General features: G+C 36.5%; 2 protein-coding genes, 1 long non-coding RNA gene and 1 other non-coding gene across 9 annotated transcripts; all 4 read right to left on the reverse strand.

Annotated features, from left to right (window-relative positions):
• Nucleotides 1–7612: 7612 nt before the first annotated feature.
• LOC122304046 lies at nucleotides 7613–8207 on the reverse strand. Its single transcript, XR_006240904.1, has 2 exons — nucleotides 8089–8207; nucleotides 7613–7970 (listed from the first exon to the last, which is right to left on the reverse strand). It is a non-coding gene; the product is annotated as an uncharacterized LOC122304046 (long non-coding RNA).
• Nucleotides 8208–14266: 6059 nt separating this feature from the next.
• On the reverse strand, nucleotides 14267–39396 carry LOC122304047 (F-box/kelch-repeat protein At3g23880-like). Of its 6 annotated transcripts, XM_043116080.1 has the most exons (6): nucleotides 38939–39396; nucleotides 38089–38171; nucleotides 37479–37669; nucleotides 35956–37384; nucleotides 35678–35727; nucleotides 14267–14566 (listed from the first exon to the last, which is right to left on the reverse strand). In XM_043116080.1, the coding sequence occupies exons 4-5, from the start codon at nucleotides 37251–37253 to the stop codon at nucleotides 35715–35717; spliced, it is 1311 nt and encodes a 436-aa protein (XP_042972014.1). In that variant the 5' UTR covers nucleotides 37254–37384; nucleotides 37479–37669; nucleotides 38089–38171; nucleotides 38939–39396; the 3' UTR covers nucleotides 14267–14566; nucleotides 35678–35714. The 6 variants fall into 6 exon arrangements, with proteins under 6 accessions (XP_042972014.1, XP_042972011.1, XP_042972016.1 ...); XM_043116077.1 differs by lacking the exon at nucleotides 38939–39396 and having other exon boundaries at nucleotides 37778–38394; XM_043116082.1 differs by lacking the exon at nucleotides 38939–39396 and having other exon boundaries at nucleotides 14267–14548; nucleotides 37479–38396.
• Nucleotides 16870–16976, reverse strand: LOC122305883. The gene has a single exon (XR_006241313.1). It is a non-coding gene; the product is annotated as a small nucleolar RNA R71 (small nucleolar RNA).
• A 945-nt stretch (nucleotides 39397–40341) lies between the features above and the next one.
• LOC122304048 (protein N-lysine methyltransferase METTL21A) lies at nucleotides 40342–41456 on the reverse strand. Its single transcript, XM_043116083.1, has one exon. It carries the CDS (start codon nucleotides 41231–41233, stop codon nucleotides 40535–40537), a length of 699 nt encoding a protein of 232 aa, XP_042972017.1. The 5' UTR covers nucleotides 41234–41456; the 3' UTR covers nucleotides 40342–40534.
• Nucleotides 41457–56307: the final 14851 nt, after the last annotated feature.

Below are 56307 nucleotides of genomic sequence, written 5' to 3' on the forward strand. Positions count from 1 at the left end.
TAATAATATTTATACTAACTTACTAAGACTAAGACTAAATCACTAACCGTCTATATTAATAAATCACTAAGAGTTATTAGTATTACATGATATTTACATCTAGTTATTAGTTATAATTTATAAACTTATAATAAATAAGTTAATAAATATTACTAATTTACTATATATTAATAGACTAATAGTATTACTATATTAGTATAATAGTCTATTAGTAATTTAGTATATAGTAAATTACTAATATATATAATAGTAATTATAGTATACTATTAGCTATATATATTAAATTAATATATTTAAGTTATTATCTATTAGTACTAGTGTAACTACTAACTAGTGTTATTACATATTAATATTATTAGTTACTAGTTATTACATCTAGACTATCTAGTTATTAGACTATAGTAAATAAGTTAATAAATATTACTAATTTACTATATACTAAATTACTAATAGACTAATAGTATTAGTATAATAGTAAATTACTAAGTTAGTAAATTTCAAAAACAAAAAAAAACTCTCTAAGTTAGTAATAATTAACTAAATTAACAATTAACTAGTGATTTTTTTAGTGATTTAATTAAATAATACACATTAAATAGTTTACCTAATTTTATTTTTACTAACTTAAATATATTTTTACCAACTTATTAATTTTTTTTTATTGTTTAGAATTAGATTTTAGAAGAAGTTATATGGGTTGTGTGAAACGGCGCCGTTTCACGCAACCCATATATTTTTTTCTGAAATTATGTGCTGAAACGGCGCCGTTTCAGTACATAATTTCCCTTTCCCCCCCCTCCCCCCGATTCCATCCACTCCTCCTTCAGTCTTCACTCTTCACTTTCTCTCTCAACTCTCAAGTGAAAAACACGCTCGACGCTCACAAATTCTACAAACCCTAGCCTCGTGCCTTGCGCATCCCCTCCAAGCCGTAACCCATTGCCGACATTGTGCCGTTGCCCACTTGCCCCTCCGTCGCATCTAAAACGAGGTGCCTCTCTCTCTCTCTCTCTCTCTCTCTCTCTCTCTCTCTCTCTCTCTCTCTCTATTATTTTTATATCTTACCTATTAGTTATTATTTTTGTTAATTTGCTTGATAGTTGTGGATATTAGGCTTGTTTGTGTGCTGGATAGTTGTGGATTTTAGAGCATTGGCGACTTGTGCCCATTTCTGGAAAATAGATGGGTTCGCTCGAGCCTCGCGTACTTGCCGCTCGAGCGAACCCAGGCAGAGTGGAGCGCTCGACGCTCGCTCGACTTTCAGCTCGAGCGAACTCAGGCAGAGTTGAGCGCTCGACTCTCGCTCGATATTCAGCTCGAGCGAAATCAGGCAGAGTTGAGCGCTCGACTCTCGCTCGGCATTCCGCTCGAGCGAACTGAATCTTATTTTTTTTATAAAATTATTATTATAAAAATAAATTTATATTATCATTTTGATGAATCAAATGGCTAATCCAATGTGGAATTATGGATAGAAAGGTCTTAGATTTATGGAAAACTTGTACTTTTCATCAATTTTTGAAGATGGCTTTGATGAAGCCAATGTGGATGCCTCAGCCTGGATGGATATTAGGGTTGTGTGTGTGCTGGATAGTGGTGGATATTAGGGTTGTTTCCAGGCTACGGACAGCCAATTGTTCTAGAAAAACTTATTACACTAATTGTTGGTTGTTTATTTTTCTAGATGGATTCGTCAACTTCAACCAATGAGGTGTAAGAGTCAATACAAAGCCCTGGTATGCCTCCGCCCCCACCCCCATCCAATGTAAGTGATAAATCTAACATTGGTGGGTCACAAAGTGGTAGAATTAGGTCAATGGTTTGAGATCACTTTACAAGAATATCAAAAGGGGATCCCACTAAATCTAGGGCTGCATGTAATTATTGTGGTGCTTCGTATGCATGTGATACAAAGATCAATGGTACAAAGTCTATGAAGCATCACATTGAGAAGCAATGTAAGAAAGATCCATTTAAGAATACGGATAAGTCCCAGACGACTCTAGGTTGGAAAATGGAGGGAGGTAGTGGTGGTGGGGGACTTGTGCCCATTTCATTTAGTGTTGAGGCTTGCCGACAAGCCTTGACAGAGATGATTATTGTTGATGAGTTGCCATTTAGGTTTGTTGAAGGGGAGGGTTTTAGAAAGTTTATGCTTGTGGTTTGCCCTAAGTGGGTAGAGATTCCATCCCGTTGGACGATTGCGAAAGATTGTTTTAATTTGTTTATCAGTGAAAAAAATAAATTAAAAAGTGCTCTTCGAGGGCAACGAATTTCCCTCACCACGGATACATGGACATCCGTGCAAAATCTTAATTATATGTGTCTCACAGCACATTTTATTGATGATGACTAGAAGCTACATAAGAGGATTCTTTCCTTTTCTTTGGTTGAAAATCACAAGGGTGATACACTTGGTAAGGGCATAGAGTTGTGTTTGCATGATTGGGGGCGACCGAAAATACTTGCTATCACTCTTGATAATGCAAGTTCTAATAATGGAGCCATTTCTTATTTGAAAAAAAAAAAAAAACCAAGTATAGGAGGGATACAGTCTTGGAACATGAATTCTTGCATGTTCGATGTTGTGCACACATTCTAAATTTAATTGTGCATGAGGGATTGAAAGAGTATGAGGAGTCTATTGCGAAGGTGAGGGGTGTTGTGAAGTATGTTAAATCCTCCCCTCAAAGGTGGGGTACATTTAAGAAGTGTGTGGCATTGTAAGAGATTAAATGCAAAAGTCATGTTTGCCTAGATGTACCGACTAGGTGGAACTCCACCTATCTTATGTTGGAGAGGGCTGAGAAATTTAGAAAAGCTTTTGATCGGTTGGAGGAAGAAGATATGTGCTTTTTAAGTAGTATTGGAGATAATGATGATGACAATGATGAAGGTGATGTGGTAACTAGAAGAAAGTCAAAGAAGTTAGGGCCTCCCAATGCATCCGATTGGGATAAGGTACAGTTGTTTGAGAAGTTTCTTGCATTATTTCATAATGCAACTTTACGCTTCTCGGGGGGTGAGTATGTAACTTGCAATACCTTTTTTTCGGAGTTGGTGAATATTAAAAATGCCATTAGCATAGAGTGTGAAGAAGGAAGTCCCGTGGTGGGATTAATGGCCTCAAATATGAAGAGAAAGTTTGAAAAGTATTGGGAGAATATGGATAATCAGAATATGCTGTTGTACGTTGGGATTGTTCTTGATCCTCGTTACAAGATGCGATATCTTGACTTTGGGTTGAGAAAAATGTATGCATATGATCAATCAAAAATCATTGATATGATTTGGAAGGTGAAAAATGTATTTATCCGCATGTATGAGGCATACATCCAAAATGAAGAAGAGAGTTCTCCTCAACGCACAAGTTCCCCACGTGAAGATGCAAGTCCTTCCACAACTCAGTCTACGAATAGACATGCTGCATTGATGGCCCAATTTAAGCAAGAGTTACAGTCAGAAGACTCTTTAAAAAACATGTCAGAGGTTGATAGATATCTAGCTGAAAAATGTGAGGATGAAGGTGATAATTTTGACCTACTAAATTGGTGGAAGGTGAATTCAGTTAGATATCGCATTCTTTCAAAGGTTGCACGAGATGTACTTGCAATACCGGTATCTACTGTGGCCTCTGAATCTACATTCAGCACTGCGGGTCGTGTACTTGACCCTTTCCGAAGTAGTTTAAATCCGATGATGGTTGAGGCTCTCATATATGCACAAAATTGGCTCCGTTCTTCCTCTACTCCAATAAGTCTTAGGACTTTAATGGATGAAGTGAAGGAATTTGAGAAGCACATAGATATGGGTATGTAATCAATTAACTTTGATTTATTTTGTGGTATATTTTGTTTTATCTTCTATATTATTTTAACTTTATTTCATTTGTTTTGTATTAAATTTTTATGGATTGAAGGAGAACTTGTTGGGAAATTAGCTTATTCTGCAGAAGGATCAAATGAAATGGCTACCGAGTCTTAACCCAATGTTGATGTAAGACATGAATTCTGTTTAAAATCTATATTTTTTTTCCTAGTTTTATTTCTTTCTAGATGTGATTTGTTTGTAAAATCTGCTTCTCTATTATATTTGGACTTTAATTCTTGAAAAATTCACAAGTTAAACTCAATAAACATCTTATTTTATAGTGATTCTGTACATATCAAGGCCTTGTGTCATTAATCCTCTCCTAAAACCATCTTCTCTAGGCCTTGTGTCATTAATTGCTGCACTTTGAAGAAGTGCATGGTAAAAAGACTCAGTTATAGCTTGTGTAAAAGGCTAACTAAAGGTTTATTTATTTTATGTTCACCAATATCATCTTGTTTCGTACCAACTCAAGTGCTGCACCAACTGAGTTGATTTATTTTATAACAGACTAACCTAATGTTTAAAGATTGATTTTTATTATGTTCACCAATAGGTTAACGTCTTGGTTTTTTACTTTTTTATCTGCAGATCTGTGAATCGTGATCTCAACCTCGATGGAGAAATTGATCGTGAGGAATTTGCTAATAGTCAGGGACTGATTAAACAATTACCTAATTGTATAATTTGTATTTTGTTTTGATGTAATTATGTTAACTTTTAGATGCTACTGTTGGTCTTTTTTTATTTTTTACGTAATTTATGCTAGTGTTAGTTTGTTATAATGCACTGTGCATCAGTGCTTTTGATGTAAATTATTAAATATAACTTCTAATCTTTGATAATTCTTTTTTTTAAGACTTTTTAATTTTTAGTTTTTAAATATGCTTGCAGGTTTGAATTTTTTAAATATACTTGCAGATTGCTTGGGAATGGATTTTTATTTTTCTGGCCTTTTAAAATGCAGATTGTAATCATTTGATGTACCATGAATGTAAAGTAAGATACATGAAAATCGATTTTTGCTATATTTTTCTCTTGTTAGAAGAGCTTTCTTTCCTTTTTTAGATATATGATAAATATTAAATAGTATATACTATAATTGATTGATCTTTAAATTCTTTGGAATGCATATAGAAATTTTTTATTTTTTTGGTAGTAAAATATTTTATTCAAATTTATTGTATATAGATAATTTTTTTTAATGGTTATTTTTATTTTTATTTCTAAGTATTTTTTTGGTATTTTGGGCTTCAAATTAGATAAATTGTTAGTGAATTTTAACTGTTGGGCCGAAATTGATGTAAGAAAAAAATTGGGCCATTCGCCCATTTGGAGTCCGGTCGGACCGATTGGACCGACCGGACCGGACCGTCCCGAATGGGACTAGACCGCCCGGTTCCATTGAGATTCGGTCCGGTCCGGGGTAGGGAATTCCTGGACCGAATAGGTCCGGTCCGGTCCATCAAACCCACCGGACCGGACCGATCTCCCCCCTAGTAACAATACTACTACTCCCCATTGATGCACTAGCTTCACCGCTCTGAGTTTTGTTAGCACCAGTTACGCATCCACCACCAAACTCTACATATGCCTCATACAGATATTCCATATCTCTCTTGAGGAGTGCAACAAATTCCTCACCCTTCTCCCCACCCAATGTTTTCTTGAACCAATATGCTTGAATAACCAATTTGAACCGCGGATCAAGAATAGCAGCAATAAACAACAACCGATTTATTTTTTCAAGATCACCCCAATATTTATTATACTTTGTCTTCATTCTAAAAGTCATTGGACTCAAACGTTGATTACTCTATTGTCACAAAAATTATTCAAGTGTTTATCAATGACAATAAGCTCTTGAACATAAATATTTGATGTGACATATAGTGTACCAAAAATGCGCAATGTAACACCATAAAATATTTGAAGAAATTTCAAAAAGTTTCTTATGGTCTCCCAATCATCCGGCTTAGGAGCTCCTAGACCCTTTTTCCCATGTCCATCCTCAGAAAAATAAACTCGTTAGTAGGGATCTTCATCAACCAAAAGTTAGAAGACTTTTTTATACTTCTCAGCCACGTCCAACATAAGAAAAGTCGAATTGCATCCAGTAGGCACGTCAAGAGTCAAAAAACTAGAGTATTGAACTTTTGATCTATCAACACAAGACTTGAAAGTGGCAAGTCTTTGTGGAGAAGACTTCACATACTTAATCAAACTTCGGACCCTTACAATTGAGTCATCAACATCTTTCAAACCTTCACTCACAATAAGGTTTAAGATGTGTGTCGTACACCTCATGTGAATAAACTCATGACCTGCAACACAATCCGCACTTCCTATTTTCCTTGTTCTCAACCAATCAATAGTGGAGTCGTTAGAGGTAGCATTATCCACTGTAATTGTGAGGATTTTATCAATGCCCCAATCAAGCATACACTCCTTAAACTCCCTCCCAATCGTTGCTTCCTTGTGGTCGCTAATCCGAACAAATGAAATGATCCGCTTATGCAACTTCCAATTATTATCAATGAAGTGAGCGGTCACACACATGTAATTAATATTTTGGATAGAAGTCCAAGTGTCAGTGGTTAGGCATACTCTTTGGGGCAAAGTTGGATGTGTGTTTTCATGGCCGAAATGCCTTGCCTTTTGAGATGACATTTCCATTGCCTATGACAATGATTACAAGTAGCTACAGGCTCTTTGGGATCACAATCGGGCACTTTTGTGAAGTGGGACCATACCTCAGACCTATTCTTAGGATTTCTACTACCAGATGGAGGGTGAGGGGTAGAATGGAAAGCACTAGGAGTGCCTACCGAAGAGCCTATTGGTTCGCTAGACTCATCAACTATTGGACTGGGAATATCAATCGGTTGTTCTTGGGCTGAGATGCTAGGACAAGATGCACCTGTGAATGTAGGAGTGTTTGTGCCTTCCATATCCGTGATTTAATAACTAGAACTGTAGAACACAACAAACAAGATAAACATAAACAAGATAAATTCATGAAGTAATGTAAACATTACTCAAGTAACTTATATGATATACATATATAGTAGTAATGAGAAAAGATGTCCTATGAATCTATAAATGTGGTTGTTCGGAGGGTCTTAACCAAAGGTCAACAAGCAAAGAAAATTGAAAAAAAAAAAACGCTAATAGCATTTTATAGACCAGCTTTTATCCAATACATAACATTTTATCAAGATGTACAGCTTACACCCAAGAAATCAGTAAATTCATAAAAATAAATTTGACTTTGAAACCGAGAGAACTCAAAATAAAAATAAAATCAACAGCATATCAACATATGAATATTATAAGATATTCCATAGCTTTCTTTTCAAACTTCCCTACTTTTTATTTTTTATTTTATTTTTCATGGCACTCTTATTGCAGGTTACTAATTTCTGTGGCACATGCTTATATTTGTTAGATAATATATAACTAAATATATGTGAAATATCTTATAATATTTTAAAAATTAAGTAAAGATAGGGAAGTATCCCCTACATGATGCAAGTGTGAGGACTAGAAATGCATCTCCTCAATTAGTCAATGCAATAGTACTCGATCACTCAATTTTCCGGATTATATATTCAGGACTTCCCCTTTTGTTTTCCCAACTTTTTGGTTAGTTTCACTTATGATATATATATTATATATATGACAAGCAGTTAATGCTCAAGCCAAAAGGCCGAAGGCCTAAAAGGATCTAAACAACAGTTCATTATAGGGATACCCAAACTGTTTTCATTGCCAGCTGCAAACAACTAGTAAATGCAATTGTTATGTTCTACAGGCTAAATGAACCTTCGCCTACACTACAATGGAAGGAAATCATAATTTTAGTCTTACCCAGTGGAGGTAACTGGCACTATGTCATGATTAGAAACAAACAAAAAGAGTAAATGATACTGCATCTTACTCCCTGTGCACATTTCATACAGCCCAAATCTTTCATTATTGAATATTAAAAATTACTTTTAAAATACGGAATAGAGACGGAAGAGCCACGAGACTTGAGCTGCAACCGTGTTTTGGAAGTGGCGTCGGTGTCGATCGTCGGAGTGTAGAGACACTGCAGGCTGGAGAGAGAATGACAGAGAGCAAAAAAAGAGAGAGGTAGAACCTATGAATTTGATTTCGCAAGGAAGGGAGAGAACGGGTGAAGGGAGAGTGAGACTTGGAGACTTGGAGACTTACCTGAATGAAGTTCCTGCAATTGAAGACAACTAAGGCTGCGGCAGCACAAAGGGAGAGTGAGAGAACGATGAAGAGAAGCTAGGGTTATTTTGCAATGTTGGGACAGCTAAATTCGGAAAGTGGGAACTGAATGATGCCAAAACGGCGCCGTTCTCTTTATGTTTTTGGACTTTTTAGTTTTTAATTTTTATATTCCCAAATCCTAAACTATAACTTATTTTAAAAATATTAAATTAAATTTTAATCTTAAAGTTTGTTATCAACTTATCAATTATCATTCTATTTATAATTATAATTTTTTCCATCACTCAATTTAATTATTAGTATTGATTAAAAAGTATATTAAAATTTTATATATTTAATATATTAATTTTATAATATTTTTATTTTTTTCCTTCTCATTTTCTAAAACTCCATAAAACATCTTAATTAAATTATTTCATTACTATTTACAAATTATCTCATTATTATTTACAAATTTTTAATCTCATATCATATACGTATAAAGTATAAACAATGCACTCTGATCTAATCGTTAGCTTCCATTTAACATGCCTAGACAACCCGTCTCGTCATCAACCACTTCTCTTTTTTTTTTTACTCTTTTTTGAAAATTATAGATAAGATTAATTTTACTTTACTACTTCGAACTTTCACGTAATTCACAAATTTGTAGTTGTATTATAGTATTGATTATTGACAATTACATGCTATAGTCTATAGTTTATAGACATATACTATTGTGATTAATAACATGTAATACTAATTTATAATAACTAAAGTATAATAACTAGTATTATATATTAGTATAATAGTATTGCAAATTTACATGTCGTGGTAAATTACTAAATTTATAGATTATTAGTGTTTGTATATTAGTATTATTGAAATTAAATAGCTATATAAGTTAAGTTATACTTATATAGAATATATATAATGAATGTTTTATTAGTCATATACTATTATTAGTCAATTTAGTCTACTTATATTATTTAAGAAAAAAACTAGCTTATAATAATTAACCCATGGGACCATGCTAGTATATTATTGAATTTAACTAATGATGTTACTATATAAGATATAGTTATATAAAATCTATATTAATATAATCAATATTTTGGTTCTTATAAATTAGTATTACATGTTATTATAAATTTATTATTTATATATCAGTGTTTATCCATTAGTGTTACATGTTATTATGCATTTTAGTATTTATACATTATTATTACATGTAACACACATATTTATACATTAGTAATTTAGTTTTACTGTGTTTCATGGTAGTAATATTGAAACAGCATGAGCCATGATGTGATGTTTACATATGCTAAACTATTATTAGTTAATTTAGTCTATATATTATAGCAAAAATATATTATTTTATAATAATTAACCCATGTAGCTATGCTAGTATATTATTGAGTTTAACTAACTATATAAGATATAGTTATATAAAATCTATATAATCAACTTTAATTATTATACATTAGTATTACATGCTATTATAAATTTATTATTTATATATTAGTATTACATGTTATATTATACATTAGTATTACAATGTTACATGTTATTAAGCATTTTAGTATTTATACATTAATATTACATGTTATTATATTTATATTTATATGATTAATATATAGAAAAACACATATTTTTTATAAAATATGTACATCAGGAGAGCAGAGTTGGATGTGGAGTCGGAGTCAGAGCATCGGAGCAAAGTCGACTCCGCCTGGCCTCCGACTCCGACTTCCCAAGGGAAAAAAACTCTGACTTGTCGGAGTCAGAGCAGAGTCAGGGTTGGATTTTTGAATTTCTGCTCAGCCCTACTCGTGGTAGAGCTGTGCTATCCTCAATGACCAAACTAGGCAAAAATATAAGTGAATTTTCCCCTTATCAATCTCGGAGTTCCGAGTGTGCATAATAGAATAAGAACGATTGGATCAAAATTAGAAACAAAATCAAAATTTCATGTAAGAGATTTTTCAGATGTAACAATTCATATCAAAATCAAAGTGCTGAACAAATACAGATTTCATATTTTTCATTTTTGCACAGTTCATAAACGGAATGCCAAAAACTTGCTCATGTCTACACTAGTCATGACAAAATATTTTTCTTTTCATATGCAGATTTCATGAGTAATGCAGATCAAATGACCAAGGTTGTTTTCAAGTTCTTTTCATATCAAAATATGCATCTTTTTCATACAATCAGCCCCAGTCCATTTCTTTCTATGCAAGGTCTAGCAAAGGAACCCTTTTACCTGACTTTTGCAAAGACTTACCTAAGTTTTGAACTCATGCTCTATCACTATCACAACCTAACCAGAGAATTATTCACCAACTTGTTAATAATCTATCTAATTATAAATTCAGTTTAACAAACTAAATGCCATGATTCCATTCAGCACACACAAATCATCATAATGTGTTGGTTTCTAATCATGGCACAAGCACAACACATGCACAACCTCCAAAACTTACTACACCCATATTTAGACCAACCCTTAGATTCTCATACCCATAATACACACATATATTCATCGAGGAAACAATCATTCTTTCAAGTCAACCAACTTACTCCTGACATATTCCTACAACCAACAATCCACAATCTGGCATATTAGGCAATCATAGCCCACAAATTGACATAAATGAATAACCAAACAGCCCATCCTATCGTACATCAACTAGGGCTAGGCTGCGACTATGAGAGAGTTGCAAAGCCCAACTCCGAACTCCAACTCTAATTTTTTTTTGGAGTCAAAGTCCAACTCCAATCGAAGTTGTCAGAGTCAAAGTTGGAGTGGCAAAGTGTAGGAGATATATATATATATATATATATAGAGAGAGAGAGAGAGAGAGAGAGAGAGAGAGAGAGAGAGAGATGGCTTGGCCGGTCATGTTTGTGACGCCCTTGAACGGTGGTAATCCCAGGTCGATCATTGAATGCCACAAAGAGAGAGGAAGAAAGCGTCTTGACTGTCGACTACTCCAACATGAGTCTTCTCCCATTTCCCTTTGTAATTTTATCGAGTCTCTTCCAAAAACTAGTTTTTAAATGCAAAGGGATGAAAAGGAATGGCGAACAAGAGGTCCAAATGGTATCTCAAAATTAGCACTGCTATAAAGCTGGACATGAACACAATACACCCATAGGCCACTCTAGAACCAAAAAAAAAAAAAAAAAAAAGATGACAGTGAATAAGATTTGAACCTAAAGGCTTGAGACTCAAGTGAACAAAAAAATAGACTTTATTGAGCCCAAAGGCTCGAGATTTGAACCCAATATCCTTTCCTTTCCTCCAGGAGTCCAAAAGGCAGAACTTATGCTTATCAAATATCGGGGGACCAAAGTGAAATCAAATGAATATCCTTTACATTGAAGATTTTGAAAAAGACAAAAAAAAAAAAAATATCACCAATCTAAGTTGTCTTATCCCTTTCCCCTTCGTACCGCTCTTCACAAAGAAGTGTAAAATAATGTTGTTAAAAAAAAAAGAAGAAGAAGAAGACAACTTTACGTTCAAAACTCCAGATAAAAAACAACCTCGTATAAAGTAATTAGTGAATTCGGTAAATTTGGTTCAAAATAGCAAACAAATAATAGTAGCCAAAGCTTGGAGTTCAAAAGTCGGAGTAGATATCATCTCTGACTTCGACTCTCTGACTCCGACTCTGATTCCAACAATATTTTCTAAAACAATTCTGATTCCAACTTCTAATTCCGATTACTCCGACTGTTGGAGTTGGAATTAGAATGGACGTCGGTTGGAGTTAGAGTAGGAGGAGGTTTTGCCCTGCCCTAACGTCAACCTCAAAACATCCGCACAACTCAAACCTATCCAACGCAACTAGCCCACAATCATAACCCATCACAATATCAACAACCTGCAATCTTCACAAGTCCTACACAACCATCCTACAGACCTCATCCCATGCAAGCACACACAACAACCCAAGTACTACCTACACTTCAACCCAACTGAGAAATCACAATTACCCAATTTCCTACACACAAAAGAGGCATAAAAGTCTTTCACTAACTACCAATGTACAAATCACGTAAATGACAATGTAAAGATGATACTAATGCTCTAATTATCTTACCCAAATTTTGTGTAGTTAATTTGATAAAATCAATGGCGAGAAAATGATGTCTAAGGCTTATTTTAGTGCCCTAAGATATAAAGTAGTGGTGTCAACACACTGTGTTCAGCAAAAAGGAATTAGATCTCAAGATTGGGGAAGAGCAAAATAAAGAGATTAAGCGTGAGGGTGGCTTGCCAGCTCGATAACAAAATGGCAATGCATAATGACTACAATCGAACGTAGATGACAGAGTAAAACTGAGGACCTTCCTTCAGCACAACCAAAGGGGATAAGTAATTGAACACAATAGAGAGAGAGAGAGAGAGAGAGAGAGAGAGAGAGAGAGAGAGAGAGAGAGAGAGAGAGAGAGAGAGAGAGAGAGAGAGCAAAGAGTCTTACCATCGTAAGGAGAGGCAACCACCAATGGCCCTTAATAGCGGTGTGATGAGGGGTGACTTACGGCAATTCCTGGATCAGTGGTGGTGCATGATAGGGAAAACCAAACTGGGGACAATTGGTGTTGAGCTAATCAATTGGACTCGTCGGTGACAAGCAACACCCAAACAGACCAACTCAGAGAGAGAGAGAGAGAGAGAGAGAGAGAAAGCGATGAGAGAAATGGGAGAAACTGGAGAAAAGCGATGCTCAGACAGAGGGAGAGAGACTAGTTATAAAGAGAGAGTAATTTGTTGAGAGACATGAGCCGCATGAACTGGGAGAAAATAGGGGAACATGCGAAACTGAAAAAAGGGAAGGGAAGAGAGGTGTCGGCATAAGGGAGAGGTGAAGATGGGGGTGGCCGAACCCTAAGGCCTAAACGGTGCATTTAGCACCTCTCCACCCCCATCGGGCTAATAGGCTTAAACGGGAATGGACTTAAAAGAGCTTGGAACTAATGGGCTGGGTGTTACAGAATAACTTCAAAAACAATAGATTATACAACTAGTATAAATGAGTTTACCTATTATATATGCGTGTTATGATCCTATGCATGTCAACTCCAGCTAAAGTCCTTAAGCCAACATAAGCATCCATTAATTTGCCAAAGATAAGTAATTACAAAATGAGCTCAAGTGAAACAACAGAAACTAGAGATTGAGATTGAGAACAACGCCAAAGATTAGGGTTTGTTTATAAAAATCGAGTATCTCTTATGAAGCCAACAATCTGGGCTTAAATAATTAAGGAAAAAGAGGCAAAATTAAAATTATGACCAAATAATAAAATATAGAATAAAATGAGTATCTTGTTAAAATTTAACCAAAAACCTAGAATAAAATTGTTCCTCAAAATAAATATTACCATAAAAGAAAATTAACCAAAAATGAAGAAATAACTAAAAATGATGATTTGGAGGGGAAAATATTTGATTTTGGGCTTGACATTGTGACCACCAAGCACACCATGGGGACCATGATGTGAGCGTTGAAGAGAGTTTTCCAAATTGGGGTTATATATGTGATTCTGACACCCGTAGCCAAAGTTATGGCCAAAACACTGACATGTGTGCAATATCGCTCCCCTTTTCTTACCAGCCAAGGAATGTTGTTCCTCACCCAAGTAATGTCTTCATCATTTCTTACTAATTTTGTGTTGACCTACCTTCTTGAGGTAGTCCAGTGCTATTAATAGGCCAATAGATTTAGAAGCGTAATTGAGATTATTGGATAATTTTGAATAAGTCATTGGTGCAAAATTATTATGGCGGATCATGCAATTTTATCATATCCAATAATTGGATTTAAAGCCATTTTAATATTTATTGAGCAAGTGAGCCCATATTTATTGAGTACTAACTTAAGAATTTATTTAAAATTTTCAAATTATTTAATGGACGAGTTGGAATCATTTGGAAGTTTAAGATCGGTCATTAGGGTTGTTAAACAATTTATGTGACGTCCCCAAATTCTGCTTGTGATTTGGTAGAACTCTGAAGTGTAAGGACATGAAACATAAGGTTTTCTACCCCCATTCATTACAAATAAAGATGCAATGCATCTAGTATGCATCTAACAATATGCAATATTCTAAATAGATAAATCTTTTTCTTTGAGCAATACTATGAACCAGATAAGACATATCCCAAAACATCACAAACATACTTCATAAACTCAAGATAGCTAGTGATCAAAAGTTACAGTATTAGTCTAAAAGGACTGTAACATCATAAGTATTGGAGACAACGCTCTAATTACATAACTAACTAATATAACTACTAGTATAGCTCATTGAGTAGCTCGAGCAATTTGGTTAAGATAGCCATGATCCCATCGATAAACTGGAGCAATCGAAGTGCTGAGCTCCACACTAATACATTACGGTCTAATTGATCTCCTCCAAGCAATCCTCTGCCGATACTCCTGGTCTTGGCACATGATCTACCATTTAGGAAAATGGTAGTTGGGACTACCAATTGAGATTTGATTACAAATCTTAACAAGTTAACAACCAACTTAAACTAACAGTATAAATATACATGCATGACAGTAAAATATATGAATGCTAATGTGAACAAGAATACATATGACATGTACTAACATGACTTGAATTGACATGAACTTGTACTAAACTGACATAACTTAATCTAAATGTGAAAAAACGTGATGTGAAACTGAGCTAGAAATTGAACATGAACTCGGAATGTTGTTCAATAAATGAACGGGTTAGTTAAACATGACATGACTTGACTAAAAATATGTGACTAAACATGGATGTGACCTGGCTTGATTGAACTTAACTTAACATGAATTTAAATTGACATAAACTAAATTTCAAACTAAACACGAACTTGATGACTTGCAAAAATTTCGTATTGCAGATTTTATAAGTTCGCTCGAGCGGAGGCTTTTGCCTCCGCTCGAGCGAATTCAGGCAAATTCAAACGCTCGACTGTCGCTCGATAGGGAGCTCGAGTGGGTTGCTGAAAAACCAAGATCGCTCGAGCGGAGACATTGGACGCTCGATGTGCGCTTGATTGGACGCTCGAGCGAAATCAGGCAGGGTCGAACGCTCGACGTGCGCTCGACACCCCGCTCCAGCGAACATCGTATTTTGATAGATCTAGGGTTTTCTGCTGTCAGACGATATAAAATGGATTTTTCACTCTATGGCCGTACTTTTTGACTGGAGAACACCTTTTGGGACTGAAAAAGACAGCTAGAAGGATTCAATTCATTTGTTTTGGAGAGGGAATTCCAATTATTGCACGTACGTTGGAATCATACACGAGCACAGACGGGAGAAAAGCATTGAATCGTTTCCTTGGCCGCTTGACAGTCAGCTCGAGGAGTACTTTTCAGCGTTTATTTTCTTCGAATCTTCTCAGAACAATTATGGTGAATTCGTTTATGTTGAATTCCATTTCTAGCATGAGCTAAATTTTATTCATTCTACGAAAATGATGTAACCTATTTTCGAACTATGCTTGATTGTCTATGCTAATTTAAGGCAATTCTCTCTTTGTTTATCTAATTTATTCTGACTTTATTGATTTTAATTAACTGACCATTGATTAGATGATATTTAATCTTGTGATTTGCTATCGAAAGAGGGAATCATAGGGTAGATCTTGAATATTTCAGCATAGGTAAGTATAGAGATCGAAAGACTTGTATGAACCTATGTAGTAATTAAATCATTGGTCTTATTGCTTTCTTGCTTTATTAATTTGTATATTCTTGTGTGAATTGATGAACAAGAATAATTTCCAATTGACTATCGAAAGAGGCTGTTGGATGGATTAGAGATTTGCTAATGAACAAAAAGAATTAAATTAAATTAGCTGGATGAGAAAAGCATAGTAAAGAATTAGGTGAAATCGATTTCCTAGAAGTTTTCTTTCCCATTAATTTGATCTTCGAACGTTAGTTTTATTTCATTTGCGTATTACTCTCTGAGTTGATTTTAGTTTAATTGGCAGCTACAAAAATCTTAGTGATTCCTCTAGATAAAATTGAGATTAGTATAATTTTAGTATTTGGCAAAAGTAAGGTACCAATCCCTGAGGACGATACTCTTCTTATCACTTTATTATAAAAATTACGATACTGTGCACTTGCAGTTTTGTACCGATCAAGTTTTTGGCGCCGTTGCTGGGGATTGGTTTATTCTTATTCTTTTTGTCAATATCGATACAAAGTAGTCTTATTTTAATTTAGAATTTTATTGTAATTTGGTCTACAGGTGTTTTTTACATTGGATGCGCCGTGCTAGATCTCGTGATATTATTCATGTTGATCCGGAAATTGAAAGAACTCTTAGATCACTAAGAAGAAATAAGATACTAGCCATGGCTGAAGAAGAACATGAGGCACTACCACGCACTTTGAAGGACTATGTACGACCAGTTATGAATGGAAATTACTCGAGCATAATGCGCCAGACAATTAACGCCAACAACTTTGAGCTCAAACCAGCTTTGATTAGCATGGTGCAGCAGGCTCAATTCAGCGGATCGCCACTGGATGATCCCAATATTCATTTGGCAATATTTTTGGAGATTTGCGACACTATGAAGATCAATGGTGTTCCTGAAGACACCATTAGACTGAGATTGTTTCCTTTTTATTTGAGGGACAAGGCTAGAGGTTGGCTACAATCTCTACAACCGGGAAGCATCATTAGTTGGCAGGACATGGCTGAGAGGTTTTTTGCTAAATTCTTTCCTCCTGCAAAAACAGCCCAACTCAGGAGTGAGATTGGCCAGTTCAAGCAAAATGATTTTGAGTCACTCTATGAAGCGTGTGAGAGGTATAAAGAGTTGGTTCGATGTTGCCTACAACATGGATTGCCAGATTGGTTGCAAGTTCAGATGTTCTATAATGGGTTAAATGGGCAAACTCGAACTATAGTTGATGCTGCTTCTGGTGGCACTTTGATGTCAAAGACAGCTGAGGGTGCGACTGCCCTTTTGGAAGAAATGGTCTCAAACAACTATCAATGGCCAACTGAGAGGACTTTGGCTAAGAAGGTTGCTGGAATTCATGACTTGGAGCCGATAGCAGCCCTTTCAGCTCAAGTAGCTACTCTATCTCATCAGATTTCAGCCTTGACAACACAAAGAATACCACAAAATACAGAATATGTTGCATCTACAAGTATGACAGTTCCAAGTAATGAAGCGAGTCAAGAACAAGTTCAATATATCAACAATCGGAACTACAACTATCGTGGTAATCCTATGCCAAATTACTATCATCCAAGGCTTAGAAATCATGAGAATTTGTCATATGGAAATACAAAGAATGTGTTGCAACCTCAACATCCTCCAGGATTTGATAGCCAACCAAGCGAGAAGAAGATGTCACTTGAGGATACCATGGTTTCCTTTGTTCAGGAGACCAATGCAAGGTTTAAAAAAACTGATTCATGGTTGGACAACATTGAGACTCATTGTAGCAACATGGGAGCCACTATGAAGAATCTTGAAGTACAAATTGGGCAACTAGCCACGACCATCAATGCCCAACAAAGAGGAGCTTTTCCTAGCAACATTGAAGTGAATCCAAAGGAACAATGCAAGGCTATCACACTTAGGAGTGGAAAAGAAATTGAGAGGTCAACATTAAAGGAGAGCAAGTCCACCCCTACCGCTGCGAACAATGGCCAAAGCGAAGATCAAGTAGAAGAAGATGAGATTGTCAATGAAACTGACTTGCCTCCAGTAATTTCATTTCCTGACAATCCTCCTATTCTCGCTCCTCCACTTCCTTACTCTCAGCGTTTTCAAAAGCAAAAATTAGATAAGCAATTTTTTAAGTTTTTGAATATTTTTAAGAAAATTCACATAAATATTCCTTTTGCAGATGCCTTGGAACAAATGCCAAACTATGTCAAATTCCTGAAGGACATCATTTTCAAGAAGAGAAGATTGGAAGAGTTTGAAACAGTGAAGCTTTCTGAATAATGCAGTGTCATTCTTCAAAAGAAATTGCCTCAAAAATTAAAAGATCCGGGGAGTTTCACTTTACCTTGCACTATTGGGAATTCATTTTTTGATAGGGTTTTATGTGATCTTGGTGCTAACATTAATCTTATGCCACTTTCTATATGCAGGAAATTAGGACTTGGAGAGATGAAGCACACAACAATTTCCTTGCAACTAGCGGATCGATCCATCAAGTATCCACGTGGAATCATAGAAGACGTATTGGTAAAGGTGGATAAATTTATTTTTCCTGCTGATTTTGTGGTGTTGGACATGGAAGAAGAAGAAGAAGAAGTCCCACTAATTCTTGGCCGACCATTCTTGGCTATGGGAAGGGCTTTGATTGATGTTCAAAAGGGTGAATTGACATTGCGAGTTAATAAGGAAGAAGTTATGTTCAACATCTACCAAGCCATGAAATTTTCAAAAGACCCAAATACTTGCTTTCGGGTAGATATCATTAAGCAATGTGTAGAAGAGGCATTTCAAGAAGATATGTCATCCGATCACCTAGAACGCTGTATCACCACTTCATCTCATGCTTTTGATTTTAATAATTCTGCTATTTTTGAATATAACTTGCCTTTTGTTAGTGAAGAATTTCTCCACTATGTTTTTGCTTTGGGAGCATTGCAGCAGGTTACATCACTTAGTAATGAAGTGGGGAAGCTAGAGCCGGTACCGGTGGTACCAAAGGCTGAATCTGAAAATGCTAAAGAAGAGATGCAGAAAAATACAACTCCGGAGTTGAAGCAATTACCTGATCATCTTCGATATGCGTTCTTGGGGAATAGTGATACCTTTCCAGTGATTGTTGTTACATCACTCACACCCGAATAAGAGGAAAAGTTGTTGCGTGTATTGAGGGAGTATAGAACAGCCTTGGGATGGACTATTTCTGACATAAAAGGAATAAGTCCATCCATTTGTATGCACAAGATTTTAATGGATGAGCTTTACAAGCCAACGATCGAGCACCAAAGAAGATTAAATCCAGCAATGAAGGAAGTAGTGAGAGCTGAAATTCTGAAACTCCTTAATGCTGGAATCATTTATGCTATTTCAGATAGCTCATGGGTAAGTCCAGTGCAAGTTGTACCAAAGAAGGGTGGAATGACGGTGATGAAAAATGACAATAATGAGTTCATTCCTACAAGAACGGTCACGGGATGACGTGTATGCATGGATTACCGCAAGTTGAATAAAGCAACAAGGAAGGATCATTTTTCACTTCCATTCATTGATCAAATGTTGGATCGATTGGCTGAGTATTCCTACTATTATTTTTTGGATGGTTATTCGAGGTATAATTAGATTGCTATAGCTCCTGAAGATCAAGAGAGAACTACATTCACATGCCCCTATGGAACGTTTGCTTTTAGGAGGATGCCCTTTGGATTGTGCAACGCCCCTGCGACATTTCAACATTGCATGATGGCTATCTTTTCTGATATGGTGGAAGATATAATGAAAGTTTTCATGGATGATTTTTCAGCTTTTGGTACATCATTTTATCATTGTTTGCATAACTTAGCTCTTGTTTTGCAGAGATGTGAAGATAAGAATCTAGTCCTGAACTGGGAGAAGTGTCATTTCATGGTTCAAGAAGGGATCGTGCTTAGCCATAGAGTGTCATCTAAAGGAATTGAGGTGGATCGAGCTAAAATTGCAACTATAGAGAAACTACCACCTCCAAAGAATGTGAAGGAAATCAGAAGTTTTCTGGGACATGCGGGATTTTATAGAAGATTTATCAAGGATTTTTCTAAACTCTCTAAACCATTATGTAATCTTCTTGAGAAAAATTCTGCATTTGACTTTGATGTTGTTTGTTTGCAGGCCTTCAATGCACTCAAGAAGAAACTAATTTCAGCACCAATTGTGATTGTGCCTGATTGGAGTCAACCTTTTGAAGTTATGTGCGATGCAAGTGACTTTGCAATTGGAGCAGTGTTGGGGCAAAGGCGAGATAAGCTGTTTAGAGCCATCTATTATGCAAGCCGAACATTGAATGTAGCTCAATTGAATTATACGACAACTGAGAAGGAGATGCTTGCTGTGGTGTTTGCTTGTGACAAATTTCGGTCCTACCTCATTGGTACAAAGGTGATAGTGTTCACTGATCATGCAGCACTTCGCTATTTGTTCGGCAAGAAGGATGCTAAGCCTAGGCTAATTTATTGGATCCTACTTCTTCAAGAATTTGATTTGGAGATTCGAGACAAGAAAGGAAGTGAGAATTTAGTGGCTGACCATCTCTCTCAGTTAGAGCAAGAGGAAGAAAGACCAGAGTCAGTGGTCCAAGAGGCATTCCCTGATGAGCAGTTGTTTGCATGTGAGATCAAGCTTCCATGGTATACTGATATTGTTAACTACCTATCTTGTAAAGTTTTACCACCTGATCTTACTTACCATCAACGCAAGAAGTTTTTGCATGATGTGAATTATTATCTTTGGGATGAGCCTTTGTTGTTCAAAAGATGCCCAGATCAAATCATTCGAAGATGTGTGCCGGAAGAAGAGATGCAAGACATCATCCATCATTGCCATTCATCATCATATGGAGGACACTTTGGAGCCACCCGTACAGCAGCTAAGGTACTTCAAAGTGGGTTCTTTTGGTCTTCTATTTTTCGTGATAGTTACACTTTGGTGAAAACTTGTGATCGGTGCCAACGTATGGGAAATATTTCAAGGCGTCATGAGTTACCACTGAAAGATATCTTAGAAGTTGAGTTGTTTGATGTTTGGGGAATAGATTTTATGGGGCCTTTTCCTCCTTCTTTTGGTTTTGCTTATATCTTATTAGCAGTTGACTATGTGTCAAAATGGGTGGAAGCAATTGCTACAACAACAAATGATGTAAAGGTAGTGCTCAAATTTCTGCACAAGCATATATTCACAAGATTTGGCTCTCCACGAGCTATTATTAGTGATAAAAGGACTCACTTTTGCAACAAGTTGTTTGAAAATCTTCTTTCTAAATATGGTGTAAAGCACAAGATAGCACTTGCTTACCATCCTCAAACTAGTGGCCAAGCTGAAATTTCAAATAGAGAAATCAAGAACATCCTTAAAAAGACGGTCAAAACCAATAGAAAGGATTGAGCGAAGAAGCTTGATGATGCTTTATGGGCATACCGTACAGCCTTTAAAACACCTATCGGGATGTCTCCATACCGATTAGTGTTTGGAAAGGCATGTCATCTTCCTGTGGAGTTGGAGCATAGAGCTTATTGGGCTGTAAAAAAGTTTACTTTGATTTGAAGGCAGCAGGTGAAAAGCGACTTCTTCAATTGAATGAGATGGAAGAGTTCCAGAATGATGCATATGAAAATGCAAAGATCTATAAAGAAAGGACGAAGAAGTGACATGACAAACAGATTCTTAGGCGAGAGTTTGCTCCAGGGCAACAAGTTTTACTCTTCAATTCAAGACTCAAACTCTTCCCAGGAAAGTAAAAATCAAGATGGACAGGTCCTTATACAATTCATGAGGTTTTCTTTTTTGGAGCAGTAGATTTGAAGGACAAGACAGGGAATATTTTTAGAGTTAATGGTCAGAGATTGAAGCACTACTGTGGAGAACAAATGGAGAGGAACTATGCATTTATTCCTCTTGGAGATCCTAATTGGTGATGATTGAAAAGTCTGGCTGTAGACTTTAAAACAAGCACTTATGGGAGGCAACCCATAGATCTTTCTTTCAGTCTTTCATTTATTTTATTATCTTTATTTATTTAGTTTTAATAAATTGGTTTTTGATGCAGGTTTATTTAGAATGAATAAAGAGCTGAAAAAAAAAAGTTTAAACTACGGAAGATTCATCATGCAACCAGGGAAGTTCCTTTTATTTCTTTAATCCTTGTTACTTTTGCATTACAATGAGGACATTGTTTAGTTTAAGTTTGGGGGTGTAAACTCCTATATGCATTTGATCCTCTTGTTTTCTAAGTCTTGGGTTGTTGATGGGTTGTTTGATTCTCTTACCAAGCATGCATTGGAGTAAGATTGAATTCTCTATGACTCTGAAATTTGTGATTGAAGATGGTTTTGAGAAAAATTTTCAAAAATTTCTTTTATGTCAAGTGGAGTTTTGTGGGTACTTTGGTTTAAATCTTTGACCTTGAATATAATTGAGCACATAGTCATTTTTCTCTTATTCCATTTTGCCTATGAAGAGAAGAAGTTGAATTAATTGAAAGAGGGAAGTTCGATTTTGCTTTGCTCTAGAATCCGTTGATGGGTCCTTGAGGCGAAATCCTAGTTGAGACCAAATATTAGAGAAATGATCTAAGCATTTTTTTGGCATAACCAAAAAGCTTTCCCAGTCGTCCTTAATATCATGCCATCATTACATGGTGTGTTTCCATAGTCAACTCCCTTGAGTCTTCATAAGCCTTTATTTGTTCTTTGAACTACATAAACCATGCCCGCTCTAAGCCTAAAAAACAATAAATCTACCTTTGATAGTTTGAGAAAATACTTTGGTGGAGAGTACATTTAAAAGAGAAAATTTGTTTCATGATGAACCGTATTATGTTTGCTCTGTTTGATCGAAGAAGAAGAAGAAGAAGAAAGGAAGTATCTGGAAAAAAAAAAAAAGAAAAAAAAAAGAAAAGAAAAAGAAGTCGCTAAGCGGAGTGTGAATTATCTCAGATTTTGTTAAGGGAATTGTTGGTATTGCATCAGTGATTACAGCAATAATAATGCCACAAGTATGAGCATATTGCCAAGAAAGAGCTATGATTTGAATCATGTGGATATCTCTTTTAGTGTTCTTTTCACTAAGTATTTTTCCTGTTTGCTTTGATTTTCTATATCCAGTTCTTTCTTAACCCTCACCATGTGGCCTATCATTACAACCTTATTAAAGACCTTTGATCTCTGATTTTGGTGTTGACTACATTAGTGGAGAGGATTTCTGAAAATTGGACTTATGGGGTTAAGTTTTAAGATAATTCTTCTGATTTTGGTTGTTCTACTTTTATCTGAGTTTGCAGGTGGTTTGAGGTTAAATTGACTATATCACACACACACTCAAGGTCTTAGCTTTAGGTTGAAGTAAACGCCTAACTCTTGCTTGACAAATTGCAAAATTTTTTATTGATTTTCTTGTCATCTTTCATGTTAAAAGAGTAAGATACTAGAGATGAAATCTAAATTCATAAAAGCTTGGTGAGTGATGATACTTCTATGTCGGGTCGAGTTGATATTGCCTAAACTATCATTTGCTTTACTTTTTGTTTGAGGACAAACAAAGTTGTAAGTTTGGGGGTATTTGATAACTTGCAAAAATTTTGTATTGCAGATTTTACAAGTTCGCTCGAGCGGAGGCTTTTGGCCGCTCGAGCGAATTCAGGCAGATTCAAACGCTCGACTGTAGCTCGACAGGGAGTTCGAGCGGGTTGTTGAAAAACCAAGATCGCTCAAGCGGAGACATTGGACGCTCGAGCGAAATCAGGCAGAGTCGAACGCTCGACGTGCGCTCCACATCCCGCTCGAGCGAACATCGTATTTTGACAGATCTAGGGTCTTCCGCCGTTAGACGATATAAAATGGATTTTTCACTCTATGGTCGTACTTTTTGACTGGAGAACACCTTTTGGGACTGAAAAAGACAGTTAGAAAAATTCAATTCATTTGTTTTGGAGAGAGAATTCCAATTATTGCACGTACGTTGGAATCATACACGAGCACAGACGGGAGAAAAGCATTGAATCGTTTCCTTGGCCGCTCGACAGTCAGCTCGAGGAGTATTTTTCAGCGTTTATTTTCTTCCAATCTTCTCAGAACAATTATGGTGAATTCGTTTATGTTGAATTCCATTTCTAGCATGAGCTAAATTTTATTCATTCTACGAAAATGATGTAACCTATTTCCGAATTATGCTTGATTGTCTATGTTAATTTAAGACAATTCTCTCTTTGTTTATTTGATTTATTCTGAGTTTATTGCTTCTAATTAACTGGCCATTGATTAGATGATATTTAATCTTGTGATTTGCTATCGAAAGAGGGAATTATAGGGTAGATCTTGAATATTTTAGCATCGGTAAGTATAGAGATCGAAAGACTTGTAAGAACCTATGTAGTAATTAAATCATTGGTCTTATTGCTTTCTTGCTTTATTAATTTGCATATTCTTGTGTGAATTGATGAACAAGAATAATTTCCAATTGACTATCGAAAGAGGCTGTTGGATAGATTAGAGATTTGCTAATGAACAAAAAGAATTAAATTAAATTAGCTGGATGAGAAAAGCATAGTAAAGAATTAGGTGAAATCGATTTCCTAGAAGTTTTATTTCCCATTAATTTGATCTTCGAACATCAGTTTTATTTCATTTGCGTATTACTCTCTGAGTTGATTTTAGTTTAATTGGCAGCTACAAAAATTTTAGTGATTCCTCTAGATAAAATTGAGATTAGTATAATTTTGGTATTTGGTAAAAGTAAGGTACCAATTCTTGAGGACGATACTCTTCTTATCACTTTATTATAAAAACTACGATACTGTGCACTTGCAGTTTTGCACCGATCAGAACTAAACATGAAACTGAATGTGAAATTGAACATGAATGGAATGTGAAAATTGAACATGAATTCTAACAATCAGAATGATTTTGTCCGCTATTTCATTCGGAATAATGAACAATCAGAATGATTCCACCCAATGTATTCCGTTAAAGATACTCAAACAATCAGAGTGATTACACAATGAGTATTTTAAATAAGATAACCTAACAATTAGAAAGATTAAGCTAGGATTACCTAGTAATAACTTTAATGAAAATACTCTGACCATCATAATAGTTTCGCCATGAGCATTTTTATAGATGCACTTCAACAATCAGAATGATTATGTTAGAAATACTTGGACAATCATATTGATTATGACACAAGTATCCTATACAAGATTGATTGAGAAAATATTATTTTTCGTGACATACTCTATACTTGACACATGGCGTGACATGAAATGAAATGATAGATGACTTGACATAATGTAACATGACATGTATGTTTGATGAATGACATGGCATAACATGAAACATATAAACAGTTCGTGGCATGGCATATCATGTAGCAAATAAACTTTTCATGACATAGCATAATGTGTAGCAGATAAAAATTTCTTGACATAGTATAATGTGACATGCATAAGAGCATAAGAACATAAGAACATGAATAACTGTTCTCTTACCAACACACATATACAATATCCAGACAATAAGTTGCAGACTAACTTACTATGATTGAAGCATAATGAAATTAAGCATGAATAACAGGAATTGTAAGGAGACAAATTTAAAGATTAGAAACTCCTTGATATTGAACTTAGGAAAATAAACTACTGGCTTAGAGTAAAATTTTCATTTTCCCCCTACTTGTGGATAAATTATCATTTTACCCATAACTTAAGGATTTCACATCCTAATTTCAAAACTCACCAAACTTTATATTTCTCATGTAAATTTTTTCCTAAATCTAAATATGTAATCAGAAAAATTTAAATCAAAACATAACTACAAGAATCAAGCATGGGCTTAAACAGGCTAAAATCCTTATTTTTGTTGCAATTCTTTCAAACTCCAACTTTCATGCTAAAACCAAATTATGCAATATAAAAAATCATATCCCATGCTTTAATAACATGTTATAACAAACACCAAACACTTATATCATAAAATTCACAACTTCCTTCATGTCAAAACTTCAAGTTTTTTACCACAAACAACAACTCTTGATGTTCTTGATCAATTCCTTTTCAAAACAACTTCAAGAATTTTGAAAGTTCATAACTATACACTAAATGTGGTTATAAAACAAACCCAATGACTATCATGCTTTAAAAAATCAAACCAAAACCACAAAAGTCACAAAATAACCTTCCTCATAATCAGTTTGTACCTATACCCCAAAATCGAGTACTTTAAGTTTTGGTTTTTGATCAAACCACTATATCTGAATTTTACACAGTAAATTATCAAAAAACAAGATCATATGATTCATATTCAAGTCCTAATATCACATGGAAAAATTTGCATAAAAACATAAATCCATCCGTGAGCCTTAAATATAAGACCTAACCAAACCTTTGCATGCATAAAAATTTATATCCTCAATATCAAAACCATAAATCTTCGAGATAATATTCTAACACATATTTCAAAGTCCTAGGAGTGACATATATGAGTATCAAAGTCATTTGAGCATGCTTTCATAGCAAAACACCTAAGGTTTTACAAAACAAAAACTGTTCTTAGACTCATACTCCCAATTTCCAACTTTCTAGATCTATCAAAACTCATATAAAAAGCTTTTAACTTGTAGCAAATCCTTATCAAAATTTCATATTAGCATGTTAACTACAAAACATAAAAATATTGGACCAGGAGTTTGTCAAAAACATCATCAAAAAAATAAAAGAATCACACACTATCTAGTTTATGACCTAGTATGACCTTTGCATGCTTACATAGATATTTAAGCAATCAAAACCTCATGACTAGTCACAAAAAGTATACCATTGGAAACCAAACTCAAACAGGAGTAACTTATGTGTAGAGAGTTTCATGAGAATCTATTTAAAAAGGCTTCAAAAGTTCAAGCAAGTACGGATAGAAAAGTTGTCTGAACCTTCTCCTTGAGTTCTCTCCAAGAAAGTATTTCAAGAGTGACAAAAGACAAAGAAAATATCCATTGAAGACACTTATACTACTGGAGGTTACCGTTGGCCATGAAGGGTGATGGTTTTGAGGTTGGTTTTTGGCCTCTCATCCAAGCACTATTTGGGGCTAACTTGGACAGTGAAAGGATACTCATGTTGGGGAGGAAGCTTCCTCTGGAAGTCTTGCATTGGTGGTGCAATTTTGTGAGTTTAAATGGGCCTAAGCTGATTGGGCCCCATTTGAGATTTCAATAGGGTTTGGTTTGAGGTTTTGGTTTCTATGAAGCCGAAATTGCAGTTTTTTCTTAGCCCAATGAAAATACTATAGTATAAAAGAATGGATAAGGGTGTAATGATATGAATTTGAATGATTAATAGTATGTAAAAGTAATATAATCAAGTGAAATCATTTGGGATTCAGCTATCATTTAGGGTTTGGGGTAACCATTTAAGGTTTAGGGAAATTGTTTAGGGATTTGGTTTCCACCAAGATTTTGGAGTTTTAATTGGATCTCAAGCATTTCAGGTTTCAATAGGGTTGAAACCCTCTTTGTTTTGCTACAAAAATGAATGGTCTGATGGAATAGTGTTGACTTAGGTAGCATGATTACAAAACTTGATTTTTCCTTCACATTTCCATTCTATGATTCCTCTTAATTCCAAGTGTACTAAACTACTAATCAAGTGTGGCTAGCATCTTGCCAAGTGTCCAAATAAAACTTCTTTAGAATAATTTGGACATTTCGCACTGTGATCGGAAAATGACTAGACTGCGTGCTAACACTGGTGTTACTATTCATTCCAAAACTGATGAAAACAAATATGCACCATAAAATCCTAAATAATCCTATGAAACTAGGAGCATTTTTTTTTCAAATTTCAACTCCTAAGTGCCTTGAACAAATCAAAAAGTGTCTTCGAACAACTACTGTTTGAAAAATAAAAATCGTTTTATTGCGCTGTAAAATCTTAAATATTCATCTAATACTAATATTGGCGTAGATCATTTATCACATTCCTAAGTACTTCAAATGAATAAAAATGTATTTATGACACCTTAGTGGGCCAAAAATTGATTGTTGACAAATTCAATCCTACACGATTACTCGATATGTGAGACCTTTCTAATGTTTCCACTGAATTTCTTGTGGGCCGTTACATCCTCACCTCCTAAAATAATGATTTTGTCCTCAAATTATATGCATGTACTACTAGAAATAACTACTATCAAATAAAAGAGAAGATGCTGCTGACAAAGCTTATTATCCATCATTGGACATATAGTCACTAATTTATGCAGGTGGGGGTGAGTTAGAGTCTACGGACATGGTACGCTGGGGTATATAACGGAGCACGTCGTCATCAGAATCATAAATCTTCTTACCAAAGTGCCAAGGGCAATGTGCTGCTTGACTTCTTCACCATCACTGCTTGGGATATGACCCTAAACGAGTAATCGTCCTTGATGAGTAGATGATATTGATGATTCGGATGTCTCAAGCTTAGGATCGATGGATGTGGCATGCTCCTCAGTTGCTTGACTGGACTTAGGTCCATCTTGTGACATCCTTGCCCGGAAACTATCTCGATCCATCTACGGGTCAGGTGAAAAGGTGGATAACGCTACTCATGAGATAAAGCCTTCCTCTCATAGCCTATTTCATTCCTATCTATATCCATCACATATGTTCATAAGATAAATACTACCATGTAAATGGAGACTATAACACTCATAAAGGCTACTGCTTGAACTGGACAAGTTTTAGGACACTGAATCCTTACCTAAGCAAAGTCACTAATTTCCTTGCTTCTTAAAGAGTTTCTCACCACATGTATTTCCACCCCTGAGATCTTACCGTTCCTTAATTCACTCTCTCTCAAGTCAACAATTTGTACTAGAATCCTTCCATGAAGTAGGTTGAGTCGTATTGGTATACTCTCTAAATCTAAAACTTCATTTGGCTGATATCCAAACTTCTTCCTTCAGAAAATACACATGATACACTTCAGGTCTCCTTGTAATTCAGTTGGAAAAATTACAATCCATACATAATTGAATCCACGTTCTCTATTTCCTCAAGGAATCCTAGCTGCCTAGAACCAGATTACTCCTTTATAACTAAAACAAATCATTCATCCTTATAGGTGATATCCCAATAGTCATTCAGGCATTAACCTAAACTCAAGGCTTTCTCTTTTATGGATTGGCATAGCTCTTCTATCCATCAAGAGCTATTTCTAATATTGACTCTAAACAAAAGGATATGTTCTTATTGATCAAAACCTCAAGACCAAGACTTTACTCTCCTCATATTTGCCTTCAATATAAGGGTGACCTATATTTTCACAAATACAGTGCTTTGCTAGAGACCATTTAATGGTGGCCATGGAAAACTGCTATCATAAATTAATCCTACTAAGACCAATGTTTCTTCAGCCAACTACTTTACTCTTCTAGAGACAACTCAATCGGATCCTTTAAATGTGGATTGTTTGTTTTGTCCATTTATCCTCAAGACCCAAATAAACTCCAGTATGCAGAATTACTGTTTAGTCAACCTAAATATCCTTCCTCATACTACTAAAATGTATTCTATGTCTAACTAGTATAAACAGTAGTACTTCTATTAAGAATTGTTATTCCTACCTCCTTGGTTACAATTAGGCTAGCGAACTAAAATGTCATGCGATGCTACAGTCACTAAAAATAGTGATGTGCTTGAATCAAATAGCGTACAAGCTATAAAACCTTCAATGACTTGACACTACCCCATAATAACAATAATACCATCAATAGAAATCCAATTAGCGTTAGCTAACCTTAACAATACATAGGTCTTAAAAAATACTAGAAATGGCATCAACATCTACGTCTCTTGGAGAAACAGCGTGCACTCGAGCTAGTATCGGAGGTTGTGGCTTTAGTTTGGAATCTCCATTGGGAACAGTCCCAGATTTCAGTCTCAATTCCTTTTCCCTTATCTAGTCCAGTAGACATCTTCTTACTTTTTGGACTTTCTTCAGTAGCATACAATAAAGTCCTCTTTCATTCTGGAATAATCTAGGTGGTCAAATCCCTCTGCTCTACCTCTACTATGGCAACAACGTGTACCAAGTCCTAGTGATTTTCAATCCTAAGACAAGCCACTTGGTTGTGGATTCTTGGCTGAAGTCCTCCCTAGGATTTCTATACTTGCATCTTCTCTATAGAAATTAGGTGAGGTGCGAACCTATCTAATGCCATGAATCTAGCAGCGTACTGTTCCAAAGTAAAGCTACCTTCTGACAGAGATATAAACTCTTGCGTCTTCTGTTGCTTAACCGAATTTGAGAAGAATTGGTTGTCAAATTCACCCTTGAATATTTCCCAAGTCAAAGCAACTTCCTAGTTCCCTCACTAGAAGTTGCCTTTGTATATCCCACCAAATGCCAACTTCTCCTCAAAAAAGATATTGAGAGTATAGTACTTACTGGTTGTAACAACTTGCAAAAACTTTAGTGGATGATATTTCTTTAGACTTTAGGATCATCACGAAAACCCCCTGAAAGGCCCCAGGAATTGAGCAATTGCATATGATTGAATTTGTTAGCATAGTTAGTTTCTAGCCTAATTAGGTGTCAAAAATGCAATTTTATTTATTTGAGGTACTTAGCAATGTGAGAATGAGAAACGGTCTATGCCATTAGTCTTAGAGGAATATTTAGGATCTTACAGCGCAATAAAAGTATTTTTGTTTTCTTGATAATAGTTGTTCAAAAATGCGTTTTCATTTGTTTGAGGCATTTAGGAGTTGGGTTTCATGAATGGAAGTATGCTCCTAGTTTCGTAGTATTATTTAGAATTTTATGGCGCAAAGTTATTTTCACCATTTTAGGAGTGAATTGTAATTTTTGTGTAAGCGCCATGTGGCACACAGTCCAATTGTTTTCAAATCATAGTGTAGAATATCTAAATCAGTCTATAAAAGTTTCATTTGGACACTTGGCAAGATTTTAACCAAAATTGGTGAATAGTATGGAACACTCGGCACCAAAAGGAACCATAAGATGGAAATGTGAAGAAAAAGAAGGAAAAATCAAGCTTTGTAATCATGCCACCTAAGCCAAATACTATTCCATGCAACCATCCAATTTATGCCAAACCAAAGAGGGTTTCAACCCTAGCGAAAATCCAAATACTTGGAATCCAATTGAAACCCCCAAATGTCTTGTGTAAGTCAGGACCATAAATGGTTTTCCAAATCCCGAATGGTTACCCGAAACCCTAAGTGTTGGCCAGTTGTAGTTTAGTGTTTAATCACTTGATTAAATCACTTCCGCTTGCTATTAACCACTCACATTTATGTCATTACAACCTCATTTATTATTTTAAAACATAGTATTTTAATTGGACCAAGAAAAATTAGATTTGGGCTTGTTAGAAACCCAAACTCGATTGAAACTATAAATGTGGCCCATTTGGTTAAAGATTCGAAATCGGTTATAGATTCAAATTTTGGAGAGGGGTGGAGGGTCGTGCTCAAATGAGTTGCACAGTCCATATGGGTTGGGCTATGGAAAAATATGAGAAAAACTTGGAGATCTTCTTCCTAAGACATGCACATATTATGGTGGGTAATGACTAGTGTCAAATTTTGGTAAGACAAGTGGTGTGGCGAACAAAGCCTCAAAAACACATTCCCTGCCATGTTTGACCTTGTACAAGTGAAGGATGTTGTGGTAGCTGATCTCTTAGTTTTCTCTCATGGCTCCCCTCAATAGAATGTAGATGTCATTAGGGTGGTAGAAGAATAGGAGTTGGAAACTATCATCGAGTTCTTTGCTTTACTATATTCCATCAAAGTGATTAAGAGTACCATAGACAAGATGAACTAGAGCCTCTCCAAGAAAGGCAGATTCACAGTCAGATCGTTTTATCAAGTTCTCACGAGTCCAGGTATGACCATTTTTTCATGGAAGAATATATGGAAGACAAAAGCTCCTCTAAAAGTAGCTATTTTTTGTTTGGGCAACTTGTAAGGCCCCACCAGCGCAATGAGACAGTGGTGAGAAAAATAGTTACGGGTGTTGCAAAGTGTAGCTAGTCCGATATGTGGGCAAGCAAAATCCTTGTAAAAGGCTTGGTACATCCCAACGCAAGGTGGAGATAAGTGTCTCATCTTATGGTAGGCAAGCTAGAAAAGCCACCTACTATAAAGGCGAAAATGAGGAAATGGAGAGGTTGGTGACTTTCATGAGACAAGAGTTTCACACCCTAGACGAGCAACTGTTGTACGCAGAAGCCCGTACTCGATCTGAAAGGTAACATCTAAAGTGGGTCTGCATAAGAGATTACAAGCTGGCAGATCATATCGTCTGAGCCCAGAGGTATGGCCTAATGCCACATGGAAGACTCTCATTCAAAGAGAGACTGAGGAGTTGGCAGGTCATAAGGAGGTACAGACAATGCCCTAACCATTTGACTCTATCATCCTGTAGTATGACAGTTAAGGCTAAAGGACTCATATCCAAGCATACTTGGAGTCAGAAGTATGTCAAAAGGACATCTAATAGTCCTGCCATATAAAAGGGGCTTGGAGATGGGAGAAAATCTTACTTTGGAGATCTTAAACACCTAAAATCTTGTGGAGCCTAATTCTTCAGAAGAAACGGCGCAACGAAGTAGCAATCCCTGCACTAAGAGGTAGGTTACCTTCTAAGATAGTCTTGGATAAAGTGGGGTGAATGTTACATGTAAAAGGCATATGCATATTTTATAACCTTTCACATTTTAGACCATGAAAAAATCTAATTTCTGTCGTTATGTTTATTTTTACATTTACTCTCAATTTTTTTAGACTATCAATGTGTTTGTTAGTTTTCACCAATTCATTATCTCTATGCGAGAAGCTACTTTGTGTAGGTGAGAAATTATTATCTCTATGTGAGAAACCATATCTTTGTGGCAGAAATCATGTCTATATGCAAGAAATCATGTCTCTGTGTGAGAAATCCTTAATGTGTATCAATCATCATGGGTCATGGGATGGGACGGAGAATTCGCTAAATCATTTCTGAGAGATGTTGCCATGAGTTTCATACGGGAAGGAGAATCCCCCTTAATGATTAGGGTGGAGAGGTATCATGTTGGCCTCACCTGATAGTCGAGATGTAGAATCTTCCGGTGTATCACGTGTTGGTGTCCTCGAATAGGTTGGTTGGGTAGACATTTTTCCAATGCAACATATTATTTCTGTGTGATGACCATTGTATCTATGTGATGAACATTTGTGTGATCACGATAGTGCCTTTGAAATCAATATGATTTTATGAACTTTACACTAGAGCATAGGATGATTCCTTGCTTTGGTAATATTTATGTTTTTAACTACATTTGTGTGTGTGTGTGTATGTGTGTGTGTGTGTGTGTGAAAGGGTGATTCCTTGCCATGCATACAACCTAATCTACCTATATTTTCATTATCGGAACCATTGCTTTTGATGCAAAGTTGGACCCAATGGTGATGCCCGAAGAAGAAGAGTCGATCTTGCCCGAACCTTGAGTGTGAAGGCTTGTCCCTATTGTAGGAGCCATATAACATTTTGAGTTGTACATATTCCTTTAAAAAAATGCCGACCACATGTATTCAATCTACCAACTTTAGGCCATGAACAAAATATTTTGGGTTGTATGTATTCCTAAGGATGGAATGAATGAGGAATTATGTCACTTATTGTCATGATGTGATTTAGACTACTAGTATTGCAATGTCTTAGTTTACCAACTAAACCTCTATCTTTTTTGCCGTGATTTTACATCCATAACCTTATACGTGCACTTCCATCTAGATGAGGCAAGCCTAATCCTGACCAAACCCTGGGTGTTGATCAATAGGCTGGCACCCTTAGCACCATGGATCTTCACCAAGTCCCTTACTAAGGAACGGGATGCCTATAACTTCCTTGTGCAAGATTCTTACTACAAATAATCTGAAAAAATATCGGATAATAGTATTGGGTTGGTGTTGCATGTGTAAGAAGAATGTTGAATCTCTAGATCATCTACTTTCACATTGTGAGGTGGCCAGGACCATGTAGGATTATTTTTTTGTGGGAATTGGATTGTCATGGGTCATGCCCTTAGACTAGTGGATTTCCTACCAAGTTGGAAAATCTTCCAATGTAATCATCCTCAAGTAGCAGCAATATGGAGAATGGCCCTTATATGTATGCATTGTTGCATCTGGTTGGAGAGAAATGATAAAAGCTCCTGAAGATCGTGAGAGGACAATGGATGAGCTTTAAGTCCTTGTTTTTTTTTAAACTTTGTTCTTATGGGTGGGGTCATTTATTTCAATTGACTAAATGTCCATGATTTCAACTTTCAGCAGCAAACTCTTGTTAGTTACTTCCCAAATGTACTTTCTTTGTACTTGGGCTATATCTTGTTCTCTTATGAATAAAACTTCTTGATTACCTAAAAATATATATATATATATATATATATGTTTTTTCTTCCCATTCTCTCTTTAATTGTGCTCCACAGTGTAGTGCATACCCCTAGCCAAACTATGTCATGGGTATGCACAAACCAATTAGTTCGATTTTAAACATTTTTTAGATCTGATACCGGACCGATTCACTACCAAAACTGAAACTTCTGGTTTTCCTAGTTTTGCTACTATCCGGTTCGATTTTAAGATTAGACAAAATCATACTCAAACAAAATTTTAGCAAGTGATTGACCTATATCTCTCATTTTATATTATATTAATTTTATGATATAAAACTAAAATTTATATGTTATATCAAAGTTCAAATGTTATATTAAAAATTATAAAATTAATTTTATGTTTTAAGATTAATAAACATGAATAATAAGATATAAATAATAAACATGAATAATAAGATTTAAATTTTATGTTATATTAATTAGCAATTAGCATATAATATCTATAATATAATATTAAAAATTATATATAATATTAAAAATCAAATAAAAAATTAAAATATATATAGATGCCGGCCCGGATCTGTTCAAACCGAAGTTCTAAATATCAAAATCGGAACCGACCGGTTTCTAACCAATTTTGATTATTAGGAACTAGAACTGAACCAAACACTGATTTGGTCGATTTTACCCGTTCACTAATTTTTTTTTCAATCTAAGACTTATCTCTTTTTTTTTTTTATTGGGATCTATTTTCCTTAAATCTAAGGACTTATCTTTGGATTTATATGCTGATTTTATCGGATCTATGAATTTTGTATCCGTTGCTTTAGGGTTTAAATGTTTATTTGAGGTTTAATTACGGTGGCCGGATGGTGGCCTGAGTGATCTGTCTGCTTGTTTGGTGGAGACGGACGACTATGGTGGAAGAGCGGGATGGAAGATGGCCACCCTGCCCTGGCAGATGGGCTGGGGGCAGGGGGGATGTGGCTGCTACCCACCCGTATAGGGTATGTACTATCCCTATTCCTCAGTTCTTGGGGGTGGTGGTTGGTGTCCTAAGTAGCAGCTATTGTCTTGTGCTATTTCTTGTTGAGTTTAATTTTAAAAAGGATGTGGTGTATGAAGTTTTTACACATTCCAACCAAAACTTGTATCAAATTTACATCATAAATAAAATATATTCAACCACATACAACTAAAATTCTTTTTATTTTTATTTTTTTGGGTGCAATTAGGATGGCTGCTGCCTGCAGGCCATTGCCGACACTGGAAGAGTTCTTTGGAACTTCACCAAGTTTAAACCAGGAAGAGGTCTAAGCAGGACAACACAACATAATTGCGCAAAAAATTAGTATTTATCATGGCTGTCACAGTTTTCCATTATGAAGCATGATCGCACAATATATTAGTCCAAGCTTTGAATATAGCTAGCATACAAATTGGGAGAAAATTTGTATTACCGTTCTTCTAGTCCCTGGCTGCCATTCCCCGCGTAGTTTAGGGCCTAGTCCTGTGAAAGACAATTGTGTGCTTAGATAACTGGGAAATACGAAAGGGGAATTAAATCTAGAAATTGTACGTGTGCGTATATTTTTGTTAAGTTGGAAAATTTTGGACTTTAGTGGTGATTTTTGTGCAAGATCTAGTCCAGCAAGTCTTGAGAAAGTGCTGTATTATTGTCTCAGTTCTAGAATACAAACTTTTGCAAAAACTAACAATTTTGCAAGTGCTCATCTACCTTTCTTCCTTTCGTTCCGAGACAGCATCTGGTACGTTTAGTAGAACAAGGCTCTCTGAGTATGCCTCCATGAAAAAGGCCCCCGCGCCATAATGTGTCTCCCATCTGTCCCAGTCGTATGAAGATCTATGGAATCCCAGATGAGTTACTTGTTGCGTGTTTGGTTCGTAAGAAAGAAGCTCCCCATCTTCCTCGGTAATAATATATATTAGAACTTCCCCGTTCTTCCTGAAGGCTACCACCGTCAGTAGTGTTAGACTAATATCAATATCGAATAGCTTACTCCAAGATTCTCCAATACCATAGTCTTTCATGACCCATACAGAAAAATGTTGTTTCTCACTTTGTTTATGATTATGCGGGACTAGACAAATTAATCCGTCACGCACTCCAACAGTAATGTTCAAATGAGACTCCCGAACAAAGCAGGTGGGCACTTCAATCTCGTGAAAAACCTCTTTACCCATATCAAATGCAAGTATGACATTTCGGAACGTGGTGCCCGCCGCAGCATCGGGTGGAGTGTGCGCGAGCCAGTGCGATGCCCCATTTACAAAAGTAGATAAGCAATTCTTCTTGACAATATATGATTGAGGAGGGGGATCAATGGCACGCCAGCAGCCAGAGTTAAGAGTGTAGATCTCAACCAGCGGTTGAGCCTCGTTGTAATGCCTTACCAGATATACAAGTCTGATCACCTTAAAATCATTACTAGAAGGATCGTAGCCAAATCCATGGGAATTCTTCACTTCATAATCTGGAATCCCTCTAGCAATATTAGGCTGTGGAAGTCTAAGAGCTCGATGAATGGAAGGGTTCCATAGAACATAATAATAGGAGTGAAAATGATGATCGAAAGCCCGACAGACTACCCCTTTGCAAAATCCCACTATGTCGGAATGACCATAGCAGGGATCGCCGCAGAAAAGTGGACATGATTTCAACTCGATGAAATTATTATTATTACCGAATGATTCGTCATCCGAACGCAGACTGATGTGCTCGAACTGTCTACAGATCACTAAATCGAATATCCTTGTTTTTATGGACTGAAAGAGACGTAGGCTGCTGCTCTCACTGTTGTCAAGGCCTGTAGAAAGAGATCGATTGATGTGAGTGGCGATGAAGGAATTGCTGGAGATCACAGAACACCACTTTTTACAAACGCGCCTGCACCTCGCGACTGCCTTCACTGGGAGCCTTACGAGGATTTCGACTACAACTTCGTATGGTAGAAAATCTGACATTACTTTTGCTTCTTCTTCTTCTTCTTCTTCTTCTTCTTCCATTTCGGGCATGGCGATGTTCTGTTTCTTTAAGCGAACAGGCAGTGGAGTTATAACACCCTTTGGCCTTTTGACTACTTTCTAACAGTCTTGACGCATCGTGGTTGTCCTTTGCGAGCAAGTGGCTAGGCGAATCTGCATATCTATTTCCTTTGTTTTATTACTTATTTGTGCGTGAACTCTGGTGGGGCGAAGCCATTAATTTTATAACCATGTTATGTAATTTAATAAGCATACCTTGGTTGATTAAGTAGCATCTTCCTTAAAGCTGTAAAATATGAGAAAGAATTGATAGGGTCACGATGGTGGATTCCACGCGGTTGCTCTCGGTTTTCTAAATCGCGCATTACGAGCTTTTGATCTCTTACTAAAGTCCTCCAGGCTCCATCCTTGCGTATTCTTTTCCTTTTTGATGTCGGGTGCAAAGTCTAGTCACAAAGTACATAGAAATATATGAAAATTGTGAATACATCCAAAATCAAATGAAAACTGTGAATTTTGGTAAAGGTAAAAGCAATTATTGAAGCGGAACATACTTGTAAGAATGTTTGAATTCACTCTGTTGTGAGCAGATTCATCATAAGCATAACTCATCAACTCTCGAAACAAGCTCGGGAATAAACATACGCATACTTCTTTTTCTCATATGTTAAGAGTGTTTTAGTCATTTCAATAACTCTGCTCCCACTAGTTTTTCCGGAATCAAGTTGCACCCATCCAAAGAAATAAACCACAACCCCCAGTTCATGATGGACTTGCAATTCACCATTAATGATAAAATAAACAAGTCACAAAAGAATACATTGTATATATTCCAAGCAAGCTCCAAGAGTTTCACAAAACTTACAAACATTGGTCTCCTTCAAGGTAGAAACGTGTATGCAGCACAAAGTGGGGAAATGCAGAACCTTCTCAATGTCAAAAGACCTTCTGAAAAAAAGAAAAAAAAAATGCCATGAAGCGTGGAAATGCAAGGATGATGAGATTAATGTTTCGGGTAGCAATGCCATTGGTAGTTTAGTAGGATAGACTCAACCTACAAGGTAGAAGTTATAAATTAAGAATCAACTACCTTGAGTGTTATAGATGTTTAAAAGCTACATTCAGTAGATGCATAAGCCATAGACTTTAGGTTTGTTTATGCTGGCGCAAATTCTTCTTTAAATCAATCATGTACGTGTAGACTTGTGGTTCTAATATTGAAGACAGTAACCACATAAAGGTTGTAATGGTTTTATTTGAAACTTCTGATGTATCTGACTACTGAATAACTTCAAAAACTATATATTATACATGAAGATTAAGTTGATTGAGTACAAAGTATAAATTTGTTTACCTATTATTCAAGTTACCCTATGCATTTAAGTTCCAGCTCAAGTTCCCATGTTAACATAAGCATGCATTGATTTGCCAAAGATATGTAATTATTTTGCCATCATAACTGAAATCAACTGTTCCCTGGAGAACAATCACAATAGGTCCATGATCTATCATAATAAGGGGTGAGTTCATTCACCAAGCATGAGCATGCGCAGAATGTCTGGATGCAGGCATGAGCAGACATGCAAAACAAGACTAGGTACAAATCCAAACAACAGAGGCATAGCTAACTTTACATTTATAAGAATTGCAATCGTGCAATCTGTATTTTCTCTCAATTGTCAAGACAAACCTACGAACATGACGATTACACTAACCTCAATGGTAGTTGCTTCAGCTTCACTTTTCAACTCCCAAAGCTATTTCATTGCTTCCCACCCAACTTTATCCATATTGGGATAAACAAACAGATGGCACAAATACTGTGTTACTCTGCATATGGGAACTTTTCCCCCTCTTACATGAGATGCTTGCGCACGATATAATCAAAGCTTCAGCATAACTCCCATTAATTTGCTATCTCTGTCATTCTTTTGCATATAACATGTTCATATAAAACAAATCTAACAGATCAATCAAACACAATACTCCTTTTTTTTTTCCATCTTTCTCGCCGTTTTCCTTGTACTTGCAAGCATGAGACAAACATGCCTGATTTTCCTAAACTCAAACTTCTATATTCAGTCGAAAAAGTCTCCAAGCCCAATGACTTTGCAAGGCTATGAATGTGAAGATCCAAGCAAAACGACTTGGTCACTGGGACCTCAATAAAGGTTATCATCCATAATCTTTCATAACACACCCCCCCCCCCCCCCCCCCCCCCCCCCAAACAAAAAAAAAACAAAAATCCATCCCACAGGACAATCAGGAGAGACTCAAGCATCACAACAGTCATTTTCAGGAGTTGCACCCATTATAAACCCTTAGGTACATCAATTTGAAGAAAAGCCTCATCATCCATTTAAGATCACGTGATCACATTAACTATCAAAAAAGTTGACAAAATCACATTGCCAAAAGCTCTATTGACATGAGGAGCGCACAAGCCAGTTGACTGCCCCATTCACAAAACTGATAGATAGTTCTCACCAATGACATGGGGAGTCTCAAGATTGTTACCAGAACGCCACCCAGAACAAATGAAATAAGTACAAAAGCCAAATCATAGAGCTGCAGCACAAGATGATCGAGCTAAAGCTGAACAGTTCTTTGGCAGAAAGGAGAAACCTTGAGAAAGAAATTGGCATGCTTAAACAAAAGCACAACAAGCGGGAAAAAGTAAAAATAAAAATAAAAAAAACACAAGCTAAGCAATTCTTGAGATGCTACTTCTTACGCCAATTCCATCTCCCACTCTTCATTTGGTGGCGGCATCTGCTGAAGATGATCAAGTAAGCTTGAGGTAAAATTGCAATTGGCAAGGTATCAAGGAAAATGGCAGTATCAAAGGCGGAGGAGCTATATGTTTGTTTCTCAAAATGGCCTCGAAGGCAAGCTAGAGTAGCATAAAGTCCTGATTCTTCTAGCAAGAATTTAATTTCCTGTAGCATTAACTCATTCCTCAGTTCACTACTCATGTGAGGATATCTGTGTATGTGTTGCTGTGAGATCAGATTCGGAGATAATACATGCAATTCATACATTATATAACTTCAGCTGCATGATGAATTGAAACACTATCTTGCAGTACAAAAGAAGACTCAAAAACTTATTCCAGAATAATCATAAGAACTCTCCTAGATTTAAAATTTTGCCTTGGTTCATTATATGACATAATAATCAAGAATATAAGTGTTTCCACAATACTTTCCAACACAATTCATCCGTGATTTGCCATTAATTATAACAGAACACAAGAAAAAAAAAAAAACCAAAATCTTCCAAACAAGCCAATGAACGGGAAGAAATATAGCTACGAACCCTCCACCCTAATCTTGGTCTTCTTCCTCAATATATAAACATCGGTCTCCTCGTAGGCATACTCCGGGTGAAGATCCTCGTGCGCAACCTTATCGACATGAAATGCTTCCTCGCACATTTCCCAGAACAGCTTATCGGCCTCCGGGGATCTCAATTGGTAACCGAGCAGAACGACGCCGTCGTCGGACACCAGAGCTTCCATGGTGGACACAAGCGGGCCAACGGTCTCCTCGATGTAAACGACATCGGCGGCAAGAACGAAATCGAAGGGTGGGTTGAGGGACTTGATTTGGTCGAGATTGTTCCAGTAGAGGATGGAGTGCTTAAGGGTCTTGGCCAGGACGGGTTTGTTGCGTTTGAGATTGCGTTTGAGTGCGGGCATGACGGGGGCTATGTCGGTGAGCACGATGTCAGTGAGACCCAGGAGATAGAACCCCATGCCGGCGGCCCCGCACCCGGCGCCGAGTTCCACGGCGCGTTTGCCACGGAAGTCCAGGAGGTGGGAGTAGGGGTTGCTGTTGTTGTCGATGGGGATTTGAGTGAGCGGGGCCCAGCGGTCGGCGAATCTAACGAGTACAAGGGAGCAGGGCCAGACGGAGGTTCCAACGTGCATGGAGCCATTGTCCTGTTGGAGAGAAAGGAGGGAGTTGCGCACAGGCAGCTCTATTACTGGGGAATCTGTGAACTTCATCGCGCTGTGCGTTTCTCTGTTTCTGTCTCCGAGAGTGAGAGCTTTGCTGACTCGCTGAGGGCTACGTTAACGGGGTTCCGACTCGTGGCGTGCGTCGTATGTCTTGGGCTGAAAAAATCTTAGCATTAGCCACTATTTGGCTTCAGCCGGAGCATACCTTACGTGGTATAAGGTGATTTTTCCTTTTTCTCCCTATATGTACTTGTTCTCTCTCTCTTTCTGTTTCATTTCATTAGAAATTCACCCATTCTCTCTCCCTCTCCCACTCCCACCCCTGCATCGCCATTCTCTCCCCAATCCCCCGCATTGTCCATCCCCAGCCCTAGTTGTCCCATCATCGTTGATCCTCCCTCTACCCAACACTTCCGTTGCGTAGATCTAAAGCTCTACCCCCTCTGCCCATCCTCCTGTTGTGCTGTTTGAAAATACTTATTTCTACTTAAGAGATTTGTGGCGCTAATGTATTTATTCATCTTCATCTTCATGAAATTGCTTTAAGCTGACCGGCTTTGTTACCACTATTGTTAGAGAATCACATATACGTTTAAGCTAACTTGCTTTGCTTCACTATCTACTAATCTCTCGTGCTTGCCTGAAAATGCAACTCTAAATTCAAACACAATGCCTCGATTCGTGCGATGTCCTTTCGTTTCTTGTTATTCTTTCTTTGACCTCTACCTCTCTCTAGTTTTGCCTTTCCTTGCATTTCTATCTCTTCATAGTGATTCGATTCGAAAATGTTGTTTATTTATTCAAAGCTTGGTTTGACTGTTGTGAAAATGTAGGATATTAAATTAAGTGAAAAAAAAAAATCACAAGTCAGGGGCAACTATTAAATTGAACTTGATTGTAATTGGGAAAAGTTAATTTTAAAATAGGAAAAACCTTGTGGCCGGTCAGGTGTCAAATTAATTTTCACACCGATCAAGCATTAAGTGCCACGTAGGCATCCTAAAAGCAAGTGAGTTGGACCCGCATATAGCCAATCGACCTCTCCCTTTCCTTCTCTCTCTCCTTGTCCCTCCCCCATCTGCACTGAGTTGAAGTTCCAATCGGCATCCATAGTATGTTGATTCTCTTAAGCTTAATCAATCTAGGTTGAGGGTTGTTCAGTCTCAACTTCAGAAGATCCTTGTGAGTGAGAACTTAGTAACAAGTTCTTTAGACATGGATAGTATATTAACCACATGTGTCAAGCAGCTCTCCAATCTGTTGGATAGTGTTAAAGATGTGGGTGTACCAGAAATTGTTGAAATAAGCAATAGATTCTCTAAAGGTGATGATCATGTTTTAGATGCTGCAAAACTCCAAGTGAGGAAATAGGTTATGGCAAATATGTTGGCAAAAATCTTGCAAGCTGTTGACCCCATATATGTCTGGGTGTCCCATAATGTTTATTTGGTTGTGAGGGGGGCCGTGCTTAGAGGAAATGGGATGAAGGGAAGACAATTGGTTTCGGCGTCCTATTTTTTGGGGCTTTTGTTGATTGAGTACAAATGGGGGAGGGAGAGGGAGAGGTAGAAGTCGATCGGCTGTATGCAGGTCCAGTTCACATGCTTTTGAGATGCCTATGTGGCACTTGATGATTGGTCGGTGTGAACATCAATTGGACACCCGACCGGCGTGGAGCGCCTCTCTTTAAAATATGATAATGATATATGCTTTTCAGTAATAGATAAGTGCATTGACTTTATCCTGCATGATTATTCTGAATAATAAAAAAATATGTTTATTACCTCTACAAGATCTTCCAATTGATCCGACTGGTGAACTTGAGAGCCTTCTATCTTTCATTAAAGACATTATTGACATCTATAAATGGGTTGGTATTGCTGTGGTTTTCTTTCAGATATGTTATTATACTCATTATAAGGATGAAATTCATCAACATGTCTTTAATTGCTTGAAACAGATTGAAAAGTCCCCGATGAATTAGGAAGTTGTTAACTTATCAACATAATTTGATGGTCATTAGGAGAATCTTTTTTTTTTTTTTTTTTTTGAATTTTTGAAGTATCTTGTATAGTTTGATGGTATATGTATCAGAATACTGAAGTTCTTCCTTAACTTTATGTTTTGTGAAACTTTCCATTGAACTATGAAATTATTACTCATCAATATAATTTGATGGTCCTATGGATGTAGAGCCCTTGTTAAAAATTTAAGGAGTTCCATGGTAAGTATTTTACTCTTCATGTAGATATTTTAACAGATCAAATTTTTAGTTGAAGTTTCAAATGAATTCACACTTCATACATGAATTTAGAGGAATGAGAGTTTTTTCTATTTCTTAAGAAGCATGAGAATCATAGGGTGTTTGGTTAAGAGAAATATTGAGATGCTTGGGCATTTTTTAGAATGTTTCTATCTGTATTAGTATGTCCCCACCAGCCCTATAGATATGGTAGTTGCTCTGGAATACATTGTTAGGGAACACCATCTTTTTCTTTCCATCATCATTGTTCTCTAAAGCAATCCATTAATCCAACAAAACATCGAGCACTTGATTTTCAAGACAAAAAGAAAAAAAAAATGCAATAAAATGTCATGTGTGATAGGTGAAAATGCAGAGGATGTTGGGGAAGATCATATTGAGAAGTCCCACATGGCTTAGGAACAAATTTATCTTAGGCTTTATAAGGAGTTACCATACTCCTCCTATTAGACCTTTTAAGGGGAGAAATTGGGGTTTCTATATGGTATCAAAGACAGGTTAACTGATGACCAATGATGGGCTCTTGCGACCTACCCACAATGATGGTACCGGAAATACCGGCTCACACGTGAGGGAGCGTATTGAGAAGTCCCACACGACTTAGGAACAAACTCATCCTGGACTTTATAAGGAGTTACCATACTCCTCTTATTAGGCCTTTTAAGGGGAGAAATTGGTGTTTCTATATAGTATCAGAGCCAGGTTAACCTATGACCGATGATGGGCTCCTGCGACCTACCCATGATGATGGTACCGGAAATACTGGTCCACACGTGAGGGGGCGTATTGAGAAGTCTCATACAGCTTAGGAACAAACTCATCCTGGACTTTATAAGGAGTTACCCTACTCCTCATATTAGGCATTTTAAAGGGAGAAATTGGTGTTTCTATAGATCATAGCACATTTTGTCTTGCATTTAATGGGGATTTGAACCACTTTAGAAACTCTTTGATTTCTAGCTTTGTACGTTTCTTATAGAACAGTCAACATTTATCTTTCTTTTCTTTTTCTTTTTCTTTTTCTTTTTCTTTTTCTTTCCATTTTATCCCACTTTTTCTATGTAGGATCTTATCATTGACCTCTTTTGGTTTCAGTTGCAGGAAGTAAATTGCAGCTCATATTGGCATTCTTAGTTTTATTGTGCTGCATATGTTTTCAGTGGAGTTAATTGTCTGTGCTATCTTCTTTATTATGTAAGTAATTTGTTGTTCACATTTGATTGACTAATGTCATCAAACTTTCTGGTTCATTGAAAATAAATAAATAAACAAAGAACTGAGAAATCTCTATTTTATGACTTTACATATGCAAGAGTACGAATATATTTCATCAAAGAGAATTGCTTACTTATTCCACCGAATCTCAGTCTCATCAATTTACAATACTAGTATACAGTATCCCAATCCCATCAGGAAGCACCTGCAGTGAAACTATCGAGTTATTTAGACTAATGTCTTTGTGAAATAGGAAGTCTGTTATGTGCTCCTATCGTTGTATTTTGGATTTTAATGAAATGAGGTGCTGCTTGGAATAGTACATCCTATTTTTATCATTATATGCAGCTTCTTTGTTTCCAGTTGTCGAGATGTACTTGGTATTACTTATGTAGAATGTAGACTCAAAATTTTGTGTGCAAACACTTGTTGTGTTGTGGAGATTCTGTAGTGGGATTGTGTTGTGTTGCAAACACTCACGGGATTTTGTGTGCAAACAATGGTTTATGCAAACTATTGAAGACGTGCCAAGATTTACCTCACAACGACTTGTCGTTTTCATGTATTTGTATTTCATTAATGGCATTTTTGTAATATTGGTTGAATGGTAAACTTGTAATTATGTAGTTTTTGTATATAAATGCAAGTATACCTTTCACGTAAAGCAGAGCCTGCAACTAACTTTACCAAAATATTGAAGCTGCGTTCAACCTGGAGAGAAACAGAAGGGGTTTTTTTCAAACTCTAATTTGTCAAGATCAAATTGAAGCTTGAGAAGATGATCAAATGTATTTTATGGTGTGGTTTCGTTAGAAGATAATACGAGGAAGCTAATCCATATTTTGTGCGGTGATCAGTGGTTGCAAGTGATTGTAAACTCAAGTTTTGATGCATTCTTCAATAATAAAGACTCCTAAACTGTTCCTGCTGTGGATGTAGACCATTAGGGTCGAACCACATAATTTCTTGTGTTGACTTTGTATTTCTTTTATTATTCTTGCCATTATTTTGATCTTGCATGAGTATATACTATGATTTCAGGTTTCTAAAAAATAGAAAACTAAACCAATCACGTTAATCATATAGAGCATGCTAGGGATCCCGTTCAAGCATCCTGCTCAATTTTTTTCTTTTGAAATTTTTTTTACATAAAGATTAAGAAAATGTTGTTTACCTATATTGTGAATTTTATTCATTTTTTCAAAATATTTAAAAGTGTTAAAAAAATGATATGAAAAAAAACAAAAAACAAAAAACACTTTTAAATTTTTTTTTTCAAATCATCTTTTTAACACTTTTAAATATTTTTAAAAAATGAAAAAAATTTACAATATTATTGAACAATGTTTTCTTAATCATTACATAAAAAAACTTAAAAAACAAAATTTGGAGTGGGACAAATGAAGGGGATCCCCCAGCGGGATCCCTATCATTTCCCAATCATATATTTTCTTAGAGTTTTAGTTGTCTATTATTCAAATTAATTACATATTACAACCAGTTACATTCATTTGGTTCTTTGAATATTTGATTGTGAGAGGGTTGAAAGTATAACACAAACTTACAAACTCTCTCTCTCTCTCTCTCTCTCTCTCTCTCTCTCTCTCTCTCTCTCTCTCTCTCTCTCTCTCTCTCTCTCTCTCTCTCTCTCAGTTTATCTTCCCTTTTTCAAACTTTATTCTCGTGCAGCAATACACGTCATCCCACGTCTTCCAAACTGCGTTCCCTCTTCTACGAATAATTTCCTATATTCAATGAAGTGTATCTGCTTATATGAAAACTTCACATCTCGCTCCTCCCTGCACATAATACGAACATTTAATTAAAGCAATGAACCATATATAAAGCGAATGATGAATTCTCTAATTTAACTAGGTCCAAATGACAGCCACAACAATACCAAAACATTTATAGATGTCAATATTATCTTCAATGAAAGATAGAAGGCTCTCAAGTTCACCAATCGAATCAATTGGAAGATCTTGTAGAGGTAGTAAACATATTTTTTATTATTTAGAATAATCATGCAAGATGAAGCCAATGCACCCATCTATTACTGAAAGGCATATATCATTATCATATTTTAAAATTACCTTTTCCCAATTACGATCAATTGCAATGACTGCCACCAGAGTCGCCTCTTTTAGTATGAGTACATTTATGAGGAAAGTATACTAAGATTTTCACAAGGTTAAAGAAAAAGTCGAAAGAAATAGAATTAGAAGCAAAAACCAAAAAAAGTTAAGTGTTTAAATGCATTCCATGGGACCAACACAAGTTCAAAACTCAGAAAGAGTTCAGTTTAGAACATGGAGACAAGGAGATTGATTCCTTAATCAACATATGCTGAAAAACCTAATAAAGATAGAACTTCATATATGATTCTGCAAAGGATACAAAACATATGCAGCGGCCATGAATTACTTTGGCAGCAATGCAACCTATGAGAGTAATGCAACACAAGATAATGCCCACTCCCATGAAAAAGTAAATGAACTTGCCATCGAAAAGAAGCACCAAATTAATAGTTGTGGGAGTCCCAAACTCTCAATGCAAGAGAAGCATGGGTACACCATTGATCTAAAGTAGATTGCAAGCTATGATTCCAATTGAAAGAAAAAGAAAGAGAGAAAAACGAGAGAGGGGGGGACACCATTGAATCGCAAACTCGCAGTCGATACTAACTAGCTATGGAAGTGAATGCCAGAAAGTCCACAACTTCAATTACGAGTTCCCATCAAATCAATTCTTTAAAGAGAAAACCCAACAAACCCCAGCACAGCACGCCATCACCCATAATTTAATGGCCCCATGGGAGAACACATACAATCCAAACTCCACTCCCAAGCTGATTCAGAATCCACAAAAAGGGAGACAAAAGAAGCTGGGGATGGAGCTGAAGGTGGTGGATAAATGGGAATGTGGTGGCTCCATTGGTTGAGCATCCATACGGAGTAGACTATGATTGAAATCCCAATGAGAGCTTGAAGAAAATTTAGGAACTTGAGGATGAAAGCTAAGGAAATGTGGCAACAATTGGGTCGCATTTGCAATAATTCAAGATCCACTCATTATAAAATTTATAATCATTAGTTTGCACTTTTAGTACCTCAAATAGTAAATACCATTCTATATACTAACCCTAGATAGTCAAAATCGCGTATCATCACATAGAAGAAATGACAGAGGAAGTCGACGGGAGGTGTAGAAGATCAGGTTGATATCACTACTACAAATCAAGAAGATTCAAACCAACAACCCCACAATGATCACTTGCCGAAATTAGTGCTACTAATAAGGGATGAGGAGTTGTGATCCTGCGGATTCAAATTTGAATTAGAGAACTGCAAAACTCAAATTAGAATGTATTTAAATATTGCATAAAGTTAGGAGATCAGTTGTAATCATGTGCATATATACACCTCATGTAATCTACGAATATACTTGAATGAGAAATACAGAATTTTCCAAAACCTTACTTTTCTTTACAGGGTATCAGACTGACCATCAAAAGACCAACACCTACAACATGTCTTCCTCATCTCCTTTGTCTTCAACCAGCACCCCTTCTCCACAAACAAACTCTCCATCTATAATTCCCATGAACAATATTGTTACTGTTAAGCTCAATTCTGAAAAGTATCTCCTTTGGAAGGCACCACTCATGCCCTACTTTCGTGGCCAACATTTGTTGGTTATCTCAATGGTACCACACTCATACCCTCGAAAGCCATTTTTACCTCTCCAACCGACAGTAGGACCATCTTTGAAATGCCAAATCCTGCCTATTCCCACTGGATACACCAGGATAACATCATTCTTAGCACCTTAATGTCCTGTCTCTCTGAAGGAGTCCTTGCTTAGGTGGTTAACTATACTACTTCATATGCTATTTGACATGCACTTGGAGAGAAACTTTCATCCAAATCTCGTGCAAAAATAGTGCAAATACACACACAATTGGCAACTGCCATCAAAGGAAGTAAATCTACTATAGAGTATTTTATGTTTATCAAGAAACTAACCGATGAGTTAGCCATTGCAGGACAATCTATGACCTGTGAAGATGTGATCACGTATGTGCTTGCAGGGTTAGGCCATGAGTATGACAGCCTTGTGGCCTCCATCACAACTCGGACAGACAAAGTTTCCCTTGAAGAAATATATTCTCTACTACGCACAACAGAAGCACACATTTCTCGACACCAACTTGCTTCACCTATCCAACCCACATATCTTAATGTCGCTGAAAAACAATTTTAGTCTTTCACAAATAGAGGGCGCAGTGGATATCATGGAAAGGGATGAGGAAAACATGGTGGCTACAACAGCACCCGCACCAATGATCAGCCTTCTCTGATATGTCAAGTTTGTAATAAACTAGGCCACTCGGCTAGAAAATGTTACCATCGCTTTGATCTCTCTTATCAGGATTCAGTCAAAACTGAACACAAACAAGCCATGGTATCTTCCAATGGTGTGAACTGGGAAACCGAATGGCATGTAGACTCAAGAGCTACTCACAATGTCACAAACGACATCAACAATCTGAACCTCAAACATTAAGATTACAATGGTTCAGATCGTGTTCAAGTGGGAAATGGTCAAGGTTTGCAAATTACCAAAACTGGTGCTACTAAACTCTCCACTCCCTCCTCCTCTTTTCTTCTTCATAAAGTTCTTCTCATTCCTAAAATTCAAAACAACTTATTATTTGTACAACAATTTTGTGTTGACAACCATGTATATTTTGAATTTCATGATAACTTCTTTCTTGTGAAGGATTACTCGGGGAAGGTCCATCATTAGGGCCAACTCAATAATGGTCTCTATCAATTCAGCTCCGCCTCTCACAATCCTCATGCTCTATCAACTGTCTGTGTCTCCACTCGTGAATGGCATTGTCGTCTTGGACATGCATCACAACCTGTCATCAACAAAGTCCTCTCCAACAATAATCTTTCGACCAGCAACAATAAAATGCCTTCTACTTGCTCCAAATGTCAAATGGCCAAAAGCCATGATTTACCCTTTCAATCTTCTTCGCATGTTTCCAGTCATCCATTAGACTTAATATTTAGTGATGTATGGGGACCCTGCATCCATGGTTTCTACCACAGGAGCTAAATATTATGTTAGTTTTCTTGATGATTATTCCAATTTTTTTTTGGTTATTTCCAATGAAGTTTAAATCTGATGTTGAAACAATTTTCCTTCAATTCCAAGCATATGTTGAAAAGCATTTTGAAAGACAACATATCGTTGAAGTTGGATTAAGTTTGTTGGCCCATTCCAATCTACCGGTAGCCTATTGGGAAGATGCATTCTAAACAGCCACCTATATCATCAATCGACTCCCAATAGCTGTCCTAAAACACAAATCCCCCTTTGAACTAATGTATCATCGTATGCCTGATTACTCCTTCATACGGGTCTTTGGCTGTGCATGTTGGCCGAGCATGCGACCATACAACAAACACAAACTCAGTTTTCGATCTCACACATGCATTGTCCTCGGCTACAGTTTCTATCATCAAGGTTACAAATGCTTTGATCCATCAACTGGAAAGACTTATATTTCGAGACATGTTATCTTTGATGAAACAAATTTTCCACAATTAAACACATCCAAGTCTGAGTCCTTTGCTACTCAATTCATGTCTCTTCCCTCATATCTTCATGTGTCTACTCCTACTAGCACCACACATTTGCAACCTCACTTACTTCCCACAGGAACACCATCTGCACCTTGTTTACCTTGTATTGCAGGAACAGAGGGAGAGAGATCAACTCAAAATGCTTTTGCTATTCATGATCCTCAACCAAACATGGCAGTTCCAATTTCGGACTTGGCTCCTACTCAGTGCAGCACTCAATCACAGCTTGCCGCAAACAGCCACCATATGATTACAAGATCAAAGAACAATATTCATCAGCCACAGAAGTAATCAGATTGCTATATTCGATACCCACTTTTGAGAGCCGTAATCACTGAAACAGCCACTCAAGTTCAAGAACCTACATCCTATACGGAAGCCTCCAAACATGTTCATTGGCGTGAAGCAATGAACAAGGAGTTCGATGCACTCCTACAAAATAGAACTTGGTCCCTTGTTGCACCTTCACCACGAGCTAACATTGTGGGCTATCGCTGGGTATATCGGATAAAAAGGAAAGCCGATGGAACCATTGAGGGTTACAAAGCTCGATTGGTTGCCAAAGGCTTCCATCAACAAGAAGGAATTGATTTTTTGAAAACATTTAGTCCTATTGTAAAACATGCAACAATTCGGTTGGTTCCATATATTGTTGTTTCCTATAGTTGGCCTATACTCCAACTTGATGTGCAAAATGCATTTTTGCATGGCGATTTACAAGAAGAGGTGTTCATGAATCAACCTCAAGGCTACATTCACCCACAATACTTGCATCATGTGTGTAAGCTACACAAGTCACTACATGGCCTACAGTAAGCTCCAAGAGCATGGTTCTCAAAGCTCTCTGACAAACTCAAATCTTTGGATTTTTGTGAAAGTAAAGTAGACAATTCACTCTTTGTTCTAAAGACAAAAACAGAGGCTATTTATATTTTGATATATGTTGATGATATACTAATTATAGGCTCAAGCTCTACTGTCATCAATAAAACAATTCAAAGTCTAAAAGATGCATTTGCTGTCAAAGAGCTGGGAGATCTTCATTTCTTTCTCAGGGTCGAAGCCGTTAGAAGCTCAAAGGGTCTTTATCTCACTCAACGGAAATATATAGTTGATTTACTAAAAGGAAGCACAATGGATAAAGCTAAACCGTGTACCACTCCAATGTCTTCAACATGTCATCTTACTATAACCGATGGCACTCCATGTAGTGATGCAGATTTATACAGAAGTATCATTGGCAGTATGCAATACCTAGCATTTACCAGGCCTGATTTGGTGTTTGCAGTTCACAAAGTAAGCAAGTTCATGCATAAGCCTATGGAATCACATTGGTAAGCCGTTAAACGAATACTTAGATATCTCAAACATACGATTTCCATAGGCCTCCTAATCACCAAAGCAAAATATTTTAGACTCCAAGCTTATTCAGATTCGGATTGGGCAACTAATAAAGATGACAGAAGATCAATTGGTGCCTATTGCATCTTTCGAGAAACTAATCTAATTTCATGGAGCTGCAAACAACAACAAATAGTGGGTAGAAGTAGTACTGAGGCTGAATACAAGTCACTAGCAAACACTGTAGCCGAAATCATATGGATCAAGTCTATTTTATCTGATCTTGGGATCTTGGTACGTCAACCACCTCTGCTCTAGTGTGACAATATTGGTGCAATATATCTCTCATCAAACCCAATGTTTCATGCCTAAACAAAACACATAGAAATTGATTTTCACTTTGTTAGGGATCAAGTGTCTTGCAAACAATTATCAGTGCAATTTATTTCAAGCCGAGATCAGCTAGCAGATGCCTTGATGAAACCGTTGCAACCAAATAAGTTCAAGAATTTGCAATTCAATCTGAATGTTTGTGATCTCCCCTTCAAATTGAGGGAGCATGTAGAAGATCAGGTTGATATCACTGCTGCAAATAAGAAAGATTCAAACCAACAATCCTGCAATCATCACTTACCGAAATCAGTGCTACAAATAAGGGATAAGGACCTGTGATCGTACGGATTCAAATTTGAATTAGATAACTGCAAAAATCAAATTAGAGTGTATTTAACTGTTGTATAAAGTTAGGAGATCAATAGTAATAATGTGCATATAAACACCTCATGTAATCTGTGAATATACTTGAATGAGCAATACATAATTTTTCAAAACTCTTCTTACTTTTCTTTACAAGAGGAATTACTTGTGGAAAAGCTTCAATGCTAAATCGAAGTGTATGCGCGTCGATGGTGAGAATATGAGTGTGTTGGTGAAACCATAACAGATAAGAAGAATGAGGGCTAACTGGAGTTGAAATAGCATAGAAGCGAAAATGTACGGTGTAACCCTAGAATCACAGAGAAAAATGAAGTACCCAAAGAAAAATTTGAAGAACATTAATGGGTTTGTCGATACATTACCTATTTCATCGCAGATTATTAGGGTTTTTTTTTTTCAAATCATGGTGTGGTGTCCAGTCATCTCAGATCTGGAACAAAGGATCAGGGGGTGATTCAAAAATAGGGAAATCATGAAGATGAGCCGATGAGAATGAAGGGAGGAGGGGAGATGAAACACTGTGCATTGGATTTCTAGAGATGAAGCACGGGTCTGAGGGCTTCGGGAGGTAATGAGTGAGGGCTTGCAAAATCTTTGAGGTGCAAACTTCATGAGGATGAAGGGAGTGAATGAACGAGAAGCAATGGAAATGCTATATAAAAAATCTCCGAAAACTCAAGTACATAAACATACAAAGGCATATTGACGCCCAGAAAACTCAAATCAAATTAAAAAAAAAAAAAAAAGCCATTGACAATAAGGGGGAGGGGGGGAGAATCTCACATTTACAAAGGCATTAATTTGAAATCAACCCAAGCATACAGAATAAGTATTACAAAGAGTGAATGAATGAGAACATGCAATGAAAATAGAGGATGGGGGGTAGAGAGAGAGAGAGAGAGAGAGAGAGAGAGAGAGAGAGTTATTACAGAGGGAAGGAGGAGTTGGGCAGAGGGAGGAGCGACTTTGGGTAGAGGAAGCCGCGATGCTAGGCAGAGGGAGGAGCGACCAGGCACGACATTGTGCAGAGGGAGGGAAGATGGCGACATGGGGTGCTGGGCAGAGAAGGGGTTACGCAGGCTTCAAATGAGTTGAAATTTGAAATTGTAAAGGGTAGGTCTTCAAAATGTGTGAAAAAAGAAAAAGAAAATGGGAATATTCACATAAGGTGTGCAATGGCTGTTGCGCTACAGTGATTGATCTATACTTTAATTCGTCTTGGGTTATCCCTTATGTTTTAGTTAAATTTTAATTTTCAACTGAAGATGTCATTTTTAGTTATTTTCGTTAACCTAGTTCAAAATAACTTTTACTTAGGCTTGTTTGGGGGAGTGAGATAAGATGATAATTGTGTAACTAATAGTAATAGAATTTGTGAATAGTAGTGAGATAGTTTGAATTAAATATTTTTTAGGTTTCGAGAAAGGAGATAAAAATAAAAAATATTATAAAGTTAAAATATTGTTAGAATTAGTTTTATAATATTATTTTTGTTTCAATATTTGAAAAGGTTGAATTGTTTATTATTTTTTAGTTTTAAAGTTTAGAAAAGTTGTAATGATTAGTTTGAAAATTTTACATTTGAATTATGTTTGGAAAGGAGATATGATGAAATGAGATGAGAATTTTGGAATGAGATCTTTTTCCAAACAAGCCTTAACTCACATAACTTTTACTCTCAAGAAAAGTTACACTCATCATTCTCACACCACATATCACACATAATTTTTATTTATTTTTTATTTTTTGTCCCTTACCTAATGTGTAGTGTATGGATGATAAATAGAAGAACTCAATTAGCTTAGAAAGAAAAAAAAAATAAAAGAATAAAAAATTAAGAAAAATAAATTAGCTTAGCCCCCTCAAAATTGTTTGAAAATTCAAAATAGCCCCTAAATTTCATACACATTTCTATGTATATAGAAACTGCCCCCCCCCCCCCCTCCCCCAAAAAAATTATAATTTCTATATGCTTTTTAATTTTTTTTTTAAATTTTCAATATACATAGAAATGCCACTCCAATTGTTTTTCCTATAGCCCCTGAATTTTGTATAATTTCTATAGATTATCTCATTTCAAAGATGTAGCCAACAAAAATTAAATTAAAACTAAGTTTAGGAGAATCCCAAACTAAGTTTAGACTTCTTAATATGGAATCCAAAGTGAAAATACAAGAAAAAGTATTTAAAATTGATGATTTATATGAAAAATAGTTGAGAGGTTTTATCCTCTAGACTTTATTGAGTAAGGAAAAATTTATTTAAGATCTCAATTGTAACATACTTAATATGACACAAAGATATCTAGATTTAACATGAAATTTAATAAACTAACTTATATACTAAAATGAAAGATGACATTCTAAAAATCTAAAACCAACATTAAGTTGTGTTTTTTGAATTTTATTTCTATGTGTATGTAACAACTTATCGAGATTTGATTTTATATATAGTCATACTTTATGAACTTGTCCATGGTTTTCATCACATGCGAGGCAACAAATATCTCCAAGGGCGGACCTAGAAGAGATGTCTATTCATGTGAACGTATACATGATAACTGAGTGTACTAATAGTTGCATGTTGTCGTCTAGCGATCATTGTGAAATGTGCGTATCTCTATGTTCTCTTTGTTGGTGCTAGTGGACTCTTTGCCCACTTGAAGTGATTTTGCATTGTTGTTGTTGTTTTGACGTTAAGGTTTGAGTTTTTTTGTTCTAACTTGCACTTAAATGGTCAATGATCCTATCTTCCAATGCTTTATCACTTCCTTGCCTTCTCTTGTTTTCCTTCTTTTCCCTCCCGCTCTTGATGATTGTCACAATGGGTTGGGCCTAGTTTATTTGGTATCAACGGTTGCCCGCAATTCTAAAGGCTGGTTGTCCAACATGGAAGCCTTGGGAATATTTCAATTAATCAAAGTAAAGATGAAAGATGATCTATGGACAGTACAAGAGGATAAACACTAGGACTTTTCCTTGGTTTTTGTCATTGCGTGAGACAACAAAGATCTCCAGGAGTGGACCTCGAAGAGATGGATGTTGAGTCATGTGAACATCTATATAATGGAATGTGCATATCGCCATGCACTTTTTATTGGTGTTAGCTGACTCTTTGCCCTCTTGACTCAATTTTCTCGTTGGTGTTGTTAAGGTTAGAGTTTGTTTGATGTAACCTACACTTAATAGTTAGGGAGCATGTTGTTGACTCTCTGGGTACATCTCACATAGTTATCGAGCCTGTCAATTCTTTCTTGAAAGTAACCTATGTGAGGTGATTCTGGAGCTTGAAAGCCCATTCTCGGATGTAACCCACTAGCGGTGGTTATGGCAAGAGTGTTAGCCCCGATTGCATGCGCATTGCATGGTAAAAGGTGGTGGAAGGTGTTGCTCAACCACGTTGCTAATACTCGATTTTTCTAAGGCATGAGAGATTTGCTCAACCACTCATCAAGCTAGGCTAACCCTGATCAAATGCGAGTTGCTATCTTTTGTCGTCTAGAAGGGTGTGAGTGTTGGCCCATATTGGGTGCACGTTGCCAACACTCAACCTTGCTGAGGTATGAGAGATTTGTTGGATCACTCATCAAGCTAGGCTAAGCCCTGTGATGCCCCCAAACTCTGCTTAGGATTTAATGGAGACTTGGAGTGTCGGGACATGTGACGCATGGTTACATACCCCTGTTCATGACAATTAATATACAATGCATCCTAGCATGCAACTTATAGGGTAACTTATAAATAATTGATGTTAGAATGAACTAAACATCCCAATAATATTAATAACCACAAGTTCAAACTTAAGGATAACATTTCCTTAATACAAAATACTTAATCCAAGTTCCATGGTTAGATCAACTCTTTCATAAGCTTTGAAGTATGAAGAGTCAATGGTTATGAGCATCAAAATTATATTTCATTTTCGCTCAT

Source organism: Carya illinoinensis, chromosome 3 (genome assembly GCF_018687715.1).
Source record: "Carya illinoinensis cultivar Pawnee chromosome 3, C.illinoinensisPawnee_v1, whole genome shotgun sequence".
Taxonomy (NCBI): domain Eukaryota; kingdom Viridiplantae; phylum Streptophyta; class Magnoliopsida; order Fagales; family Juglandaceae; genus Carya; species Carya illinoinensis.

Bases quoted from the DNA above. Each gene is read 5' to 3' on its own strand.
- LOC122304047 (XM_043116080.1), bottom strand. From the start codon at position 37,253: ATGCCCGAAATGGAAGAAGAAGAAGAAGAAGAAGAAGAAGAAGCAAAA.
- LOC122304048 (XM_043116083.1), bottom strand. From the start codon at position 41,233: ATGAAGTTCACAGATTCCCCAGTAATAGAGCTGCCTGTGCGCAACTCC.